This window comes from Hevea brasiliensis, unplaced genomic scaffold, assembly GCF_030052815.1.
Source record: "Hevea brasiliensis isolate MT/VB/25A 57/8 unplaced genomic scaffold, ASM3005281v1 Scaf412, whole genome shotgun sequence".
Taxonomy (NCBI): Eukaryota; Viridiplantae; Streptophyta; class Magnoliopsida; order Malpighiales; family Euphorbiaceae; genus Hevea; species Hevea brasiliensis.
In genome coordinates this window covers 3249-75337 of record NW_026614932.1, presented here as the reverse complement: position 1 = coordinate 75337, position 72089 = coordinate 3249, and the positions used below count along the sequence as shown (strand labels likewise).

Here is a 72089-nt window from a genome sequence, read left to right as displayed (position 1 = left end):
AGTTTCCTTCCTCTCTGGCTTCCCAGTCTGAGGGGCGAGTTTGGATGAGTACTCATTTGCTAGCTAGCCACCTCTCTCATTGATTTCGATTAGTGAGGTGTTTGCCTTGTCGTGATGTACACACGGCATGTTAGAAAATTTTGTGTCATGGCCTAAGTTGTGTTATTGTTTGGCAACACTATGTTTATTAAATTGTTTGATTAAATTTTGTGTTGTATGAAGCTTTGAAAATTATGATTTGTTATAAATGTGATTTGAGAAAAAAAAATTGTGAAATGAGATTATGAGATTTTTGAACGACGACTTGTTCATAAATATTTTATATTTTGCATTTTATGCTTTATTGTGCACCACTGAGTATTTATATACTCAGCGATAGCTTTAACTTGCTGTCGTAGATAGAGAAAAGGACATAGCGAGCGAGTTACTCTGATTAGAGAGGAGTATAATTGAAGAATTTTTGTACGGGTATTTGTCTATACCCTGATAGTTTAGTTTGATGTAAATATGATAGTATGCATATGTATCTTGTAATTTGAGCAGTTGTACAAATAAAGTTGTAACAATATTATTTTTGAGATTTTGCATCTGTAAATTAGTTTATGATTGTAAATTAATGATTTAAAATGCAAAATGCATGAGTTATGAAATGTTTTGAGATATTAATCCTTGATTTGAAATTTGGATTTTGAGTTGAAGTGTTGCCATTATTGTTGATTTGAAGTTTGGTGGTTGCAAATGAAGTTGTGGTTGAGAAATATATTGGGAGTGTTTTTATTTTCAGGTTTTGAAGAACTGTTTTCTCAAAATACAAACGAAACTCTGCCAAAATTTTTATAAAAATTGCGGAGATTTTAAATATCTAAAAAAAAATTTGATTTATGTTTGGACACTAAATGAAGGTTTTTAAAATTTAAAAAAAAATTTTACCCACAAATTCCAAAATGAACAAAAATGGTTTTAAAATCCCTTGTAGTATATTTAATGGGTTACCGGTAGGTGAAGTACGGTAATTCATTAGGCGTACTACAGGAACATGTTACATCTTACGAGTAGGGTGCGACACAAGAGCTCACAAACTTCTGGCCATTTGGCTCGTGACATTCCAATTACTGCAGAACCATGTATTGGCAATCCGGTGATAATGCTAACATCTTGAAAACTGATTGTGCACTCCCCAATTGGCATCATAAATATATGAGTTTTCGGTCGCCATCACTCTACAAAGGCACTAATAAGGTGCCAGTCAAGGGGAAAAAATCCTAATCTAGCAATTCCAATAAATCCAGAATCGTGGAGATGAGGAACAATTCGGTCATCAATGTCAGCATGCAATATGTTCCCCTACCTTCTACACATAAGCACCTCATGCTCCATTGTACCAGTCCAAATCCCTTCAGAACAGTGTTGTGACTGGAGTCGTAGAAGCTCTGGATCAATTGGACCTGGCACAATGTAATCTCTTCTTGTTTGTTGATTAGCCATACCTATTCATTATATTAAATATACATTTTCATTTTATATTTTTGACAGGTAAAACAATGCACATATTTTCCTTATACAGTAAATAATACATGAATGGTAAAAAAAATATTTAATACACGTATTAAATGGTATAAATAAAAATTTCTCATTCAATGCATTAATTAATAAGTCTACATTACATAGTCAATGCAAAGATAAAAGTACATCATTGTTTACTACATCAACATTGTTTACTACATCAACTAATTAGGTAAGTCTGACTATTTGATTTACAGGACATGATCTAATTAGCTCGTCATAAAGATCTTTCTCCAATCAGTAGTACCAACATTTGATGGTCCTGCTTCATCAACAACATTTCTAGATGCATCCGGTCGAAAAATATCAATATATAATTCTATCGATGACATACCTCCAATTTCATCAATAAAATTAAACATAATATTTACATCATCATCATTAGTCAAACCCATACAGTCCCATTTCACTGAACCATCTCCTTCAATGGGTTGTCTGAAAAAGATATTCGATATAAATTCACACCCAGCTTCAAGATCAATTGCACGTACTATTTTCATACTTAAAGTACCAAAATCCATGCATCTACCAATGGTAATGACTGTTGATGAACCCCCACAATAGTCATGACCTTCACCATCAATAATAATTTCTCCATCCCAATATAAGGTAGCAAACGATGGAATTGACATTTTTCTGATTAAATAAGAATCCTAGTTATTTGAATAACACATAAGAAAAATTATAATTAATAGTATTGCCTAACTTTGTAAAAAAAAAAAAAAATGAATTCAAATAAATATGCAGTTTGGTTCTTTATTTCGGCCAAACCTATTAAATTTTTAATTCAAATCTAAAATTTTTTTAAAAAATCAAACCTAATGCTGCTGCGATTTGATTCGGTTCACCTAAGAAATTTTATAAGTAATCGGATAAACAGTTTAGTTCACCTCATATATTCAACTATATGTGTTGAAAAAAAATGAAAAAATGAATCGAACCAATTTGGTTTTATGGTTCGATTCATTTAATTATTTTTTGATCTTCTGAATTCTCATAATCGATCAGGTTAACTACAAATATTCAATTATTTTAATTTCTTTTATTTTTTTATTTTTGTTTGAACTATCAATTAATAATATTCATTTATATTATATATTCTCTACATTCTTTATTATAAAATATTATAAATACTATTTTACTTGAAATTTTTTCTTCTTTATATAGTTTTTACATTAAATATTTCTAATCTACATATTCAACTACTATATTTTAAAAAATATATATATTTTACGTTTTAACTAATATAAACTTTATTTCGGCTATTTATGGTATTTATTATTTTTTTTATTTTTAATTATATTAAGAATATAATATTATAGTATCTCTTTTATTTTATTCTTTAATATAATATATTATAAACTAAATTTCCTATTTTTTTCTCTTTTTTCACTAACTTTTACAATTTTTCAAAGTATATATATATATATATATATTCCTTTCGAATCTTAACCTAGTACTAAATTTTTTTTCAATTAAACCACTATTTAGATTAAATTAACTTTTCCTATTATCCTTAAATTTCTAATTTACATTAAATTTATTTTCTTCCATAATTAAACTTTTTATTAAGAATATACTATTATCTTATCTATTTCATTTCATTCTTTTATATAATATATTATAAAAGAATTTTCCTATTCATTTATTCTTTTATATAAAATTTTATATTTTTAATAAATTTCATCATTTATCAAAATATTATACTATTATATATATATATATATATATATATATATATATATATATATATATATATATATATATATATATATATATATATATATATATATATTGTTAAAAATATTTCCTTTAATTTTTAAGATTATCTATAAACTAGTTAAAAATTATAAAAATTAAATATATATTATTCAAAAAAATTCATTTGAAAATATTAATAATAAATCACTCATTTTTCTTCTAATATAAGACAATATCACCTAACATTTGTAAAATATTAATCAACAACTACGTATACATGCATGCATATTTAAACAAATATTTCATCAATTTTCTACAAATATAAGTATATGAAACACTCAAATATTTAAATATAATATATATTTATTTCCTTAAAAAACTAAAATATGTACCAGGGATAATATATTAGAAAACATAAAATACAAGCACAACAAAATTCTTGGTCCACCGAACACCTCCACCACTTGCTTCAACAAGCAGTTCCACGAGAAGGGAGAAGCAGCTTGGATATGGGAGAAGAAAGGGAGTAAAAGAGAGGGACGAATGAGAGAGACGAGAGAGGCAATTGGTGGTGTTTAAATCGGGGTTGAGTGGGAGCTTGGGACGCTAGTTAGAGAAGCGTCCTCTGTTCATTCTGGCTTGGCTGGGCGCGGCGACGACGCGACGTGCAGACGGTGCATGGCCAAGACTCTGCAGAGAATCTCTATAAAGAGTTTCTGCACGCTGTCATTGATAGCGTCCCGCATTTAGACGCTTCTCTCACTGGCGTCCCGCATTTGGACGTTTCTCTCACTAGCGTCCCGCTCTGGCGTCCCGCACTGCTGCACGCTTCTTTGACTGGCGTCCAGGCTTCGTGGTCCTCTGCACTCTATCGTTGATAGCGTCCCAGTCCAAAACGCTATCTTGACTAGCGTCTTTATTTTCTCCTCGCCCCGTTTCGTTAATATTTGGATTATCAACCCTTTTTCCGTATTTTCGTTCTCACGGCACACTCCTACGGTAATTAACCCGCTTTAGTAGGTGCCTTGAACAGTGGGTGAAAGCAAGATTAACTCTCAGGTTTTCCTCTAAGTTTAGACGAGGTATTACTTCAATGAGGCTAGTATGCATAGTTGCTTTAGATGGTTGTTCAAGACAAATTTATTGCATGCGCATTAGAGGGATGATTTTAGGCATAACTTGATTAGGGCAAACGATTGTATTCATGCTTACAGAAACGATGGGAGAGGTTTGTGTTTTTATGGATTAGTTTTTTCCACTTAATAGTTGACAGTTGATTTTTACATTGGAGATTATAGTCTCTATTTACATAAACTTAATAATATTAATATTAAGTCTTTTTGTGTTGTAATTATTAAAATAAAAATAATATTAATATTTTTTTTTTAAAAATTATTACAATAATAAATTTTTTTAAAATAAATATATAAGTTATAAGTAAGGTATTTTTATTTATAATTTATGACTATTTTAAGTTAATTTTTTAATTTATAAGTCAAATTAAATACTAATTTACTTATAACTTAATTTAATTAACTTATAAACTAATCTAAATACCTCTAAGTGGCACAAATTGTTTAATAAGGACTTAAATTTTTTTTTTTTTATATTTTTTAAGGGTTTAAAAGGCATTTTGCCTTAAACAATTTTAATTATCCAATAAAATGTAAATCGTGTAATAAAGAATTTAATTGGATTAAATTTATATTTTAAAATAATCAATTAAAACTTATTTAAATAAAATTAAAATCCCATACCCTTTATTATTTCATTTATTAAATATTTTATTTTCATGTATAAATATTTATATTTGTATGAGTTTCTACTTTAAAAACAAATAAAAAAAATAATAAAAAAGAGTTAAAATTTTAATTAGTTTAATATTTTAATCTATTAAGTTAATATTATATGGATAAATTTCAACAACTGTCTCTGAACTTATATAACTGTAACATTACAGTTCTTCAACTTTAAAATGCAACATAAAATCTCATAAACTTTCAAATTTTACACAATAAAATCTTTCTAACTTTCAATTACTGATTTTTCAGCTAGAAACTGATGTGAATAGCTCTTGTATGGCGTTTAATCAATATTTCTCTCTTCTCTTTTATATAAAGTGTAAAATTAATCTCTTTACGCATGAAAAATTATTCTATCTATAGAGAGAATAAAGATTCAATTTATATATGGCTTGAAAGAGAAAAAAAAAATATTAAACTAAACTCCATATTAGAACCGTTCAGATCAATATCTAATTTAAAAATTAATAATTAGAGATTAAAAAAATTTTAAAAATTAAAAAAAATTTATATTATATTTTTAAATTAAAAAAGTATAATATTATCATTAAACATATCCGATAACAGTTATTAAAATTTATCTATTATCGTACGGATGAGTTAAGCCAATACCGTGACAATTACTGTATGAGCTACCGTCAAAATTAATTGTAAAAAAATATATTATGAATAAAAATATTAAAAAAATCATATAAAAATAATTTTATGAAGAATTAGAAAATATAAATAATTATAAATTAATGGATTGTGGGACCAAGTTGTAGCTATACCCTGGCGCTAAAATTTGATGAACGAGCTCGAGGTTGGAGCTCTGTTGTTTGTTTAGTTAAACCTCTGGTAATTTTCTTTTTTCTTTTTTTTTTTTAATTATGATTTTTATGATTCATTCAAAATCCTTTTCACAATGCTGCAATTCCTTTCAATTCAATGAATCATTCCCCCAAATCTGCAAAATATTTCCGTTCTGGAATTAGGGTTTCGAATTGTGCAATCCTCTTTTTTTTATTCCCCGCTCGAAACTAGTTATGAACTCATTTTACGCAAATCAACTGAAATTTTTCATTATCTTGTTTAAATGATGCAGTTTCGCCTAAAATGAGCAGCTCAAGGGAGGATTCTCCGGATTGGCTTCGTTGTTTTCAGGTATTATCCTGCTATAAGTTGGGAATTGACCTGATTTGTGTTTCTTCTTCTTGGGTCTTTCGAGTCTTTCCATGTTTGCTTAGGTGCTAATTTGAAAAGGTTTTATACTCTTGAACAGGCCCCAACTCATTCAACTGTTACATTATCCTCGGATTCTGATTCTTTGCAAAATGTTAGTCCTTCTAGGGATGATAAAATTGATTCTCAATCCCCAGAAAGATACAGCAATAATGATATTGTTCCTGGTGAAAGTGGTGCAGAATCTCCATTATATCCGATTTCCAAGGCAAAGGCTCCCAAAAGGGGGGCAACTGGAGATGGAAGACCAACAAAGAATGTGAGAAAGAAGAGGAAGAAGGAGCAAAGAGAAGGTGAAATAGTGTTACAGACGTGTCTTTTATGATACTAAAACAGTATCAACTGTATCAAGAGGTGAAGTGACTGAAAGAAAAGTCTTATTACAAATTTTTGATACTTTTATGTAGATTTTCTGACAGTTTTTTCATTGGGCATATTTGCTTCAAGTTATATAGGTTGTCTTTAATTTTGATACAGGGGATGGTACTGATGGGCTAGCTGCTGAGGAAGTAACACCTGATAAGGATATAGAACCTCATGTATGATATCTCTGCTCTGGCATTGTGTTATGTTTGTTGAAGTTTAGTAGGATAATTACTCAGTTATCTGTGGAAAATTTTGCTGTTATGCTAATGTCAAAACTACTTTGAAAATTATTAGTTTTGAATTGGTTCAAGAAGCTAAAAACTATCTAATGTTTTGGAATTGTGAGGGTATCTGAAGGGATTTTGTTGGATCTAAAAACTGGGGAAGGGTTGTGTTTCACATTCTGCTAAAAGTGGAAAATAGTGATGTGTGCCACATCCTTGATAAGTCTTTGGTCAAGGGACCTATTGTAATGCTCCCTTCTGCATGGGGGGTTAGAGATGGGAGGGGTGGATTGGTTTGTCAATTTGTCGTAGTCAATTCTCAATCTTGTGTAGCCAATAGATGTTAATGTTTGTTGTGTTGTTCATATTCTGTTAACTAAAAGCAAATTTTATTTACCTGGCTATTGGAATGGAATGCTATCTTGCCTAGGAAGAATGATTACTAATGATAATCTTCATGTGCAAAGGAGATGGGCGCAATTTTCCCTTGGGGGAAAATGTGGAAGATAAAGACATTCTTTTCTTGGTGTGCTTCTTGATCATATTTTTACTTTTGATAATTTAAAGAACGGATATTTCATTTTGGCTAGTGGATGTGTTATGCATATTTAGTAGTAGGAAAGTGTACACCATTTACTCATTATTTTGGGCTTTCGTTTTTGTTCATGTTGAAATTTACCCAATGCATTCAACTGTAGTAAAGGATATGCTCAAAGAATGCAATATGAAACTATTTTAAAGCCGAAAAAGAAATGTGGCCATATGGGGCTTACTTGGTTAGCTTTGGGTGTTTTGGAGGTAGAGAAATAATAAGAATTCTGAAGGGAAAGTTAATATAATCTATGTTCTCAAAATTGAAGGACATCATATGTAAGCATCCATGGTTTGGGGTAAACTACTAGATATTACATGTTAACTAATACATTAGATTTTTCTTTTGTATTTCTTTTTCAATTTTTTCTCACTTTTTTTATGTTAAATGCACCCAGTATGTAAGAGATATCTGTTCAAGTAAAAGATTGTCACATGGACCCTGCATTGCAGTTTCCTCAAAGACTGGATGCATTAATTTACTTCTATTAGAAATGTTAATGCTGTTATAGTTTTGAATATTTTTAAATTTCTTTAAAAGTCAAATGGTTGACCACTGATGATAAGTACTCATCTTGTCAAACAGGCAGCAAATCATTCAGTTTTGGCATTATCATCAGATTCTGAGTCTTCTCATGATAATAGCTCTAGGAGGGAGACAAAAAATATTAAACTCAAAGAGAGTGGAAGGGATGAGGCTGCAATGGTTGGTAGTAGCAGTGAAGCATTGAAGAAGGCCTTGAAGGAAAAGTCTCCTAAAAAAATGTTAAAAGTTGAGGGTCATACACACAAGAAAGAGAAGAATAAAAAGGATAATGTTCTGAAAGGTATGAAATGAGCAGAGTGACAGATCTTTTTGATTTAGAAGGGGGTTTCTCTTTTCCTTTTTTTGTCAATATCTTCTTTTACCCCTGGGTAGAATTAATGAATAAATAAAATCCTTTACTGAAACTTAAGAGAAGAAAATAGCTCGGACTTATATTCCACCTTTTAGAAGTGCGTTGAATTTGACTCTCTCTTTCATATCTCACCCAAAATTAAAAAGAAAAGGGATAAAGGCAGCTTAATTGGAGATATGCAAATGATTTTGATGATGCCACAGGAGACCCTGATGCTGTAGAGGTTGCAGATGAAGACACTTCTGTGAAGCGTATTGATCCTCATGTGAGAATTATGGACATCATATATTGTTTGATTCCCTAATTCGTGGTTCATTAAATTGGCTTGACATGTTAAAACTCCCAGGTTTCTACGTCAAGGCTGCCCTTGCTTCTCCCTGAGAAAGTCAGTCGTTCAAAGGTAGGTTTGAGATTTGTCTTGGTCTTTTTGTCTAAACAAATCTGCTTGCTCTGAAATAGTTCATCTGAGTTTCCAAGATGCTGTCTCACAATTTAGAATATGCAGTATGCTATTCTTATGAAAAATTTGTGCTGCAACAATTATGTTATGGTTGGAATGGCCCTGTTTCTGTTACATACAGATGACTTTAACTGCAATTTAAATCTATGGTGGTACATAAATAAATACACGCATACATGTGCACACCCAAAAGTGAATACACTTCCACATCTGCACATGAATTTATATCAATTAAAAGCTATAAGGTTTGTGCAGGCACTTGTTGAATGTGAAGGGGATTCCATAGATTTGAGTGGTGATGTGGGGGCTGTTGGACGAGTAGTGATTCCAGATGCCTTATCTGGAAATCATGACATGTACTTGGATTTAAAAGGTACCTTTCTGGTTGGTGTGTTGAAAATTTCAAATATCCATTTCTTCATATCTCCAATCCTGCCAGAAGATATCTGACCCCATTTTAGTGGCTGAAAAAGTTGACGCAGTGATTCTTCAGAAATAAAATGTCCGTATCCTTTTTCCCCTCCTGAAACCACTGTGAAATAAAGTTCTTAAATTCCCAGAATTTGTACATAAATTATCAAATGCCCCAGCATTCTACTTTATTGTGTTTCTTTTTATGCTTTTTGCTTCTCTTTGATTTTCCAGTTCCACCTTGAAGATCTTATAAAATGTATTTCTTTCACCTCACCAATACACCTAATTGTTAAACATGTCTTGACAAATGAACCTGCATCTGATTGGTTAACTTTGGTTGTTTCAGGAACGATATACAGAACAACAATAGTTCCTTCCCGGACATTTTGCGTTGTATGTCATGATCTGGACTTGTATTTTTCAGATTGTAACTCCTCCCCCTAAATACCAACAAATGAAAAAAAATTTTCAACGGCCTCTCGTCTCACCACCTATGTCTTATTAGCGTTATTATTTTTAATTTTTAGCATTCTACATATATCTTATTTTTTAGTAGATTGCTGTAACATAATACATATCTTTTTGTTTCAGGTTAGCTTTGGTCAATCAGAGGCAAAGGTTTGCTCACTGTTTTTCTTTTTCCTCTTGGCATCTCTTGTTTGATGTGTGTGTACAGTGAGGGATGTATGTGATGCATTTTTTTTTTTGCCCTCACAAGCTCTACTTTCCAAAAAGTGAAATGGAGTGGGGTAAATTCTCTGTCTATAATCTAACATATCAGTCGCTGACTTTTTGTATCTTTTGTTAGATAGAGGCCATTATGAATGACTTCATTCAGCTAAAAGCACAGTCTAATGTCTATGAAGCTGAAACTATGGTTGAAGGTCAGGATTCTTTTATGTCTGACACTTATGTTTAAATTTTGAAAGTAAATCTTTATTCTGAACAGTCCAGCTTGCTCTTCACTTATGATTTTGCATGAGTAGGAACACTCGAGGGTTTTTCTTTTGACTCAGAAGATGAGGCTGACAAGATGCCTAAAGCTATTTCTCACGAAACTGATCAAAATGAAGGCAATGAAGAACAGACAAATGGAAGAACTAAAGGAAAAGCTGAGAAATCATCTGTATGTTTGGAAACCTTTTTCTGTAATTCATTTACACTTTCCTGAATCTATATATTCTGGCTTTTGCAAGTCTTTAAATGTTTAAGAAGGAAAGTAATGAAAAGGACAAAAAAAAAAAAAAAAAAAGCCCAACATGCGTTCTAATTTGATATCATTTTTCAAGTATTTTTAATTTATGGAGGGTCTGGATGCAGGGAGTGGTACAAAAGAAGGGTAAAACCGGAGGAAAAGCGCAGCCTGCAAAGAAAGTAAGAAAGAAAGCTCAAGTGTCAAAGAAAACCAAGACTAAGAAATGAGAGATCAATGTCTCTTTTGTTCTCTTTTTTACATTACTTTGATCTTGCATAAATTAACACTAGCTGATGATAGAAGTATAGAAATCACATTTGTGCTGGGTCTCGTTGCTTTCCAGAATTTACTTTAGAATTTCAAGTTCATGATTTTCCTACATGCCAGTGTAGAATGTCTAGAATCAACATGTCAGCTTGGTACCTCACAGATGTCAATGGAAAATTTTGATTTGGACAAAGCTAGATGACTGCCAAGAATCATATGTTGTTGTTGTAATAATAGAACTATGAACTATTTCAATTAACAGCATTTTGAGGATAGAATAGTGTTTGCCTTAAGCTGATCATTGTGGGTTGAATTTCTCATCCATGGGAGGACGAAAGCTTAGATTTTCCCCTATCCTGTTTATTTTCTGCAAGATTTGCGCTTCTTAACCTGTTGGATCTATTCAGCAGAATGCTTCTTGCTGACGAGGCCATTTATGTTTTCAAGCATAGATCGAGGATGAGAAAAAAAAAATCCACACTGGACCACCAGTATATTATTGCAAATTTTACGCAAAAATGGTGTACTCTTTTTTCTTTATTAGAAAATAGGAAAAATTACTATAAGAAAAATTACTAGTTTATTTTTTAAATTTTAACGAAACTAATTTATCAGAAAATAGAAAATTTATTATTTAATTCTTAAATTTTGATGAAACTAGTTATTTAATTTTTATATTTTAAAAAATATAATATTTAGTCTATATATTTTATTTTTATTAAATTGTTTAATTATTTATTATTATTTTTTAATCAATAATTGTTAAATTAGTATTTAGTTATTATATTTTAGTGAAATTAATTGGTTGGTCCTTATATTTTAAAAAATACTATTATTTAATTTATATATTTTCATAAAACTAATTAATTAATAATTATATTTTGAAAATACAATATTTTGCAAAACATATTTCAGAATGAAAATAAAAGTTTTATTGTTTAAATATTAAATTTGAATTTAATTTTTTTAATTATTTAAGAATTTTGATTTAATTTTTTGAGCATCATTTTTATGTCTTCTCTATTAGAAAATAATTTTTCTAAATTATCATATTTGAAAAAATTGATCAACTTTTTTTTTATATTGCTTGTACCAATTTTTATAAAAATATGAACAATAAAGAGAACATGAAAGAAAATGCTGTCAGTGCAGTGATGTACGAAATCCGCAAGTATACGGGTCGTCTTAAGTAATAAAGTGATGAATTAAGTATCGTTCCCACGAGGATTTGCTGTTTAATTACCAAACTATGAATGAAGCGATTATTTGGGCTAATGATTAATGAATAAATGGTAAATGTAAATGAGCAAGGTAAATTGATTAATCTAATTGAAATGGGTAAAGAGCAAACAAATAAATTCTAATTCTAGTTCGCAATTAAACTAAAATTAACAATGGGTAATTTAAACGAAAGTCTAATTATGGTAAAAGTGATTCCAGAATTGGGGGTTTATGCATCAATTAATTGGGATTTGTCTTGGGCATTCCAATTTTTAGGGAAAAATAGAGTTTGAAGGAAATTGATTCTAAATCCTTTTGATATCTTTTTCAAGCAAATCAAAGTATATTCTAAAATAACCAAACCTACTTTCGTATGTATTTGATTACTTTAAAACCCATTAAGTTTTGTAACCAATAATTAATTCCTCTTAAAATCCTAGTTTATTTCTAAATCTAGGTGATTTTAAGTTCCAATCCTTGATTATCTATCAATGACTTTCACCTTTCGGTCCTTCAATCAAAGATTAACACAATACCCAATGGGTACCAACATTAGGCAAGTAAATCAAGCACACAAGGAAGGAATCAAAACTCATATTTATGTAAAATAAGGAAATACCAGTCAAATCCACAAATTAATCTAAAACATATTTCCCAACTCTGAAATCTAAAGAAATTACTCACTCATAATGGTATTTACAAGAAATATAGATGGAAGAATATAGAAAAACATGATAAAAGGACTGAAATGGGAAAACCCAGGTGGAAGAACCAAGGTCTCTGGTTTCTGGAGCTCCAAACTCTTGCAGCAGCTCCTTTTCCTAGAGAGAATGGCGCCTCCTCTCTCTCTTTCTATTAAATTTTCTTTCCTTTTTGTTTTTTCCTCCCCTTCCTCTTATGGCAAAAATAAGGAAATGATGAATTTATATGGTCCCTAAAAGTTGCCCTAAAAGTAAATAAAAGACAAGGAGTGGATAGGAAATTAGGTGTAAAATTATCCAAGTCAACAGCACTATTCACGTTCTGGGCATTCTGTTTAGGTCTGGCTTAACTCGAGCGACTTCTTAGCAAATTTAGCCTCTGCGACTGCTCGCTTAAGGTTAAGCAGACCTTCAGCAAATCTCGGCAGACTTAGAGTAAAATAGACTTTTCTGCTCATGCTTGACTTGTGCTGCACCTTAAGCACTGCCGCTTTACCCTAAGCAGGATCTTAAGCAAAGACTCAAGCAAATTTCGGCTAACTTGCTCTTTCAAGGCTTGATTTCTTCAACTTTCCTCTATGCTTAAAGAACTCCAAATTTCTTCAAATCACTTCCTAATGCACTCATTGATCTTCGATTTGCCACAAAATCCTACCAAAAATAACAAAATTACAAAAATCAAATATAAAGTCTCTAAAGTTAACAAATAAGATAAAATAAAGCTAAAAACATAAAATACACTAAGATATGAGGGCAAAATGGATGCAAAACTACCCTAAAATGCCTATATGAAATGAGTGTAAGAAATTCCCCCAAACTCAAATTTTTGCTTGTCCTCAAGCAAATTAAAACAATTAATACAATTTGGGGCACCTTACCTTAAATTTATGAAAATTACTTATCCAAACTCTTAAACTTACTTTTAGCTACCAACACACCATATACCCACTTTCAAGATACAAAGAGTTCAATCCTTACCAAAGTTATCACCGCTTAGCCTTGGGTCAATTATCCATATCATCAAGCCCAAACCAATCAATCACAAAGAATAATCGTGCCTAAATAGACTATAGGGTAATCCACAAACTAAAGTGTCTCAAATAATGATGGAAGTAAATGAATGGATTAATGATATCACAATCCCATAGGCAATTCTCCTATTCCAATCTCCACTAATGTAGCAAAACACCATCAAAAGATCAAAAGGACTTTCAAGGGTCGTAATGGGGCTAAGGGGGTGATAATGTGGATAACAAGAAAGGGATAAGGGTAACAAAATATGAGAATAATCAAATTATTAAAAGATCAAGACACACAATTTTTTTTTTTTTTTTTTAGGAAGGATTTGGGAGAAGGAACTTTACAACTATTCACCAATGCTAGCATATAATTTTGAAGCTTTTAGAGGGACTATATAAATAATATTGACTTTGAATTACAATTGTCCCTTTCAATTCACTCCCAAACTCATTTCTTTGTGTACTTGGGTGGTGAATTACTTTACATACCATAATTGAATTTGCTAGCTTTTTTTTTTTTTTTGAATCAAAACTCCCAACTAATTATTATCATTTTTTTTTATTTTATTTATTTATATGTATCTATCACTCAAAGAATTATTCTCATGGAGGGTAGGTAAGTGTTTGGGTTTATGGCTAGGTATTAATGTGGGTTCCAAAGAAATAAGAGGGATAAATGTAGGCTCAAATTGGTTTCAAAGGAAATTTTGAAGTGAGGTTGGCTAAGGCTAAAATATGGGTTTAAAATTCAAAGAATGCCTAGATCATTTCTTTTTCAAGTGTATGCTATGATTTCGCCTTGAAAGGTTTAGAAAGATTGTTCTAGGATTGGTGAGACATCAATTAGCTACTTCTCACCCTAGAGTTTTCTCTAAGCACTCAAAGTCAATGCAATTGATTGGGTGGCCCTTGGCTAATAAGATATAAACTAAAGCAAGAATCTAATAACTTTGCACCTATCTAGAACTTTCAATCCATCAAACCCTTCTAAAAGTAAGCTCAATTGCTCTTCAAAGCAATTCTCAATCCTCTAAGGACAAGGTAAAAATTTATTTTTATGATATGCATGATCCTAAAATGAATGCATAAATCAAATTAAAACTAAGTGTAATCTATATGAAAACTATATGCAAATGTATGTATATAAGTATAGACATGTGCGTGGTATATGTATAAGTATATGGATTATCTATATATGGATGAATGAAATGCAATAAATGAATGAAAGAAATTTTCTTTTTAAAAATTTTGCAAAAATTTTGCCCTCACCCCCAAACTCAAATGAAACATTGTCCTCAATGTCTAAAATGAATGCAAAGATGGGCAAAATTGTGTAAACTAATCAATTAATGAAATTTATACAATTGGGGATTAAATCAATATAAGGTCAAGAATTCCAAAATTAGCTCAAAATGATATTAACAAAGAAGCTTTAGAGAGAAAAATGTGAAAAAGTATCCCAAATGTATGAATTTACACTGCTTAAGATATTGCTTAACCTGCTGCGTAGGGTAAAGCGAAAGCATAAGCATTGGTAACATACCATAAGCTTAAATGGTGTAAGGGTAAGCTGTTACCTCCAACTGATGTGGAACAGGTGTGGCTCAAAGAAAATTTGTGCAACTCATCAATGTCAACAAAATTAGGATTGAAGAAAAAGATAAAGTGCAAAAATAACGTGTAAGAAAATGGAAAAGTGTAAAGAAATAAAATCTAATAGTTAAATCAAAAATTAAACTAAAAAGCATTCACAGAGTATCTATGTCTATAGCAGAAAATAAAATAAAATAAAGTAAAGTAAACTAAAGGAAAGAAGTGCAAGTATAATCATAAAAACTAATTACCAAAGTATTACAACTAGTACCAAAGTTCGAAAACTAAAATAAACAGATTACAAAATAAACTTAAAACAGAAATTAAAACTGCTGCTACTGATCAAGCTCTGCTATCAAGTCTTTGTTGCTGCATCAGGGTCTGCTTCAGGTTCTGCAGTAGGTTCATTGTGATCCGAAGCTTGTAAGGCTTTCCAAATTTTCGTGGAGGTCTTTCATTTCTTGAAACATGGCTTGGCCCAATGATATAAGTTGTTGTAGGATTGGGCGGCTTTGTTGTAAAGTTCCAACATTTGAAGTTGATGTTGCTTGTTTTCTTTTTAAGAGATAAAAATCTCTTTTTAAGTTTCTTTTCTAGCTTTTTCTTTTGGTTAACCTGCTGCTGACCCATGGTTTCAATTTTGATTTCTAAGTTCTTCAAGGTAGCAAGAATTTCTGTGTTGTCAGGTGAGGGAACAGATGGTTGGACAGTGAAACTTGTTATTCTGGATTCCAAGGATCTTAAGATGGATAAAATGTCTGCTGAAAACTGTGGGGTAGTGGTTGGTTGTGGTTACTTTGGTGTAAAGGTAGTGGGGTGCAGAGTACCGGTGGTATCGGGATCTTTCAGAATGCAGTATAGGTATGGCCTATTTTCTCACAAACATCCATATGCAGCAACATTGTGCTGTCTATATATGATTCCCCAGAAACTGGCAGCAATTTATATAGACTAGCATCAAAGCTAAATGAGTTTGCTATAGCAATTATATACCCCCCAAAAACTATACTACCTTTAGTATGCTTTGTGACAATTTGGTGCCAATGAGTGGCTATGAAATGGGCTGTGCTTACTTGTTTTCTCTCCTTCATGCACCACAAGAGAAACAAGTCACGACTCCACAATCTTATTCGTGTCCCCTTCCTAAAACAAAGGTAAGAAATGAACCGATGGAGGTATTTCAATACATGATCAACTATCCTAGAGGCTTTTGTAGTCCTCTGTCTATAATAACCCCCAAAAGGTGCAATATCCTTCCAGAATTGAACAGGGTCATAAACAGTTTGCTGCCACTCAATGTTTTTATACCCCGAATCCTGAAAACCAAAAATCGCATTCATAGCAGCCATGTCTAACTCCCTATCAATTCCAGCACATCGAAAATATATCATATCTTTATGTTCAGGCACTGTTGGTTTGAAACTCAGCCTTAAGGAACTCAAAAATTCCAGGGTTAAATCCTTGTACACTGGTTCCCTAATTTTAGCAAAATCAGTCCAGCTAACAACATCCAAATAGGCAAATACAGAATCATAAATGCCTAATTCTTTCAAAATCTGCTCATCCATATACTTGTTTGCCAAAATAGTTTTAGAAACTAATTTCTCATAGGCCTTTTTCATATCCATATCCCTAAAAGCCCAAGGTAATGGAGAAATTACCTCTTCGATATTATCTGCAGATGATGCAGGTGCTGGAGAGTGTAAGGGAGACTGAGGTACTGGTGTTTGGACCGCTGGTGTTGGGGTTTGCGAGGAAGACCTGGTCCTTTTGCTAACTGGTTCAGAGGACGGCTGAGGTGGAGAGTTTAGGTCGAAAGGAACAGAGGGTACTCATTTCCGTTTTCCGACAGGGGTTTCTTTGGGTCTACCTGCGGCCCTTTTTGTTTTGCCTTTTGTTTTTGTTTGGGTAGGCGCAGGTTCTGGGGAATGGGTGTCGAGAATTGGTGTTTCATTTGGCGGCTCGGATTGCGGCGAGAGCGGAGTCGGCGGAATGAGAGGTGGTATTTGGCTTGGGGGTGGTGGCGGTGATTGAGGTGGTGGCGATTGTGGTAATGGTGGAGTTTGTGGTGGCGGTGACTGAGGGAGTGGCGGACTGGGGCTGGGGTTAGGGTTTGTGGGCAATGAAGATGGAGTACCCATTTTAGGCCGAAATTTGCTGAGTTTGGGTTTGTGGGAAGACCACATTTTAGTTCTTACCATTTTAATGAAAGGAAAGAAACTGTTCGGCTTCCTGTAAAGATTGCCGGAAGAAATGGCGTGGGAAAAGAAGTCGACGAGGTTTATCGGGAGTGTTGGCGGAGGTTTTTGGAAAATTGGCGGACATCTTGGGCTATTTTAAATTGTGGGGCAGACCTGTTGTAAGATGGGCCATGCTTGGGGTTAAGCATAAGGTTTAGCAGAATTTGCTTAAGACTCTGCTTGACAAGCAATGTTATCAGCAAGTTTCAGCAGGTTTTGGGAAAAATTGTGGTTTTGTTTGCCAAAAACAGTCCAAAAGCTATGGAATGCTATCATGACCCTCAGCAATTACCAAATACACACAAACACCATAAAATTGAGGGATTTAAGTTCATCATCTCTTAGCACTCATCAAACACAATATATTCATTTAGCTTATGCAAGCATTTTTCAATTTAGGCACCAATTGTGACTACCTTTTTGCACATTCAATGAAATGGTCTCCTTTCTAAACTTATACCAAAAGCATATTTTCAGCAGCATTTTAGACAAGTTCCAAGCATTCAAGAATTGCAGAAAAGACATAGAATTGACCTTTTTAGCAGCATGAAAAGTAGCATGAACAGTAGCAAAAATCTGCAAACTGCAAAAACTAGCAGTAACTCAAACAAAAACATGCAAATTCTAACAGACTACAAAAACTATATATACACTAAAAGGTAAAACTTAACAAACACTATTTTTGCACTTCAATAAAGCTCACATCAGTCCTAAATATCAAAATTGATCCTCATCCAAGTTGTATATCTCAGAATTTACACAAGACACAAAATCAAGCATGTGCTATCAAGTGGATTGCAATATCAGTAATTTAGTACAAGTTTAAAGGTGTTACTGTTCACAAGCACTGGATAAAGTGCAGAATGTTGTTTATACTTGCTTCCCTTCAATTCTTTGTTTTTGCCACAAGTGTAAACTTGCCCAATCTTCATGAATGGCCTACAAAAGATAAACAAATGTCACTTTTGAGATTAATGAGGGTTAAAACTGAAAGTGAAATGAAATGGAAAATTAATGAACTATAAAAGGATACGCTTGGGTTGCCTCTCAAGAAGCGCTTGTTTAGGGTTTTAAGCTTGACCTTCCACTCCAATTCTAAGCATCCCTGATTGGGGAACTAAGCCATGAAACCTCTACGACCCTTTGCATGGGTTCTCCAACAATATAATGCTTTAATCTCTGCCCATTAACTTTGAAAGTCCCTGAGGTTTCATTTCCTATCTCAACAGCTCCATAGGAGTATACCTTTATAACAGTGTAGGGTCCTGACCATCTTGACTTTAATTTTCCCGGAAATAACCTTAACCTAGAGTTGTATAGAAGAACAACATCACCTTCCTGAAATTCTTTCCTCCTAATATGCTTATCATGCCATCTCTTAGTTCTTTCCTTGTAAAGCTTGGCATTTTCATAAGCATCCAGTCTAAGTTCCTCAAGTTCATTTAGTTGCAGCATTCTTTTTTCTCCTGCAGTTTTTAAGTCAAAGTTCAGTGTTCTTATGGCCCAATATGCTCTATGCTCCAACTCCAAAGGTAAATGACAAGCTTTCCCATAAACCAATCTAAATGGGGTAGTTCCAATAGGAGTTTTAAAAGCTGTTCTATAGGCCCAAAGAGCATCATCTAACTTTAGTGACCAATCTTTCCTTGAACTATTCACTGTTTTTTCAAGAATTCTTTTCAGCTCTCTATTGGAGATCTCCACTTGACCACTAGTTTGTGGATGGTAGGGTGTTGCAACCTTATGCTTCACTCCATATTTTTGCAATAATCTTTCAAATTGATGGTTGCAAAAATGAGAACCTCCATCACTTATAATGGCACGTGGAGTTCCAAATCTTGTAAAAATGAACTTTTTAAGGAATTTAATCACAACTCTTACATCATTAGTTGGAGATGGTATAGCTTCAACCCATTTGCTCACATAATCTACTCCAACTAAAATGTATTTGTGTCCCAAGGACGATGGAAAAGGTCCCATGAAATCAATGCCCCACACATCAAATAATTCCACTTCCAATATATTTTGGAGGGGCATTTCATCTCTCTTTGAGATATTACCCATCCTTTGACACCTATCACATGCATTTACAAACTTCCTCACATCCTTAAACATGTGTGGCCAAAAGAACCCTGCTTGAAGAACTTTTTCTGCAGTCTTTGTCGCACTCATGTGACCCCCATAAAGTGAAGAATGGCAATCTTTGATAACATTCCCTATCTCCTCATCAGCTAAACATCTTCTAATCAGCCCATCTCCACATTTCTTGAACAAAAATGGCTCCTCCCAATCATAATCCTTCACATCAAAAAGAAATTTCTTCTTTTGCTGCCATGTTAGATCAGGTGGAAGGATTCCACACACTAGATAGTTCACAAAATCTGCATACCAAGGGGTTTTTGCATTCATGATTACTAACAGTTGCTCATCAGGAAAATAATCATCTATTGGGAGTTCTTTTCCCAGATTGTCTCCTTGTTCTTGCCTCAATCTAGATAGATGATCCGCTACCACATTTTCTACTCCTTTCTTATCTTTAATTTCCAAGTCAAACTCTTGAAAGAGTAATACCCACCTTATCAATCTAGGTTTAGCCTCTTTTTTCTGAAGGAGATACTTGATAGCTGCGTGATCCGTGTATACTATGACCTTAGACCCCACAAGATAGGACCTGAATTTATCTACTGCAAATACTACTGCCAAAAACTCTTTCTCTGTAGTAGAGTAATTTATTTGAGCATCATCTAAGGTCCTACTTGCATAGTATATTGCATACACTTTCTTAACTTTCCTTTGTCCCAAAACAGCCCCAATGGCATAATCACTAGCATCGCACATTAACTCAAAAGGTAATGACCAATCTGGGTGCATAATAGGCGGATATCAAAGCTTCCTTTATCCCGCAAAAGCATTCATACAATTAGTATCAAAATTAAATTCCACTTCTTTACTCAATAAATTGGTAAGAGGTTTAGAAATCTTAGAGAAATCCTTGATGAATCTCTGTAAAATCCAAAGATGCCCCAAGAAACTCCTCACTCCCTTCACAGATGTTGGGGGTGGCATTTTCTCAATAATTTCTACCTTTGATTTATCCGCCTCAATACCCCTGTTTGACACAAGATGTCCCAAAACAATTCCTTCTTGTACCGTAAAATGGCACTTTTCCCAATTCAAAACTAAATTGAACTCTTCACATCTCTGCAAAACCTTAAACAAGATAGATAAGCATTCATCAAAAGATTTACCATACACAGAAAAATCATCCATGAACACTTCCATAATACCCTCAATCATGTTAGAAAATATAGACATCATACATCGTTGAAATGTAGCAGGAGCATTACATAGTCCAAATAGCATCCTTCGGTATGCAAAGGTACCATAAGGACATGTGAAGGTAGTTTTATCCTGATCATCTGGGTGAATAGGGATCTGAAAGAACCCTGAATAGCCATCCAAATAGCAAAAATAAGAATGATGAGCTAGTCTCTCAAGCATTTGATCTATAAATGGTAATGGAAAATGGTCCTTTCTGGTTGCCTTATTCAATTTCCTATAGTCTATACACATTCTCCATCCAGTTACAGTTCTTGTAGGTATTAGTTCATCATTTTCATTTTTCACTACTGTAATGCCCCCTTTCTTAGGTACAACCTGAACTGGACTTACCCAATTGCTGTCAGAAACAGGGTAAATAATACCTGCATCAAGCAATTTCAAGATCTCCTTTTTCACAACCTCTTTCATATTTGGATTCAATCTCCTTTGTGATTCTCGAGAGGCTTTATGGTCATTTTCCAACAAAATTCTATGCATGCACACAGAAGGATGTATTCCTTTAATATCATCAATGGTATAACCAATTATCCTTCTATGCTTCCTAAGAACTCTCAATAATTTTTCAACCTCACAATCAGTCAATTTAGCACTAATAATCACAGGATATGTAGAATTTTGACCTAGAAAAGCATACTTGAGATTTGTTGGAAGAGGTTTCAACTCTACCTTAGGTGCTTCACCTTTTTCAAACTTTGATGATGAAGTTGTATCTTGCTTCAAGTTCCCAATCTTTTCAATATCAGCCATAGGCAAAGGTGGATTTCCTTCCAAAATTGTAGCATATTCTGCAGCTTCTTCAATCTCATCCCCTTTTTTGATGTTATGAACCAAACAAGCTTCTAAGGGATCTTTAGGATGTTGCTTTTTAAGCACTTCTTTAACCTCTTCATCTATCACATCAACTCTCAAGCATGAGTTTGAATCATCTTTCTTTTTCATTGCTTGAAACAAATTAAATTCAACTTTCTCTTCCCCAACTTCTAATGTAAGCCTCCCATTTTTTACATCAATCACAGCTCCAGCAGTAGCAAGGAAAGGTCTACCAAGAATAATAGGAATATGTACATCATCCTCCATCTCCAATACCACAAAATCCACTGGTATGAAAAATTTCCCAACTTTCAGAGGAACATTCTCAACTACCCCAATTGGAAATTTAATAGACCTATCTGCTAACTGTAGTGATATGGTAGTAGGCTTCATTTCTCCAATCTTCATTTTCTCATAGATAGATAATGGCATCAGACTAACACTGGCTCCAAGATCGCATAAAGCCTTATCTATACTGATATCCCCAATGTGACATGGTATGGAGAAACTTCCAGGATCCTTCAGTTTGGGTGGAAGCTTATTTTGCAAAATAGCACTGCTTTCCTCCGTGAGGGCTACAGTCTCAAATTCCTCCAATTTCTTCTTGTTAGATAAAATCTCCTTCAAAAATTTGGCATATGAAGGCATTTGTGCTAAAGCATCAGTGAAAGGAATAGTCACATGCAAAGACTTCAATACCTCCAAAAACTTCCCAAATTGTTTATCCAATTTTGCTTTCTGAAACCTTTGTGGGAATGGTAAAGGTGGTATGTAGGCTTTAGGTGCAACGTATTTGGGCTCTTCTTCTTTGCTCTCCCCCTCCTTACTTCCTTTTTCTTCCATTGAATTTTCTTTCTCAGCTTCAATTCTAACTTCAGTTTCAGTTTGTTCATCTCCTTCTCTGCTTTTCTTTTCTTCAACTTTCTCTTCAATCTTTTTATCTCCATCCTTCAATATTTTTCCACTCCTCAATGTAATAGCCTTGCAATGCTCCCTTGAATTTTCTGGTTGGCTAGGAAGCTTCCCAAATGTTTTGTTACTTGAAGAGCTAGCTTGTTGAGCTATTTGATTCTCTAACATCTTATTGTGTGTTGCCATTTGATCTACTTTAGATGCTAATTGAGAAATCATTTCTTGTTGACTTTGATGGCTCACAAGTAGAGTTTCAATCATAGATTCCAATCTAGCTGTCTTGTCTAGTTGTGCTTGTTGTGGTAGAGGTGGAGCAGGTGCATTTTGAGGTTTAGAAATTCCAGGAGGGGGACCTCTATTCTGCTGAAAATTCTGATTTTGTTGATATCCAGAAGGTTGCTGAAAATTCTGATTTTGCCCTTGTTTACCTCCCCAAGAGAAATTGGGGTGGTTTCTCCATGCTGGATCATAAGTTGCAGAAAATGAGTTACCACCTGGTCTTTGATTGTAGTTCCCCACATAATCCACTTGCTCACTTGAAAAATCTTGATTAAGTGCAGAAAAATCAGTTGCACAATTGACATTTGCAGCTCCAACTTCTACTGAATTACTAGAACCTCCGGCTGAAGAATCTACTTTCATGCTTAGCTTGTCCATTTTCCTTGTCAAAGCATCAAACTTAGCATTAATCATATTCATGGCATCAAGCTCAAACATACCAACTGGTTTCTTGATCTCATTCCTCTCACAACTCCATTGGTAGTTGTTATAAGCAATTTTATCAAGAGCGGAAAAAGCTTCATCTTCAGATTTCTCCATAAGGTCACCTCCAGAAGATGCATCAATTGTACTTCTAATAGCTGGTGAAACTCCATTGTAAAAGTGTTGAACAAGCATCCACTTAGAAATCCCATGATGTGGACATCTCCTTTGCAAATCCTTGTATCTTTCCCATGCTTCATACAAGCTCTCATCATCTCTAGGTTTGAAAGAAGTCAGCTCATTTCTTAACTTAGCTGTCTTGCTTGGTGGAAAATATTGAGCCAAAAATGCTTGAGAAAGTTCATCCCATGTTGTGATAGAACCCGGTGGCAAAGAATGTAACCACTCTCTAGCTCGGTCCTTCAAAGAAAAAGGAAATAATCTGAATCGAATTGCATCATCAGAAACTCCATTTATCTTCAACATATCGCTGATCTCAAGAAAGTGTGCTAGATGCACATGTGGACTTTCACTTGGATTTCCTCCAAATTGTGCTTGTTGTACCATTTGACAGAGTGCAGGCTTCAGTTCAAAATTATTAGCTTCTACTCTTGGCCTTGTGATACTTGGCATGAAATCTCCAATGTTAGGATAGGCATGATCTTTCACAGAGCGGTTGTTATTGTTGTTGTTGTTGGCCATTTCTTCTTGTAGTTCCTCTTGCTCTTGTGCTCTTTCTTGTTGTTGTTGAGCTTTAATTTCAGCTTTTCTTCTCTTAGATTCTGCTCTTAAAGCTTTTGCTGTCTTCTCTATTTCTGGGTCAAAGAATAAATTGATTTCTTCAGTTTTTTCCTTCTCATAAAATAAAGCACCTGAAAAACAAAAATAAACAAATTCTCAAAGTAAAATGGTAAAAAGAATTAAAATAAAATGCCCAAATTAACCAAACAAACAATTGTTCAATATCAAACAAAAATCAAATCCCCGGCAACGGCGCCAAAAACTTGATGTACGAAATCCGCAAGTATACGGGTCGTCTCAAGTAATAAAGTGATGAATCAAGTATCGTTCCCACGAGGATTTGCTGTTTGATTACCAAACTATGAATGAAGCGATTATTTGGGCTAATGATTAATGAATAAATGGTAAATGTAAATGAGCAAGGTAAATTGATTAATCTAATTGAAATGGGTAAAGAGCAAACAAATAAATTCTAATTCTAGTTCGCAATTAAACTAAAATTAACAATGGGTAATTTAAACGAAAGTCTAATTATGGTAAAAGTGATTCCAGAGTTGGGGGTTTATGCATCAATTAATTGGGATTTGTCTTGGGCATTCCAATTTTTAGGGAAAAATAGAGTTTGAAGGAAATTGATTCTAAATCCTTTTGATATCTTTTTCAAGCAAATCAAAGTATATTCTAAAATAACCAAACCTACTTTCGTATGTATTTGATTACTTTAAAACCCATTAAGTTTTGTAACCAATAATTAATTCCTCTTAAAATCCTAGTTTATTTCTAAATCTAGGTGATTTTAAGTTCCAATCCTTGATTATCTATCAATGACTTTCACCTTTCGGTCCTTCAATCAAAGATTAACACAATACCCAATGGGTACCAACATTAGGCAAGTAAATCAAGCACACAAGGAAGGAATCAAAACTCATATTTATGTAAAATAAGGAAATACCCAGTCCAAATCCACAAATTAATCTAAAACATATTTCCCAACTCTGAAATCTAAAGAAATTACTCACTCATAATGGTATTTACAAGAAATATAGATGGAAGAATATAGAAAAACATGATAAAAGGACTGAAATGGGAAAACCCAGGTGGAAGAACTAAGGTCTCTGGTTTCTGGAGCTCCAAACTCTTGCAGCAGCTCCTTTTCCTAGAGAGAATGGCGCCTCCTCTCTCTCTTTCTATTAAATTTTCTTTCCTTTTTGTTTTTTCCTCCCCTTCCTCTTATGGCAAAAATAAGGAAATGATGAATTTATATGGTCCCTAAAAGTTGCCCTAAAAGTAAATAAAAGACAAGGAGTGGATAGGAAATGAGGTGTAAAATTATCCAAGTCAGCAGCACTATTCACGTTCTGGGCATTCTGCTTAGGGTTCGGCTTAACCCTGAGCGGCTTCTTAGCAAATTTAGCCTGTCGACCGTGCGCTTAAGGTTAAGCAGACCTTCAGCAAATCTCGGCAGACTTAGAGTAAAATAGACTTTTCTGCTCACGCTTGACTTGTGCTGCACCTTAAGCACTGCCGCTTTACCCTAAGCAGGATCTTAAGCAAAGACTCAAGCAAATTTCGGCTAACTTGCTCTTTCAAGGCTTGATTTCTTCAACTTTCCTCTATGCTTAAAGAACTCCAAATTTCTTCAAATCACTTCCTAATGCACTCATTGATCTTCGATTTGCCACAAAATCCTACCAAAAATAACAAAATTACAAAAATCAAATATAAAGTCTCTAAAGTTAACAAATAAGATAAAATAAAGCTAAAAACATAAAATACACTAAGATATGAGGGCAAAATGGATGCAAAACTACCCTAAAATGCCTATATGAAATGAGTGTAACATGCAGTTGGGAAGAAATATGAGAAGAGAAACGAGGGAAAGATGATAAAAACTTTAGATATAAAAAATGGGAGGGACTAGAGAGATAAGTAATTAAATTACATTGAATATATATTTTTTAAAATATAGAGATTAACTAATTAGTTTCACTAAAATAAAACTAACCAATAATTTTTTTTTGTTATAATTGTAATGTTATGAAAATAGGACAACCTCATATTAATTTAAAAGGATTAAATAGTAGCTTAATTGGTGTTAAAATTTTTTTACTAATGAAAAATTTAATAAAAAAAATTAAATATTACAACAAAAGTAAAGTGTATGTATTAAATAATATATTTTTTAAAAAATAAAAATTAAATAATTAATTTCAATATGTAAACCAAATAATAATTTCTTTTAATAATAAAATTATCATAGATGTCCATGTGTATTCCTAACTCCCAAAAGTCTATTCATATTTTTTAACTCTTAGAACTCTTCATCTTTTAACTCTACATGAATTTATTCCTACCATTATATGAATTTACTTTACTACATTTATATATCCCCATAAATAGATGTTTTGTATTTGAAGATGGACACTTAAGAGAAATGAAAGTGTAGAAATTCTATTCCTCTCTCAAAATCTTAGCCTCTTTTAAATTGTTCTTCTAACTTTATTTTATAACAAGATTTTAATTTTCAATTTGTGTGTGGACCAAATGTGAATGTGCAAGTAGTCAATCCCTTTAGAATAAAGTTGTCAATTAAATTATTCACAATGCATCAATTACACTGTTGACATGTGGCATTATATGTATGCTTAAAATAAAAGTATCATATTATTTCAAACACTACCCTAAAAGCAATTTTTCATATAAAAAAAATATACTAATAAAACACTACCCTAAAAGATAATTCAAGCAAAAAAATTTTATCAAGTCTTATCTATAGTACAAACACCTTATTTTAAACTTAATATGAAATAATACATCCTCTCATACTCAAACATAGACATTTAGAGTATAAAATTTATAGACAAACATATCTATGAGTGACTCATCACTAAAATAAAATGGACTCTAATATCATACAGAGAAAATAAATCAAATTTAACTCCACTCAAAAACTAACTCAAGAAAAAAATCTTATATATAAAATAAATACCTTATCCTAAACATAATTTAAGTGTTAAGTTTGAAATGATTGCCTATGGATCACCTATTTAGTCTTGTTGTTATGACTATTATTATTATTATAAAAAAATTATTTTTAAATATATTGATAAGAAAATATTAAAATTTAATTAAAATTAAATTTAATATGTTTCAATTATAAAAATTTTAAAATAATATTAAAATAAAAAATTTAAATTATATTTTAATAATATTTAAAATTATATTTTTCTATCAAACAAGGCTTATATAAATATAAAACTTCCATTAATAATATAAAATTTAAATTTTAATTATTTCTATTTTATTGAAAACATTATAAAATATTAATAACAAAATCAAGCTTTTGCTGAATGACTATAAATAATTTATATATTTATTCATAAAAAGATACAAAGTAGCCGACATCAATGAGTGTTGCTTAGCACTCCAGAATAAAGTAAAATTCTCCTCTTTCTCTTCATATATATATATATATATATATATATATATATATATATATATATATATTGTTGACGTAAAACATACTTTTTGACTAATTTATTTTTTATTAAAAATAGATTAATTAAATAATAATTTTTTTCATACATCGCCATAAAGTATATAATACATGAGCTTGATATAATATATTCTTTTTTTAATTCATCAAATTTATTAAATAATCTCTCATACTTTAAACTATAAAGATATAAAAAACAAATAATGGTATTTGGGTTGAGGGTGTGCATTCAATGGAGTGGATGATGGGGAATAAAGGTTACATGACCATAAAGGTGGAACATGAGAAAGCACATGATAAATTAACTTGACAGTTTGTTTAAGATACTTTATTAGATGCCTGGTTTCCCACAAAAACCTAATCTATGCTATTATGAAAGTAGTATGAATGGCACTCCAATGTAGGGGTGGCCACGATTCAGGAGCCGCCGGTTACGGTTCCTGAACCGCGGGTTTAGGTTCAATGAAATTATGAACCTGAACCAAACCGCTAGGGAACGGTTTGGAAGACGGTTCCTGAAGCGCCGGTTCCTGTTTGAGCCCCGGTTTAAAACAGTTTGAAGGGCGGTTCGAAAAATAATGGTTCAAGACAATTTGAGGGACGGTTTGGAAACGGTTTAGGGATAGTTTAAGGGTAGCTTAGACAAAAAAAATTAGAGAAAAAATTTATTGATTTAAAATTTAAGTTATATTTGTAAAAATATTTTAATTTTTCTTAGAAATCTTTCAATCAAAATAAAATGAGAAAAAAAAAGAAAATAATTATCTTTAAGAAAAATTTAATAAATAAAGATTTGAACCTGATTAAAAAATTAGGGATGAAATTAATTTTTTTTAAAGAAATTAGCAAAAAGTGTATGAACTTAATTTTGCCTATATATCCCTTTAGGATTTAGAGGAATAAAAATTTCTAATTCTATTACTTGCCTTGTTTTAAAATTTAACACCCCAAAATTTTAAATTTTATTATTTTATGAGTATTATTGATATTTTAATTTTAATTAAATTTTAAGAAATTATTTGAGATTTTTCGGATTTTAAAAATCGGGTTCGATTTTCCGAAAATATAAACTTTGATGATTTTTAAAAATTAATTTAAAGACCACGTGACAAAACTAAAAATATATTTGGAGTCTACGAATTTTTCTGAGTTTTCTGAAATTTTTTTCGGAATTTTTGGACCTTGTTTTCGGTCCCGAGACAGAGTAAAAATTTAAAATTTTATATCCTGAATCGGACCGGCCGAATCGAATCGGACCGGATCGGACCGATCGAATCGGACCGGCCTTTTCTTTTTCTTCCTTCTTCCTCCCGCGCGCGTCGACCTCCTCCCCTTCTCTCTCTCTTTTCTCTCTCCTCCCTCCTCCCCTTGCCGCGCCGCCACCTCCCCTGCCTCCCCAGCTTGCCGGCGCCGCCTCCCAGCCGTCCCAGCTGACCGGCCGCCCCCCCAAACTGCCGGAAAACGCGCGCGAACTCCCTCCCCTGCTCGCGCGACTTTTCGACTTTCCCGGCCAAAATCTGGCCGATCCGGCCACCAATCGGACCGGGTCTTGTGTCTAAACTCATCTACTCGACGAAAGCTTTCCATAGACACCAAAAACACCGAAATCCATCGAGCGGTTTGTCCGATTTTTGCTCGGGAAGTTTTTAGCCCATTTTGACTTTTGGGCTAGATTTCTCGCAAACCGTGAATCCCACGAGAAAACTGAGAGTACCCAAGCGCTCCACTCGTCGAGAGCTTCGCGGTGACATAAATTTTGAATTTTTCCGATACCGTTTTTCAGTGGGTCCCACGGAACTTCACAGTATTTTTTCGAGTATTTAATGAGCTTAGAAAATTCTGAAAAATTTGTGTACTAACCCCCGTGTTATGGGCTTCGTGTAGGTATCCTCAATTCGCGGAAATTCGACAGTTGTCCGAGTCTGTGAATTTCCGGCCAGACAGACCCGTTACCAGAAAAGTCTTCGAATTGGATCGAGGTTTTGGCTATCCCCCTATTGTCAAACGTTCCGAGCGCGTTCTGAAAGTCGGAATCGGCAAAGGTAAACCCGAACCTTGATTTTTCGTAATTTTCAAGTGCTTAAATAGGATTAAAAATCCATAAAATATTCGTGGTAGCTTAGAAAATTATGATTCTTTTTGCAATAGCTTAGTAATATTACTAAGGACCACGGGACAAAGTTTTAGAATTTTTAGAGCTTATTTGGACAGTTTTTGCAAAAATGGTCAATTATAAGGACTAAATTGAAATTTTATACATTGTGATAGATGATTGATTTGATGGGCCCAGGAGGGGCTGTGTGATATGATTGAGCTGTGGATATATGGATTGTAAATATAGAAGTGTGTTTTGAGCCATTTTGCAGGTTGGGTAGGTCCTAGGTATAGGGGAGACTCTGCCGGATTTTCGGCACGACTTAGGACGTATTTGGTCTTTTTCTTGATTTGTATTGAGTCATTTGTATTAAATAAATGTAATGTAATTGTCAGGTGAGCCGGGACAGCCTTCTTCCTCCGCCCAGCCGCCACAGTGACCGTTGTTAAGTCTGTGAGTAAAATATTAATTTTAATTGTAATTTCAATATTATTATATGTTCAAGCATGCCCATGCATCACTTATATGCATATATTTATGTAGTTAAACTCTAGGCACGATTTATGTTGCATTCATAACTGTTAGCGTGCCATGGATGTTGTTGTGGTAATTTGGAGCAGTGTGCGTGCGTTGGCGTGCGTGTGATGTGGTGTGGACTATGGATAGGACGGGTAGACACGGCTTGAGATCTTCGCTGGGACCCGGTCCTTCGGGGTAGACACGGCTTGAGTTCTTCGCTGGGGCCCCGATTTGGTTATAAAGTGGAAGTCCGAGCTGAGTTCTTCGCTGGCAGCAGGTTGGATTTAAGAGAGCTGTATAGGGGATCAGCTCCCATATATTATGATTGATGTTACAGGGTATGTGAGTACTCCAAATTACCTTTTTGCTGTTATGATGTGAAAATATTGTTGCTGTTGCATTTCACTCCACAGGTTGCATTAGTTCTAGATAGTTATAGAGATTATGGTTAAAATTGATATTTTACTCTCTGAGTTGAACGCTCACTCATGTTCAATATTTTTCCAGGCTACAGGAGGATATTTTTGAAGTTAACCTGCTTTCTCCCTCGCAGGTCGATTATTAATGTTTGTATAAACTTGTTAAATCTTAGAATTTCCGCATGTGTTAGAAATGTTTATTTGATTTGGGTCTGTAAACTAAATTATTATTTTGGACCTGTAAACTTAATATTCTATGCATGTTTGATGGATTGGATGAGTGAGCTGAGCTCCCATTTATTTTTATGCTGATGAGTATGTGGAGGGTGAGCTGAGCTCCCCAATTGAGTATTTACTGTGTTTACAGGTCGGGTGAGTCAAAAACTCCCCGTTGGTAGGTCCATTTTATGGCCGGACTCTGTCCGGTTGGTTTCTTGAATTTGGGCCCAAATGGGCCTTAAAGTTGGGTTAATGAATAGTTAGGCTTACTACGGGCCTCGGGGGCTTTAGGCTGGCCCAGGTCCTAGTGCCGGTCCGGCCCATAGGTTGGGTCGTGACATAAAAATTATATAATAATTGATAATTAAAAAGTATAAAAGAGAAAAAAAAATTAAAATAGAGGGTATTGGGAATTTTATTGAGGATTTAAAGTAATACAAAGTAATTGAAATAGTATTGAAAATTTCAGTAAGTATATAAAATAATAAAGTAGGAAAATTGAGAGAGTATTGAAAATTAAAATGAGTGTAGAAAATAATTATTTAGAGAATTTGAGAAAAATTGAAAAAATATTAAGAATTGAAGAAAATGCAGAGAATAATTATATAGAGAATTAATGATATATATAAATGAATTAGGAGTGAGGTAACATATTTATTGAATTTTTTTATATTTAAATCGCCGATTTAATTCGGTTTGAAATCGTCGGTTCAATCTAGTTCGAAACCTCCAGTTCACGATTCTTAAAAAATATGAACCTGAATCAAACCGCAGAAAGACATTTTCGGTCAGGTTCAAAGCCGATTCCGATTTTGATCGGTTTTGGTCTGGTTTTGACCAAGCCGGTTTCGGTTTAGTTCCGGTTTAAAACCGAACCGTGGCCACCCCTACTCTAATGGAAGCTTTTTCCCCTTCGCAGGATATTGGACAGGATTGTCCGCCGTCGCTTTATCTCTTTGGTCTGTGCATTAAGCACTTAGCCCAGCATATCAGATCATCAGCTTGGTTGGAGAAGTGGAAAGGGATGCACATTCGTAAATTGGCTCCTCTCTTTACTTTTTTTTTCTTTTTTTTTTTTTTTTTTTTTTTTGTGAATGACCTTATTTTTTTGGAAAATGGCTAAAAAAAATTCTAACTTTTTATAATTTTTACAATTATAACTTTTTTTTTTTTAACAATTACACCATCAACGAATTATTTGGACCTTATCGTTAAAAGCCCCGTTAACGATAGTTAAAAGCATAATGTAATTAATTCATTCCCAATTTGTAAAAAAAAAAAAAAGAATAGGGTACAATTTTAAAAATAAAAAAGTTAAGGGTGCAATTATTAAAAAAGTTAATTAAAATTTAATAGTTATTTTAAAAAAAATTATTTAAAAATTTCGCATTATACACGTTCATATAAGCTGATGCTAGAATTAATTAAAATTCAAAAGATTTCTTTTGAAATTTTATTTAATTCAAATAATAATAATAATAATAATAATAATAATAATAATAATAATAATAAGTACACATTGTAAATACTATGAGATATATCTAAATGAAACACTTGCTAGATAATGCAAATAATAAAAATTGATGACTTATTCTAATGATGAATGTGACACTTATTAAGGGTAAATAAATAATAAGAAAATAATTTCTTTTAATAGAAAATTATAAAATAAAATTTGTAAAAAAGTTATATTAAAATTGAAAAATGATTATATTTCATTAATAATAAATATTTTGAAAACACTAATAATATAAAAATTTATTTTTCATAAGTAAAATGTTTGCATTATTAAAATAAAAAGTCTTAATTATTTTAGAACCGTACCTTATTCGATGCAAGGGCAAATATATATTTTTTGTATGATGTAAATTTCATTAGCCCTATACTAAAAAAAATAAAAGGAGGGAAAATAAATTAAGAAATATATAGGTGGATATGCATTTTATATTCAATTTTAAGAGAAAATAAAAAAAAAAGTTTTAAATTTTTTTTTTCAAAATTATCATTTCAATTATTTTTTTCAAAATTATCATTTCAATTTCAAAAAAATCATTTCAAAATTTTTTTTTTCAAAATTGTTCTCAACTCAGCTCGTCGGTTTAGTCCTGCTCATTCTTTTCTTTCGATCCCTCCAACCTAAGATTCACTTTTGTGAATAAGGGAGATAATCTTCCCTTTTGATGGTTTCAGTCTCTCTTATAACTCCATTATCAACCTAATCAGAGAAGGTGGAAACGGTCTGCCAACAAAATAGGCTCTGGATACTTACCAAAACTCCGGTCTCACAAACTCTAGCATGACTTGTACGAGTCCTCTTAAGGCTTCTTCTTTTTCTTCTTCTTCTTCTTCTTTCCTTGCCTTCAGTTCCAGCCCTCCCTGGAAGTACCATGTGTTCTTGAGCTTCACGTATGAAGATAATGACCAAAATTTTGTTGGTTGTTTTTATAAAAAGTTAATCCAAAAAGGACTATACGCCATCAAAGATAGTGGACAACGAGAGAGAGGTAAATCATCTTCACCAGAATTTAATCTAAAAGCCATTGAAGAATCAAGATTTTTGGTCGTCCTCCTCTCTGAAAAGTATGTTTCTTCCTCTCGGTGCTTGGATGAACTTGTTAAGATCATGGAATGCTGGGAGACAATTAACGGACAAGTAGTTGTACCCATTTTCTATAACGTTGATCCATCTGCTATAATCGAGTTCCAGAGAGGCAGTACTGCAGCAGAAGCCTCTGTGAAGCTCGAAGAAAATTTCATGGAGGAGAGGGAAAAAATGCAAAGACGGAGGGAAGCTCTAACAAAAGTGGCCACCACAACATACGGTTGGGTTTCACGTGGATGGTAATTTTAAAATCTTAATTTATTCCCTTGTTCTATTAATTAACTAAGTTAATTATATTTTAGATCATCGTCAAGAGTTTAAATTAAGAATAAATTGATATTTTCTTTTTGGTATTTCAGAAATATTTTAAGGGGATGGAGATGTTGGGGTTTGAACCTTAGATCCTTTAATATTTCTCTTATTTTTCCACTTTTGTTGGTAATTAGAATTTTTTTTATATAATAAACTTTGATTATGCTAAAGGCAAATGATCAGGTAATGACTTTAACCACTCAATTCGTAATTGAGATAGCATTAATTGTCCTTTTAACATATAGTGAAAAAGTTGCAGTAATTAATTTTGGATTTTTCTGTGTTTTAGTTTTTACAACTTCATCCGAGTCTGATTCAACTTCATAATCTAGCTATGGCTATCCTTTTCACTTACATCTATACAGTTTGATTACAGTAATTATGTAGGTATGTCGAGCTAGGCGTCATAGCTTGGCATTAACGCCCAGGACTAGAAAAACATGCCAGGGGAGTATGAGTTCATGAGTTGCTTTGATTTTTATTTATTTATTTTTTTAACCAAGTCAAAGATCATAAAAATTTTATTTTTTCATTGCTTGTCTGCCCAAGGCAGGGAGGAGACAATGTTCATAGAGGAAATTGTAAGAGATATTTCAGATAAATTACATTATACATCATCAAGAGATACTTGCAACCTGGTTGGAATGGGTACCCACATAACAGAAATGGAAAAGATATTATGCTTGGAGTCGAATGCTGTCCAAATGGTAGGAATCTGGGGCATGGGTGGCATAGGAAAAACAACAATTGTCAAGTTTATTTATGACAGGATTTGTAGCCAATTTCAAGCTCATTGCTTTCTTGCAAATGTTAAAGAGGATTTCAGAAACCTTGGCGCTGCAGCTTTACGAGAGAAACTTCTTTGCAAAGGCTTATTGCTAGAAAGAAAACTTCTGAATAGATGGACCTTTAATGCTGGTTTTAATATGATCAAGAAAAGGCTCTGTCACAAAAAGGTTCTTGTTGTTCTTGATGATGTGGATGATTGGAAGCAGTTGGAAATCTTTGTCAATGGATCTGCTTGGTTCGGTCCAGGAAGTAGGATCATCATCACCACTCGCGATAAACACTTGCTAGAAGCACATGGAGTGAAGAATATATATCAGGTTTCATATCTGAAAAATGATCAAGCCCTTCAGCTGTTTAGTCAATATGCATTCAAACAAAACAATCCCAGAATGGAGTACTTAGAGCTGTCAGAACGGTTTTCATTGTATGCTAAAGGTCTACCCTTGGCTTTGAAGGTGTTGGGTTCTTTTCTCAACGATAAAAGCATACTCGAGTGGCAAACTGTTCAAGATAAGCTCACAATAATTCCTGACTTGAGAATTCATGATGTGCTAAGAATAAGCTTTGATGATTTGGATGATACACAAAGGGATGTATTTCTTGATATTGCATGCTTTTTCAATGGTTGGGACATGAAAATTGCAAGAGATATTCTAGAATGTTGTGGTTTCTTTCCAGATATTGCACTTGCAGTTCTCAAGGACAGAGCTCTTATAACCATTTCAGATGATATGTTGTTGATGCATGATATGTTACAGGAAATGGGTCAGGAAATTGTACGACAGCAATCCAAGGAAGAGCCTGGAGAACGTAGTAGGTTGTGGATTCCTGAGGATATTTACCAAGTATTAACGACAGAAAGGGTAAGAATAACTATAATGCATGTTCTGTATTCTGTGATAAATACAAAAGAATATATATTTGCCTGATAGTTTGATCATTCTTTGAAAGAAGAAGCAATTCTTTCTAGATAATTCTGTCACTTGTACATATTATTCGTCTACAGGGGACCAGAACAGTTGAAGGCATATCCTTGGACATGTCTAAAACAAGAGAGATGCACTTGCAACCCAGTGCCTTTACAGGAATGAGCCATCTTAGATTGCTCAATTTCTATCTGCATGATTCATCTACAGGCTACAAAGCTAAAGTGCACCTTCCTCATGGCCTTCAATCTCTTTCTCATCAGCTGAGGTATCTCCATTGGCATGGATTTCCTATGAAATCTTTGCCGTCAAATTTTTGCACCGAGAAGCTTGTTGCGCTTGAGCTACCTTACTGTAGGGCTGGACAACTCTGGACGGGAATACAGGCATGCTTTTACAACTTAATAAGTGTTTTACACTTTTTATCTTCTCTTTTCTTTCCCCTAGGGCTTGTTTGGTTGGAGTCAACTCAGAAAGTTCAAGTTTTCAGGATGTGCTAAAATTTTATTGTTTAGTTGACCATATGCCTTGACTTCCTGGGAGATCAAGGCTCTCATTTCCTTCGCTGGACTTCCCTAACCCACTTCCCAGAAAGTAGGCCATTTGAACCAAACGAGCCCTTGGTTTTGCAATCTAAATTGCAAGTTCAAGATGCTAACTTTCTAGTTACGCTAATTAATTTCCCTTGTCAATTACGACAGCCTCTTGTGAATTTAAAAAGGATTAGCCTACCTCAGAGCAAATACTTGACTACTATTCCTGATCTCTCAGAGGCCATAAATATTGAGAGTATTGATCTTCAAGGTTGTAAAAGTTTGGTTGAGCTTCCGTCGTCTATTCAGTATCTTAGCAAGTTGGAGCACCTCAATCTTAGACTTGTAAGGCCCTTAAAAATCTTCCTTGCAGAATTGATTCAAAATTCCTTCGAGAATTTCATTTAACAAAGTGCTATAACGTCAATACATGTCCAGAGATTTTTGGAAATTTGAAAAATTTAGATTTGAGCTGGACAGCGGTGAAAGAACTACCTGCATCAATTTTTAAGTTGACAGATCTTAGTTATCTTGATCTCACTGGATGCTCAAAAATCACCAAGTTTCCTGAGGCTTCAGTGTTCCTGAAATACCTATATCTGTCTGAGACTGCGATTGAAGAGGTGCCCCAATCAATCCAATTTCTTACCGGACTTGTTACATTGAAGCTGACGAACAACAAAAAGCTATTGAGTCTCTCAAGCAGCATCTGCAAGTTGAAATGTCTAAAAACGCTTGATCTATCAGGTTGCTCAAAATTTGAGTGTTTCCCAGAAATCTTGGAGCCAATGGCAGTTCTTGCGACTCTTAGAGTAAGTCAAACGGCTATAAAATATTTGCCCTCACCTATTGAAAATGTGAAGTTTCTTGAAACTTTGCATTTGAATGAGTGCAAAAACCTTGTGAGCCTTCCAAGCAATATCCATAAGCTTTCTAGACTGCAAGAGATCGACTTGACATATTGCAAAGGTCTTCTTTCTCTACCAAAGCTTCCATCATCTCTAATACTTTTGAAGGCAAATAACTGTGAATCACTCGAAAACTTATCAAGCAGAAGCAAATGCAATTTTGAGTGTATCCACTTCGCAAATTGCTTCAAACTGGATCTAAAGGCAGATGCTCATTTGGCAATTCAGCTGATAGCAAGCAAGGTACACCTGATAAACTATTGTTTTCGTACCTAACCCCCAAATCTCTTTCTCTAAAATTCAGAGTTTTATTGACACAGTTCAGGGAGGTTGGAAATCAATCAAGAATTCTTTTTCCAGGAATTGAAATTCCACAATGGTTTCATCATCAAAATGTGGGATCTTTAGTAACTGTGCAGTTGCCCTCTCATAGGCATCAGCTCAAAGGAATTGCTTTCTGCATTGTCATAGCATTAGAGGGATCCCAAAGCCTGCCAGATATCATTTTCCCAATTGCTTGTTGGATAAATTGTGACTGCCGAGTCAAAGCCGATAATTTTGAAGGAAATGCTGTTATAGGTAGTTGGCAATGCTTTGACATTGATGTCCATTTACTCGAGTCAGATCATGTATTGTTGTGGTATGATCCACATTCAGAAACATCACAAACTGGTTTAATGGATGAAAAAGGCTGGTTCAACAAGTATTCTGGTCATGAGGTTTCATTTGATTTTTGCTTTCAAGGGCTGCCAGAACTTATTCATATGCTACACTGCAATATTAAGAATTGTGGAGTCCGACTTCTATACGTTGAGGCCAACAGCAAACCCAGCAGCATGTTTGACTCCGATACTGAGGAAGAGGAATCGAATTCTAAGAGGATCAAATATTCAAATGATTAGGAAGTGAGTTATCAGGGTTTCAATCTCTAATCCCTTACACAAGAACCTTGGATTATCAATGAAAAAAATGGATTAAGTTTCATTGCTCATAGTTTTGTCAAATATATATGAATGAAACATGCATTAGTGATAATTATAATTTAGTCCATGTAGTATAACAATATTAATGAGTCAGACTCTGCATTTTTATAATTGAATTAGTTGATTCTCAACAGTTCATTTTGTTAATTAGTTAATTCTTTTGTTTTTATTTATTGGATAGTCAAAGAGTAATACCAATCAAAACCTTATATTAAGACTATTATTCCAAAACTAGCTTCACTTCAAAAGAAAAAAAAGGATTACTTCCATCTTCTTGTACATGCCTACCCACCCCACTTCCCGCAACCCTGAAGACACCTGCACAATCTCAAGGTGAATGGTTCAAATGGCGAAGTCTCTTTGCACATCCGTATGTTAGCTAAATCAAAATAGGTGAATAGATAGATGGATCAGAGAGAATGAAAAGCCAAATAAAATGTATGAAGGAAGACAGTTTCTTTTATTTCATCATCTAAGACTAATGTAATTAACAAAGCTAAACACACACACACATACGTATATGAGATATGAGATAACCAACGGTTGGCATAACAACTCTTCATTATTCTCTTAACTACATCTTCCGGGGGAAAGCCCTTCTCTCTGAGATTGTTTCCTATCTCTGTTTCATTTGGGTTCTCCCTTGTACTCTTCCTTCATTTAGATCTTTCATCCCTCTGTCTTGGTTAGTTTTACTTCAACTATTTTTGCTTCTACAACCCAGTCTCATCAGTATTGATTGTCCCCTGTTACATCCATCCACCCATAACTCTATATATATATAGAGAGAGAGAGAGAGTTTCTGGATCAGCTGCAATTCTAAATTCTAAACCAAAACCAGATTCAAAACCCAATCTAAAATAACCAATCACAAATTAGAGGAAACAAAGAATGGTTCCCAACTTCCCATCACTTCAAGGAGAGGAACAGCACGGGATTTACTCACCTGTGCCTCGTTGCCGTTCATCACCACCAGGAAGTCTTCTTCTTCTTCTTCTTCTTCTTCTATCTTCTGATGCAAGTCCAAGGCTAGGGCTGAGCAGAATTCGGTTCAAACCGAAAAATCGAATCAAACCGAGTTACTTTGATTCAATCGGTTTAATTTTAAAATTCAATCGGTTTGATTCGATTTTACATTATAAAAATTTCAGTTATTTCGGTTCGGTTTTGAAGAGAAAAAAATCGATTAAACCGAACCGAACCGAATAATAATTTATATATTCAAATCGAACCGAATTGATTTTTGAATTGATTTATTTTTATGAAAAATTTATGAATTATATTTAATTTTATATATATTAATTGTCTAATTTTATTGATTAATGGTTATTAGGTTCAAACCAAAATCAAAATTAGACTAAATAACTTGAAAATCAAGTCTAAATTAAAAAATTAATCAAAAATCAAAACCGATCGGTTTAAACCGAACCGAACTGAAATAGAACGGTTCGGTTTGATTCAATTTTTTACCAATTTCGGTTAGGTTCGATTTCTAAAATTTAAAATTTAATTTTTATAATTTAATTCGGTTCGATTCGAATCGAATGCTCTCCCCTATCCAAGGTGAGTAGTTTTGCATTTTTCTTTTAGCCCAAGATTGTCGAACATGTAAACTTTGACGATCAAAGTTGTACCAACTCTCTCTCTCTCTCTCTAACCGATATCCCTTGAACTTTTCCTTCACCTGGAAGTTAGGGAGGATTCCGTCTCCAAGTATGGATTTTCAACTACCCTAATCGACGGTATTATTGTCACAACTTAAACTCGTGGGCCAGACCAACATTAGGATTTAAATCAATATATAGTCCTGAAACTCGTAGTAAACTTTATTATTCTTATATCCATAACTAAATTCAAATTCAAGACCTAATATGCAAGATAAAATGTTAATAAAATAATATTACTCAATTTAGGGAATACAACTTAACTCAACACATAGCAAAATAGTTTAGGAAGCCAACTAAATCCTGATATCTAATATATTTAATCATTTATTAATATCAATCAATACAATATTTATTAGTGTTAAAACAGAATTCTAAAAATAAAATAATTAATTAATTAATTAAAATAACATTAAAATAATCAATTTTATAATTATTTGATTTTATAATTTTCAAAGCATTACAACTATAATAGCCGAAATCTTTCAGCTTGTGGCCATAACATTAATAATGATTTCAAAAAGAAGGTTGAAACTATTTGAAGAGACATTGAGCGACTCCAAGGTAGTCTGATTGTTGATTCTAATAATGCTCTGAATAAGTTTAGAGATGATCTAATCAGGCTCTAGCTCAGGAAGAGATCTTTTGGAAACAAAGGGCAAAGGCCTTTTGGCTTCAGCATGGAGATTGCACTACCAAGTTCTTTCATGCCCAAGCTTCCTCTAGAAGCGAAATAATTGAATTTTGGCGCTTAGAATGGTGATTGTACTTGGTAAAATGGCTATGACGGCATGAGCAAATTAATTAATATTCTCCTATTTTAAAAACTTATTTTGTTCTTCATCAGGCAATTGTGATAAGGTGGTGAATCTTATTGACCAAAGGGTATCCTCTTCTGACAATGAGATGTTGACTGCCCCTTTCTGCCGAAGAGATTAGAAGAGCATCTTTTCACATGCATCTAGATAACGCACTGAGTCCTAATGGACTTAATCTTGCTTTTTACAAGAAGTTTTGGTACATTGTTGGCGGAGATATTATTAGAAGCTGTCAAAACTGGTTTCAGCATGGGTTGTTCTTTGAGCATCTGAACGACATTATTATTGTTCTAATCTCAAAGAAAGAGACTCCCTTGTCACTGAAGGATTTAAGACCGATCTCTTTATGCAATATGGTGTACAAGATTTTAGCCAAATATCTAGCTAATAGAATCTAGAAGCTACTTGTTGCTATTATCTCTCCTTCTCAATCGACTTTCATTTCAAAGAGACTAATCATTGATAATGTCATGGTTCTTTTGAGATGATCTATCACTCTCATCCCCAATTTATAGAGACAAGTGTAACCTAGAAAATTGACAAAATTTTTCCTTAAATTTATAGATAAAAGAACATATGAAACTTGTTAAAATACATTTGATATATAAAACATGACTTTGTGCCAATCAAACATATTTAAATACACACACACATATATTCTCTCTGTGAGGATCAAAAGAAAATATTTATAATTTAGAGTTTTTAGCTGCCTATACAGGTGTATAGTAATCTAAAACAAAACAAATATGTAAAAGAAACATATTAGTCCAACTTACACTATACTCTATAGCAGGTGAAGTGGAAAATAGAATAATACTAACGACAGGTTGTTAATGTTGAAATCAGTAAAAAGAATCTGAAAAATTAAAAATTAAGAAATAAGTATAACTACTCTTTGAGTGGACAAATAAATAACAAAGCGAGAACATATGAGGTTTTGGTACTTAATAGTACAAATCTGTTATGCTAGAATAAGTTAGCTGAATAAATATTAATTAATCAAAATCACATAATTGAGCTAAAATAAAAATTTATGCTGCAAAACTATTGCTGAAATAAAGTTGTTGATATATCATTAAATCTGTAATATCCTTATACACATGTAATATATTTCATATAGATAATGTTGGCATCTCATGTGCAATAATAAACTTTGGCAGCTAAAGAGCAATGCTGGCATCTTGGACTCTATAATGACACAAAAATAATCTGAGAGTAATAAAAATACTAGTCATACACATGTGCAGAGCTATCCCAAAGGGCAATCACCTGATGTACACCCCAAAAGCTATGTGTATATCAAATGCTATCCCAAAGATAGTATAAATATAAGCTAAGTCGAAAATAATTCACCTATTATCAAAGTGCTATCTATTCGGCGTATATATTGAGTGTATTCGGTGATTTATTCAGTTGTAATTGTAAATCTCATTTTATTTAATAGTAAAGCATAAAATTACCATTCTCTATTTTCATTTATATAATTAGAAATAATATAAATAATTTATATTTAATAAAATATCAGTGTTATATATTTTATCCACTTACCTGTACTGAAGACATACTGAAAGCTAGACCGCTGAAGCACTCCTAGTATCTATTATAAGTGCCGGATCCTCTCCTAAAGTTAAGGAAAATAAAAGTGCATCAAAGAAGGAAATTTAAATTCTATAGTGAAAATAGTGAGGTGTAAAATGCATGACTTATGTTTGAAAATATTAAAAGAAAACTAGCAGAACTCTGGCATAAAACTGAACATTCCCTAAAATTTTAACAGCTCAACAAGCTTTCAACAATTCACAATGCTCAACTCAACTCAACTCAACTAAGCCTTTATCCCAAAGATTTGGGGTCGGCTATATGGATTCGCTTTCTCCACTCTAAAAGATTTTGGGTTAAATCCTCAGAAATGTGTAATGCTTCTAGGTCATGTTGTACTACTCTCCTCCAAATCAATTTAGGTCTACCCCTTTTTTTCTTTCTATCCTCTAACCTAATGTGCTCTACTTGTCTAACTGGAGCCTCCGTATGTCTACGCTTCACATGACCAAACCATCTCAATCTCTCTTCTCTCAACTTATCTTCAATTGACACCACTCCTACCTTTTCTCTAATACTCTCATTATAGACTTTATCTAATCTAGTATGGCCACTCATCCACCTTAACATTCTTATCTCTGCAACTCTTATCTTAGACGCATACGACTCTTTCAGTGCCCAACACTCACTACCATATAACATAGCCGGTCGTATGGCTGTACGGTAAAATTTTCCTTTCAACTTATTAGGAATTTTACGATCACATAAAACTCCCGTGGCACGTCTCCACTTCAACCATCCGGCTTTAATCCTATGACTAACATCCTCCTCACATCCACCATCTACTTGAAGGACTGAGCCTAAATATTTAAAGTGATTACTTTGGGACAGTACCACTCCATTCAAACTAACTCCTTCCCTATCACTAGTTTGGCCTTCACTGAACTTGCAATGCATGTATTCTGTCTTCGTTCTACTTAACTTAAAACCCTTTGACTCTAAAGTACTTCTCCAAAGCTCTAGCTTTCTATTGACTCCTTCTCGTGTCTCATCTATCAGAACAATATCATCCGCAAACAACATGCACCAAGGAATACTCTCTTGTATATGTTTCGTCAATTCATCTAAAACTAATGTAAAAAGGTAAGGGCTTATGGCTGATCCTTGGTGTAATCCAATTGAGATCGGAAAATCTCTTGTGTCCCCTCCCACTGTGCGCACAATAGTAGTTGCTCCTTCATACATATCTTTCAATACTTGTATGTACCTAATAGATACCCTCTTTTGTTCTAACACATTCCATAAGACATCTCTTGGAACACTATCATAAGCCTTCTCCAAATCAATAAAAACCATGTGTAGATCTTTCTTCACATCTCTATATTTCTCCATCAAGCTTCTAATAAGAAAGATCGCTTCCATAGTTGAACGACCGGGCATGAAACCAAATTGATTGAGAGAGATAGAAGTATCATGACGTAGTCGATGCTCCACAACTCTCTCCCACAACTTCATAGTATGACTCATAAGTTTAATTCCCCTATAATTTGAGCAACTCTGTATGTCTCCCTTATTTTTAAAAATAGGTACTAAAATACTCCTCCTCCATTCATCAGGCATTTTCTTTGAGTTTAGAATCTTATTAAATAATTTAGTTAACCATGCCACTCCCATATCTCCCAAACACTTCCACACTTCAATTGGTATTTCATCAGGTCCACAGGCTTTACCCACTTTCATTCTCTTAAGTGCTTCCTTTACTTCTAAAGATCTAATCCTTCTAGTATAATTTACATTCTTTTCTATTATTCTATAGTCTATATTCACGCTATTACCATTTTGACTATTATTAAAGAGATCATTAAAATAATTTCTCTATCTTTCTTTAATGTCCTCATCTTTCACCAACACTTTTCCTTCTTTATCCTTAATGCACCTAACTTGATTCAGATCTTGACATTTCCTTTCTCTCCTCCTTGCTAATCTATAAATATCTTTCTCCTCTTCTTTAGTTTCAAGTTTCTCATATAACTTTTCAAAGGCTTGTGCTCTTGCTTGACTAACTGCCTTTTTTGCCTCTTTTTTTGCTATCTTGTACTGTTCATATGCCTCATTATTATTACATTTAGGTAATTTCTTATACGATTCCCTTTTTCTCTTCACTGCTTTTTGTACTTCCTCATTCCACCACCATCTCTCTTTTGAGGGTGGTCCATGTCCTTTAGACTCTCCAAGTACTTTTCTAGCTACTTCTTTAATCTTTGATGCCATCTGTATCCACATATCATTGGCCTCCATATCCAGCTTTCATACTTCGGACTCGAGAAACTCATTTTTGAACTTCACTTGCTTTACTCCTTTGAACTCCCACCACTTTGTTCGAGCCACACTATTTCTTCTGACCTTACTTGAATTGTTCCTAAACTTGACATCCAAGACCACCAACCGATGTTGACTTGTTAAAGCCTCTCCTGGAATGACCTTGCAATCCTTGCATAGAGTTCTATTTGTCTTCCTGGTTAAGAGAAAGTCGATTTGGCTTCTATGTTGCCCACTTTTGAAAGTCACTAAATGTGACTCTCTTTTTATAATGTAGGTATTTGCTAGTATTAGGTCGTATGCCATAGCAAAATCCAGGATACTTTTTCCCTCCTCATTTCGACTGCCAAAACCAAAATCTCCATGAACATTCTCATAACCTTGTCTATCACTTCCTACATGTCCATTCAAATCTCCACCAATAAAAACATTCTCTTCATTCGGTATGCTTTGCATTAAATCATCCATATATTCCCAAAACCTTTGTTTACTCTCACTGTCTAGTCCTATTTATGGGGCATAAGCACTAACTATATTTATTATTTCTCCTTCTAGTACTAGCTTTACTAGTATAATTCTATCTCCTACTCTTTTCACAGCTATTACTGCGTCTTTCAATGTCCTGTCTATGATTATGCCCACTTCGTTCTTGTTTCTCTCCTTTCCAGTAAACCACAGTTTGTACCCTGAATTACCCACTTCCTTACTTTTCTCTCCTACCCATTTAGTCTCCTGAATGCAAGCAATATTCATCCTTCTCCTTTCCAAGGTATCCACAAGCTCCATTAATTTTCCTGTAAGTGATCCAACATTCCAAGTACCAACCCTGATCCTCCTCCTATCTTGCTCCTTCTTAATTGGTCTCCTTTTATGATATCTTCTATTATTTTCTATGTTTATCTTGTGTTCTATTCCACTATCTGTTCTACTATCTGTCCTATGGACTAACTTCTTTACCCACACCCGTTTATGATGTGGGAACCCTTGCTCACTTAACACCACACCCGGGCGCCGGCATGACGCGTCTCTTTCGGTGAACGCCCTACACCCTTGCATATTTCTCACTACACCCGGGCTCCGATGTAGCGCGTCGTGAGTAGAGGACGCCCCAACGTTTATATCATTTGAATCCATATCATAAGGTGTGACGAAATTTTTACGCTGATTGTCACCTACCGCAACACTCCTCCTTTATCCGGGCTTGGGACCGACTAAGCGCAAGCTACTTAGGCGGAGTTAACAATTCACAATGCATCACAAATAAATTTAAAATATCCATTTGGAGCCTACACAAAATAATATGATAAATTCCACATTTTCTCTATTTATTTCTCCTCCTCCATTCAACATATTTTTCTTCTCCTTAAGCATTTCATGCCAAAATTCCTTCCATATATTAAATCAAAATTCTTGCTAATTTAAATATAATTAATCTCCATTAATAGCTCTAAAATCTACCACCTCATACTTGAATTTACTTCATTCTCAACCTAATAGTTAAGACCATAAAACTTCAATCCAATCCTTTCCATATACACCAACTCTTAATTTCACCTATTAAAGAGCACATGCTTAATAAGCTAGGAATTTTACATTTTCTTTTATTACCCCATATAAACCTATTACTTCAAAATAAAACTTTATTCACTAATCTAATATAAAACTTATCTCCCTCCTATCCCTATGCCATAGAAAATCACCATAAAACAAATGAATATCTAATTAAACTTTAATAATTAAGAAGAAAGGAAGAAAGGAAGAAAGGATTTACCAATTTGCAGGAAATTACTAGCTCTCGCCAAGGGGAAATGGATTTTAGATTAAAGTTTTGGTTAAAATTAGTGGTTTAACTAATGCTTGTGTGGGCCTATAGGTTGATTTAGTAAAAGAGAGCTGAATGGAGGGAGGAAGAAGAAATTGGGTATGAATGGAAAAGAGGAAAAAGGAAATTTTTCTTACGAAATTTTGGCTAGTTATTCCCTTGTTTCTGCTCAATGAAGAAAACGGGAAAAAAAATTTCCCTTCGGTTTCTTTTAAACTTCCTTTCTCATTATTATTATTATTATTATTATGATGGAGACTTCTTTCTACTACTACTATAATAATAATAATAATAATTATTATTATTATTATTATCTCTAGAGACTTCTTATGGGCCTTATTAAATTGCTTTATGCGCTCTTAATAAAATGCTTAATGGGCCTAATGTTACATGATCCACCATATGAAAAGGAAGAGTAAGGGGAAAAAAAGGTGAGGCGACATTGAAAATTGATATCAGTAAGTCCTATGATAAAGTAGATTGGAATTTTTTGAAGTTTATGATGCAAAGGATGGGATTTGCTTAGAAATGGATAGATATCATTATGCTTTGTGTTTCTTCAGTGTCCTATAATGTTGCTTTGAATGATGTTGAAATTGGCCCAATTGTGCCTAAGCGGGGTTTGAGGCAAAGGGATATGCTTTCTCTTTACCTTTTTATTCAGTGTAGAGGGGTTGTCATCTCTTTTTCGTAAGATTTGGAGATATTCATGGTTAAAAAACTAGCAAACACAATCCTAGCGTTTCCCATTTGCTTTTTTTTTGACAACAGGTTTTTCTTTTTCAAGGTAGATGCTAAGGAATGTGATATTATTAAGCAAATTCTGAGTGCCTATAAGTAGGCTTCCAAGCAAGCTATTAATTGCTATTAATGATCAGAAATCTGAGCTTTTTTAGTCCTAATGAATCTCAAAACATGAAGAATGTTGTGTCTAGCATGCTCGGTGTATCTTCTCCTCTGGACCATGGGCACTACTAGGTCTACCTTCTCTTATTGGTTAGAACAAAAAGCAAATATTTTCTTTCTTGAAGGAATGATTGTGGAAAAGGTTGCAGGGTTGGAAAGTAAACTTCTTTCGAGAGCATGTAAGGAAATTTTAGTGAAGTCGGTTTCATAGGCTATCTCGTTTTATGTCCATATACCTTTGTTGGTCTGCGATGAGAGCTTCAAAGAATGATGAACTTTCTGGTGGGGTATGAAAAAACAGGATGGTAGCAGAGAAATACATTAGCTTTCATGGGATTGTATGTGTTCAAAAAAGACGGAAGGTGGTTAGGGTTTCTGAAATCTGCATAACTTTAATATTGCGTTGCTTGGCAGGCAGGTTTGGAGATTAATTTCAAACCTTCATACTCTCCTAGGTTAGTTACTCAAATATTTCCTGCAAGTGGATTTTCTGAAAGCTCAAGATGGTCATAATCTGAGCTATGTTTGGAAGAGTGTTTTACAGACTAAGGATTTGCTTTGTAAAGGTATCAGATGGAGTATTGATGATGGAAAGGTGATAAAAGTTTGGTATGATCCTTGGGTCCCCCATGAAGAAGATACCCTTAACAGCGTATTAAGATACATATATATATATATATATATATATATATATATATATATATATATATATATATATATATATATATATATATAAAAGAAGCTGTAAAAGAAATTGGCAAAAGGGAAAGATGATTGCAGACAAAATGAAGGGACAAAAATGTGTAGTCCATGTGCATCCAACTAATTAAGAGACTATTAAATTTAATTGTTGAAAGGCAGCCGATTCTACGGTTTGAAATGATGGTATAAAATTGGTAAAACAAAATAATTTTTTTAAATAGATTATAATAAAATAATATTTTATTTTTTTTAATTTGAAATGGTTTATAGAATTAAGAATTAACTCAGTAATTTGTATGATTCAATATGAAACTAATCTAAGTGTGATTCAATTAATTAATTTTTTAGAAACTAAAACATACTGCTTTCATTAAATAGAGAAAAATTATAATTTTAAAATATAAAATTTCATATTATTATAATTTTATATAAAAAAATATAAGATAAATTATTTATATAAAGTATAATAGCAATTCTCTTGACTTGAAAGATATGATTATATTGATAGACCATTTGATTTAGCTATTCAATAGAAAGCATACTCTACTTAATGGTAATCAACAATTGTTTGACTACACTATCTTTCTACTAGTCTGATATGAAAATCATCAAACTTAATATCTCATTAAGAGAAAATTTATACTTCTTACTATTAGGCTTATATCCAAATAATAAAGCAAAACACCTAATTCCATAATAAAAAAGAAAAAAAGAAAAAGATCATTGCAACCAATAAAACATCAAACCCTCCCAAGGTAAACAAGAGAAGACACCAAATTCTTTAAACCCAAGTGATAAAACTCTAATCTATTAAAAATAATAGAGCGAGAATAAAAATATATATATTTCGAAAGGATACAAATCTATGCATTAGTAAAAAAAATAATAAAAAAAAAAGGAAAAAGGTAACCACCAGCGCCGAAACTGGTGCTGGAAGAGACCAATATTGCAGAAACAGCTAGATAGTCAATTGCAGGGCTAAACCAGCCTTAGTTCAATGCTTAATGGATAATGTTGTTCTCTGCTATGATTGTGATACTATCTCCTCTGTTTCATTGTCTCTTCATGGTCAAACTCCTATTGAAGGCTTCATGGATTGCCCTCCAACCATTAAGCTAACTCATCTCTTAGAGCTTGATTTGAAATTAAAATTTTTTACGAATTCAAATATTGAATAATTCTTTGCATAAGCAAAAAAAAGTGAATTTGCAAGATTAAATATTTTCAACTGGTAACACTTACAATTGCAATGGAAACTAAAAAGTGTCATATTAAATATCAATGTTTTCAAATTTCAATTATCAAAATTTTATATCATATAAAAGATAATAATTATCTATTTTTACAAATTCTTTTAAAAATTATAAATGTTTGTTGTGTGAGATAAAATTTTATAAATGTTAATGTTTGTTGTGTTGCTCATATTCTGTTAACTAAAAGCAAATTTATTTACCTGGCTATTGGAATGGAATGCTATCTTGCCTAGGAAGAATGATTAATAATGATAATCTTCATGTGCAAAGGAGATGGGCGCAATTTTCCCTTGGGGGAAAATGTGGAAGATAAAGACATTCTTTTCTTGGTGTGCTTCGCTTGATCATATTTTTTTACTTTTGATAATTTAAAGAACGGATATTTCATTTTGGGTAGTGGATGTGTTATGCATATTTAGTAGTAGGAAAGTGTACACCATTTACTCATTATTTTGGGCTTTCGTTTTTGTTCATGTTGAAATTTACCCAATGCATTCAACGGTAGTAAAGGATATGCTCAAAGAATGCAATATGAAACTATTTTAAAGCCGAAAAAGAAATGTGGCCATATGGGGCTTACTTGGTTAGCTTTGGGTGTTTTGGAGGTAGAGAAATAATAAGAATTCTGAAGGGAAAGTTAATATAATCTATGTTCTCAAAATTGAAGGACATCCTATTTAAGCATCCATGGTTTGGGGTAAACTACTAGATATTACATGTTAACTAATACATTAGATTTTTCTTTTGTATTTCTTTTTCAATTTTTTCTCACTTTTTTTATGTTAAATGCACCCAGTATGTAATAGATATCTGTTCAAGTAAAAGATTGTCACATGCACCCTGCATTGCAGTTTCCTCAAAGACTGGATGCATTAATTTACTTCTATTAGAAATGTTAATGCTGTTATAGTTTTGAATATTTTTAAATTTCTTTAAAAGTCAAATGGTTAACCACTGATGATAAGTACTCATCTTGTCAAACAGGCAGCAAATCATTCAGTTTTGGCATTATCATCAGATTCTGAGTCTTCTCATGATAATAGCTCTAGGAGGGAGACAAAAAATATTAAACTCAAAGAGAGTGGAAAGGATGAGGCTGCAATGGTTGGTAGTAGCAGTGAAGCATTGAAGAAGGCCTTGAAGGAAAAGTCTCCTAAAAAACTGTTAAAAGTTGAGGGTCATACACACAAGAAAGAGAAGAATAGAAAGGATAATGTTCTGAAAGGTATGAAATGAGCAGAGTGACAGATCTTTTTGATTTAGAAGGGGGTTTCTCTTTTCCTTTTTTTGTCAATATCTTCTTTTACCTCTGGGTAGAATTAATGAATAAATAAAACCCTTTACTGAAACTTAAGAGAAGAAAATAGCTCTGACTTATATTCCATCTTTTAGAAGTGCGTTGAATTTGACTCTCTCTTTCATATCTCACTCAAAATTAAAAAGAAAAGGGATAAAGGCAGCTTAATTGGAGATATGCAAATGATTTTGATGATGCCACAGGAGACCCTGATGCTGTAGAGGTTGCAGATGAAGACACTTCTGTGAAGCGTACTGATCCTCATGTGAGAATTATGGACATCACATATTGTTTGATTCCCTAATTCGTGGTTCATTAAATTGGCTTGACAAGTTAAAACTCCCAGGTTTCTACGTCAAGGCTGCCCTTGCTTCTCCCTGAGAAAGTCAGTCGTTCAAAGGTAGGTTTGAGTCTAAACAAATCTGCTTGCTCTGAAATAGTTCATCTGAGTTTCCAAGATGCTGTCTCACAATTTAGAATATGCAGTATGCTATTCTTATGAAAAATTTGTGCTGCAACAATTATGTTATGGTTGGAATGGCCCTGTTTCTGTTACATACAGATGACTTTAACTGCAATTTAAATCTATGGTGGTACATAAATAAATACACGCATACACGTGCGCACCCAAATGTGAATACACTTCCACATCTGCACATGAATTTATATCAAGTAAAAGCTATAAGGTTTGTGCAGGCACTTGTTGAATGTGAAGGGGATTCCATAGATTTGAGTGGTGATGTGGGGGCTGTTGGACGAGTAGTGATTCCAGATGCCTCATCTGGAAATCATGACATGTACTTGGATTTAAAAGGTACCTTTCTGGTTGGTGTGTTGAAAATTTCAAATATCCATTTCTTGATATCTCTAATCCTGCCAGAAGATATCTGACCCCATTTTAGTGGCTGAAAAAGTTGACTCAGTGATTCTTCAGAAATAAAATGTCTGTATCCTTTTTCCCCTCCTGAAACCACCGTGAAATAAAGTTGTTAAATTCCCAGAATTTGTACATAAATTATCAAATGCCTCAGCATTCTACTTTATTGTGTTTCTTTTTATGCTTTTTGCTTCTCTTTGGTTTTCCAGTTCCACCTTGAAGATCTTATAAAATGTATTTCTTTCACCTCACCAATACTCCTAATTGTTAAACATGTCTTGACAAATGAACCTGCATCTGATTGGTTAACTTTGGTTGTTTCAGGAACGATATACAGAACAACAATAGTTCCTTCCCGGACATTTTGCGTTGTATGTCATGATCTGGACTTGTATTTTTCAGATTGTAACTCCTCCCCCTAAATACCAACAAATGAACGAAAAATTTCAACGGCCTCTCGTCTTACCACCTATGTCTTATTAGCGTTATTATTTTTAATTTTTAGCATTCTACATATATCTTATTTTTTAGTAGATTGCTGTAACATAATACATATCTTTTTGTTTCAGGTTAGCTTTGGTCAATCAGAGGCAAAGGTTTGCTCACTGTTTTTCTTTGTCCTCTTGGCATCTCTTGTTTGATGTGTGTGTACAGTGAGGGATGTATGTGATGCATTTTTTTTTTGCCCTCACAAGCTCTACTTTCCAAAAAGTGAAATGGAGTGGGGTAAATTCTCTGTCTATAATCTAACATATCAGTTACTGACTTTTTGTATCTTTTGTTAGATAGAGGCCATTATGAATGACTTCATTCAGCTAAAAGCACAGTCTAATGTCTATGAAGCTGAAACTATGGTTGAAGGTCAGGATTCTTTTATGTCTGACACTTATGTTTAATATTTGAAAGTAAATCTTTATTCTGAACAGTCCAGCTTGCTCTTCACTTATGATTTTGCATGAGTAGGAACACTCGAGGGTTTTTCTTTTGACTCAGGAAGATGAGGCTGACAAGATGCCTAAAGCTATTTCTCACGAAACTGATCAAAATGAAGGCAATGAAGAACAGACAAATGGAAGAACTAAAGAAAAAGCTGAAAAATCATCTGTATGTTTTGAAACCTTTTTCTGTAATTCGTTTCCACTTTCCTGAATCTATATATTCTGGCTTTTGCAAGTCTTTAAATGTTTAAGAAGGAAAGTAATGAAAAGGACAAAAAAAAAAAAAAAAAAAAAAAGCCCAACATGCGTTCTAATTTGATATCATTTTTCAAGTTTTTTTAATTTATGGAGGGTCTGGATGCAGGGAGTGGTACAAAAGAAGGGTAAAACCGGAGGAAAAGCGCAGCCTGCAAAGAAAGTAAGAAAGAAAGCTCAAGTGTCAAAGAAAACCAAGACTAAGAAATGAGAGATCAATGTCTCTTTTCTTCTCTGTTTTACATTACTTTGATCTTGGATAAATTAACACTAGCTGATGATAGAAGTATAGAAATCACATTTGTGCTGGGTCTCGTTGCTTTCCAGAATTTACTTTAGTATTTCAAGTTCATGATTTTCCTACATGCCAGTGTAGAATATCTAGAATCAACATGTCAGCTTGGTACCTCACAGATGTCAATGGAAAATTTTGATTTGGACAAAGCTAGATGACTGCCAAGAATCATATGTTGTTGTTGTAATAGAACTATGAACTATTTCAATTAACAGCATTTTGAGGATAGAATAGTGTTTGCCTTAAGCTGATCATTGTGGGTTGAATTTCTCATCCATGGGAGTACGAAAGCTTAGATTTTCCCCTGTCCTGTTTATTTTCTGCAAGATTTGCGCTTCTTAACCTGTTGGATCTATTCAGCAGAATGCTTCTTGCTGACGGGGCCATTTATGTTTTCAAGTATAGATTCAGGATGAGAAAAAAAAAAAAAAAATCCACACTGGACCACCAATATATTATTGCAAATTTTACGAAAAAATGGTGTACTCTTTTTTCTTTATTAGAAAATAGGAAAAATTACTATAAGAAAAATTACTATTTAGTTTTTTAAATTTTAATGAAACTAATTTATCAGAAAATAGAAAATTTATTATTTAATTTTTGAATTTTGATGAAACTAGTTATTTAATTTTTATATCTTGGAAAACATAATATTTAGTCTATATATTTTATTTCTATTAAATTATTTAATTATTTATTATTATTTTTTAGTTAATACTTATCAAATTAGTATTTAGTTATTATATTTTAGTGAAATTAATTAGTTGATCCTTATATTTTAAAAAATATTATTATTTAATTTATATATTTTCGTGAAACTAATTAATTAATTACTATATTTTGAAAATACAATAATTTACAAAATATATTTCAGAATGAAAATAAAAATTTTATTGTTTAAATATTAAATTTGAATTTAATTTTTTTAATTATTTAAGTATTTTGATTTAATTTTTTAGCATCATTTTTGTGTCTTTTCTATTAGAAAACAATTTTTCTAAATTATCAGATTTGAAAAAATTGATCAACTCTTTTATGTATATAGCTTATACCAATTTTTTAAAAAATATGAACAAAAAGGAGAACATGAAAGAAAGTGCTGTTGGTGGAGATGGAAAGAAATATGAGGAGGGAAATGAGGGAAAGAGGATAAGAACTTTAGATATAAAAAATGGGAGGGACTAGAGAGTTAAGTAATTAAATTACATTGATTATATATTTTTTAAAATATAAAGAATAACTAATTAGTTTCATTAAAATAGAATTAACCAATAATTTTTTTTTGTTACAATTGGAATGTTATGAAAATAGGACAACCTCATGTTAATTTAAAAGGATTAAATAGTAGCTTAATTGGTGACTAATGAAAAATTTAATAAAAAAAATTAAATAGTATAACAAAAGTAAAGTGTATGGATTAAATAACATATTTTTTAAAAAATAAAAATTAAATAATTAATTTCAATATGTGAACTAAATAATAATTTCTTTTAATAATAAAATTATCATAGATGTCCATGTGTATTCCTAACTCCCAAAAGTCTGTTTATATTTTTTAACTCTTAGAACTCTTCATCTTTTAACTCTACATGAATTTATTCCTAGCATTATGTGAATTTACTTTACTACATTTATATATCCCCATAAATAGATGTATTGTATTTGAAGATGGACACTTAAAAAGAAATGAAAGTGTAGAAATTCTATTCCTCTCTCAAAATCTTAGCCTCTTTTAAATTGTTCTTCTAACTTTATTTTATAACAACATTTTAATTTTCAATTTGTGTGTGGACCAAATGTGAATGTGCAAGTAGTCAATCCCTTTAGAATAAAGTTGTCAATTAAATTATTCACAATGCATCAATTACACTGTTGACATGTGGCATTATATGTATGCTCCAAATAAAAGTATCATATTATTTCAAACAAAGCAATTTTTCATATAAAAAAAATAGACTAATAAAACATTACCCTAAAAGATAATTCAAGGAAAAAAAATTTTATCAAGTCTTATCTATAGTATAAATACCTTATTTTAAACTGAATGTAAAATAATACATCATCTCATACTCAGACATAGATATTTAAAGCATAAAATTTATAAGCAAATATATCTACGAGTGACTCATCACTAAAATAAAATAAATTCTAATATCATACAGAGAAATTAAATCAGATTTAATTCCACTCAAAAGCTAACTCGAGAAAAAATCTTATATATAAAATAAATACCTTATCTTAAACCTAATTTAGGTGTTAAGTTTGAAATGATTGCCTATGGATCACCTATTTAGTAATGTTGTTATGACTATTATTATTATAAAAAAATATTTTTAAATATATTGATAAGAAAATATTAAAATTTAATTAAAATTAAATTTATTATGTTTCAATTATAAAAAATTTTAAAATAATATTAAAATAAAAAATTTAAATTATATTTTAATAATATTTAAAATTATATTTTTCTATCAAACAAGGCTTATATAAATATAAAACTTCCATTAATAATATAAAATTTAAATTTTAATTATTTCTATTTTATTGAAAACATTATAAAATATTAATAACAAAATCAAGCTTTTGCTGAATGACTATAAATAATTTATATATTTATTCATAAAAAGATGCAAAGTAGCCGACATCCATGAGTGTTGCTTAGCACTCTCAGAATAAAGTAAAATTCTCCTCTTTCCCTTCATATATATATATATATATATATATATATATATATATATATATATATATATATATATATATATATATATATATATATACTTTGTGACTAACTTATTTTTCATTAAAAATAAATGAATTAAATAATAATTTTTTTCATACATCGCCTTAAAGTATATAACACATGAGCTTGATATAATATATTATTTTTTTAATTCATCAAATTTATTAAATAATCTCTCATACTTTAAACTGTAAAGATATAAACAACAAATAATGGTATTTGGGTTGAGGGTGTGCATTCAATGGAGTGGATGATAGGGAATAAAGGTTACATGAACATAAAGGTGGAACTTGAGAAAGCATATGATAAATTAACTTGACAGTTTGTTTAAGATAACTTTATTAGATGCCTGGTTTCCCACAAAAACCTAATCTATGCTATTATGAAAGTAGTATGAATGGCACTCCAATGGAAGCTTTTTCCCCTTCACAGGATATTGGACAGGATTGTCCACCGTCGCTTTATCTCTTTGGTCTGTGCATTAAGCACTTAGCCCAGCATATCAGATCATCAGCTTGGTTGGAGGAGTGGAAAGGGATCCACATTCGTAAATTGGCTCCTCTCTTTACTTTTTTTTTTTTTCTTTTTTTTTTTTTGTGAATGACCTTATGTTTTTGGAAAATGGCTAAAAAAAATTCTAACTTTTTATAATTTTTACAATTATAACTTTTTTTTTTTTAACAATTACACCATCAACGAATTATTTGGACCTTATCGTTAAAAGCCCCGTTAACGATAGTTAACAGCATTATGTAATTAATTCATTCCCAATAAGTCAGGGTGTAATTGTAAAAACAAAAAAAAAAAGAATAGGGTACAATTTTAAAAATAAAAAAGTTAAGGGTGCAATTGTTAAAAAAGTTAATTAAAATTTAATAGTTATTTTAAAAAAAATTATTTAAAAATTTCCCATTATACACGTTCATATAAAGCTGATGCTAGAATTAATTAAAATTCAAAAGATTTCTTTTGAAATTTTATTTAATTCAAATAATAATAATAATAATAATAATAAGTACACATTGTAAATACTATGAGATATATCTAAATGAAACACTTGCTAGATAATGCAAATAATAAAAATTGATGACTTATTCTAATGATGAATGTGACACTTATTAAGGGTAAATAAATAATAAGAAAATAATTTCTTTTAATAGAAAATTATAAAATAAAATTTGTAAAAAAGTTATATTAAAATTGAAAAATGATTATATTTCATTAATAATAAATATTTTGAAAATACTAATAATATAAAAATTTATTTTTCATAAGTAAAATGTTTGCATTACAATTAAAATAAAAAGTCTTAATTATTTTAGAGCCGTACCTTATTCGATGCAAGGGCAAATATTAACTTTTGTGAATAAGGGAGATAATCTTCCCTTTTGATGGTTTCAGTCTCTCGTATAACTCCATTATCAACCTAATCAGGGAAGGTGGAAACGGTCTGCCAACAAAATAGGCTCTAGATACTTACCAAAGCTCCGGTCTCACAAACCCTAGCATGACTTGTACGAGTCCTCTTAAGGCTTCTTCTTTTTCTTCTTCTTCTTCTTCTTCTTCTTTCCTTGCCTTCAGTTCCAGCCCTCCCTGGAAGTACCATGTGTTCTTGAGCTTCACGTATGAAGATAATCACCAAAATTTTGTTGGTTGTTTTTATAAAAAGTTAATCCAAAAAGGACTATACGCCATCAAAGATAGTGGACAACGAGAGAGAGGCAAATCATCTTCACCAGAATTTAATCTGAAAGCCATTGAAGAATCAAGATTTTTGGTCGTTGTCCTCTCTGAAAAGTATGTTTCTTCCTCTCGGTGCTTGGATGAACTTGTTAAGATCATGGAATGCTGGGAGACAATTAACGGACAAGTAGTTGTACCCATTTTCTATAACGTTGATCCATCTGCTATAATCGAGTTCCAGAGAGGCAGTACTGCAGCAGAAGCCTCTGTGAAGCTCGAAGAAAATTTCATGGAGGAGAGGGAAAAAATGCAAAGATGGAGGGAAGCTCTAACAAAAGTGGCCACCACAACATACGGTTGGGTTTCACGTGGATGGTAATTTTAAAATCTTAATTTATTCCCTTGTTCTATTAATTAACTAAGTTAATTATATTTTAGATCATCGTCAAGAGTTTAAATTAGAAATAAATTGATATTTTCTTTTTGGTATTTCAGAAATATTTTAAGGGGATGGAGATGTTGGGGTTTGAACCTTAGATCCTTTAATATTTCTCTTATTTTTCCACTTTTGTTGGTAATTAGAATTTTTTTTATATAATAAACTTTGATTATGCTAAAGGCAAATGATCAGGTAATGACTCTAACCACTCAATTCGTAATTGAGATAGCATTAATTGTCCTTTTAACATATAGTGAAAAAGTTGCAGTAATTAATTTTGGATTTTTCTGTGTTTTAGTTTTTACAACTTCATCCGAGTCTGATTCAACTTCATAATCTAGCTATGGCTATCCTTTTCACTTACATCTATACAGTTTGATTACAGTAATTATGTAGGTATGTCGAGCTAGGCGTTATAGCTTGGCATTAACGCCCAGGACTAGAAAAACATGCCAGGGGAGTATGAGTTCATGAGTTGCTTTGATTTTTATTTATTTATTTTTTTAACCAAGTCAAAGATCATAAAAATTTTATTTTTTCATTGCTTGTCTGCCCAAGGCAGGGAGGAGACAATGTTCATAGAGGAAATTGTAAGAGATATTTCAGATAAATTACATTATACATCATCAAGAGATACTTGCAACCTGGTTGGAATGGGTACCCACATAACAGAAATGGAAAAGATATTATGCTTGGAGTCGAATGCTGTCCATATGGTAGGAATCTGGGGCATGGGTGGCATAGGAAAAACAACAATTGCCAAGTTTATTTATGACAGGATTTGTAGCCAATTTCAAGCTCATTGCTTTCTTGCAAATGTTAAAGAGGATTTCAGAAACCTTGGCGCTGCAGCTTTACGAGAGAAACTTCTTTGCAAAGGCTTATTGCTAGAAAGAAAACTTCTGAATAGATGGACCTTTAATGCTGGTTTTAATATGATCAAGAAAAGGCTCTGTCACAAAAAGGTTCTTGTTGTTCTTGATGATGTGGATGATTGGAAGCCGTTGGAAATCTTTGTCAATGGATCTGATTGGTTCGGTCCAGGAAGTAGGATCATCATCACCACTCGCGATAAACACTTGCTAGAAGCACATGGAGTGAAGAATATATATCAGGTTTCATATCTGAAAAATGATCAAGCCCTTCAGCTGTTTAGTCAATATGCATTCAAACAAAACAATCCCAGAATGGAGTACTTAGAGCTCTCAGAACGGTTTTCATTTTATGCTAAAGGTCTACCCTTGGCTCTGAAGGTGTTGGGTTCTTTTCTCAACGATAAAAGCATACTCGAGTGGCAAACTGTTCAAGATAAGCTCACAATAATTCCTGACTTGAGAATTCATGATGTGCTAAGAATAAGCTTTGATGATTTGGATGATACACAAAGGGATGTATTTCTTGATATTGCATGCTTTTTCAATGGTTGGGACATGAAAATTGCAAGAGATATTCTAGAATGTTGTGGTTTCTTTCCAGATATTGCATTTGCAGTTCTCAAGGACAGAGCTCTTATAACCACTTCAGATGATATGTTGTTCATGCATGGTATGTTACAGGAAATGGGTCAGGAAATTGTACGACAGCAATCCAAGGAAGAGCCTGGAGAACGTAGTAGGTTGTGGATTCCTGAGGATATTTACCAAGTATTAACGACAGAAAGGGTAAGAATAACTATAATGCATGTTCTGTATTCTGTGATATATTACAAAAGAATATATATTTGCCTGATAGTTTGATCATTCTTTGAAAGAAGAAGCAATTCTTTCTAGATAATTCTGTCACTTGTACATATTATTCGTCTACAGGGGACCAGAACAGTTGAAGGCATATCCTTGGACATGTCTAAAACAAGAGAGATGCACTTGCAACCCAGTGCCTTTACAGGAATGAGCCATCTTAGATTGCTCAATTTCTATCTGCATGATTCATCTACAGGCTACAAAGCTAAAGTGCACCTTCCTCATGGCCTTCAATCTCTTTCTCATCAGCTGAGGTATCTCCATTGGCATGGATTTCCTATGAAATCTTTGCCGTCAAATTTTTGCACCGAGAAGCTTGTTGCGCTTGAGCTACCTTACTGTAGGGCTGGACAACTCTGGACGGGAATACAGGCATGCTTTTATAACTTAATAAGTGTTTTACACTTTTTATCTTCTCTTTTCTTTCCCCTAGGGCTTGTTTGGTTGGAGTCAACTCAGAAAGTTCAAGTTTTCAGGATGTGCTAAAATTTTATTGTTTAGTTGACCATATGCCTTGACTTCCTGGGAGATCAAGGCTCTCATTTCCTTCGCTGGACTTCCCTAACCCACTTCCCAGAAAGTAGGCCATTTGAACCAAACGAGCCCTTGGTTTTGCAATCTAAATTGCAAGTTCAAGATGCTAACTTTCTAGTTACGCTAATTAATTTCCCTTGTCAATTACGACAGCCTCTTGTGAATTTAAAAAGGATTAGCCTACCTCAGAGCAAATACTTGACTACTATTCCTGATCTCTCAGAGGCCATAAATATTGAGAGTATTGATCTTCAAGGTTGTAAAAGTTTGGTTGAGCTTCCCTCGTCTATTCAGTATCTTAGCAAGTTGGAGCACCTCAATCTTAGACTTTGTAAGGCCCTTAAAAATCTTCCTTGCAGAATTGATTCAAAATTCCTTCGAGAATTTCATTTAACAAAGTGCTATAACGTCAATACATGTCCAGAGATTTTTGGAAATTTGAAAAATTTAGATTTGAGCTGGACAGCGGTAAAAGAACTACCTGCATCAATTTTTAAGTTGACAGATCTTAGTTATCTTGATCTCACTGGATGCTCAAAAATCACCAAGTTTCCTGAGGCTTCAGTGTTCCTGAAATACCTATATCTGTCTGAGACTGCGATTGAAGAGGTGCCCCAATCAATCCAATTTCTTACCGGACTTGTTACATTGAAGCTGACGAACAACAAAAAGCTATTGAGTCTCTCAAGCAGCATCTGCAAGTTGAAATGTCTAAAAACGCTTGATCTATCAGGTTGCTCAAAATTTGAGTGTTTCCCAGAAATCTTGGAGCCAATGGAAGTTCTTGCGACTCTTAGAGTAAGTCAAACGGCTATAAAATATTTTCCCTCACCTATTGAAAATGTGAAGTTTCTTGAAACTTTGCATTTGAATGAGTGCAAAAACCTTGTGAGCCTTCCAAGCAATATCCATCAGCTTTCTAGACTGGAAGAGATCGACTTGACATATTGCAAAGGTCTTCTTTCTCTACCAAAGCTTCCATCATCTCTAATACTTTTGAAGGCAAATAACTGTGAATCACTCGAAAACTTATCAAGCAGAAGCAAATGCAATTTTGAGTGTATCCACTTCGCAAATTGCTTCAAACTGAATCTAAAGGCAGATGCTCATTTGGCAATTCAGCTGATAGCAAGCAAGGTACACCTGATAAACTATTGTTTTCGTACCTAACCCCCAAATCTCTCTCTCTAAAATTCAGATTTTTATTGACACAGTTCAGGGAGGTTGGAAATCAATCAAGAATTCTTTTTCCAGGAATTGAAATTCCACAATGGTTTCATCATCAAAATGTGGGATCTTTAGTAACTGTGCAGTTGCCCTCTCATATGCATCAGCTCAAAGGAATTGCTTTCTGCATTGTCATAGCATTAGAGGGATCCCAAAGCCTGCCAGATATCATTTTCCCAATTGCTTGTTGGATAAATTGTGAATGCCGAGTCAAAGCCGATAATTTTGAAGGAAATGCTGTTATAGGTAGTTGGCAATGCTTTGACATTGATGTCCATTTACTCAAGTCAGATCATGTATTGTTGTGGTATGATCCACATTCAGAAACATCACAAACTGGTTTAATGGATGAAAAAGGCTGGTTCAACAAGTATTCTGGTCATGAGGTTTCATTTGATTTTTGCTTTCAAGGGCTGCCAGAACTTATTCATATGCTACACTGCAATATTAAGAATTGTGGAGTCCGACTTCTATACGTTGAGGCCAACAGCAAACCCAGCAGCATGTTTGACTCCGATACTGAGGAAGAGGAATCGAATTCTAAGAGGATCAAATATTCAAATGATTAGGAAGTGAGTTATCAGGGTTTCAATCTCTAATCCCTTACACAAGAACCTTGGATTATCAATGAAAAAAATGGATTAAGTTTCATTGCTCATAGTTTTGTCAAATATATATGAATGAAACATGCATTAGTGATAATTATAATTTAGTCCATGTAGTATAACAATATTAATGAATCAGACTCTGTATTTTTATAATTGAATTAGTTGATTCTCAACAGTTCATTTTGTTAATTAGTTAATTCTTTTGTTTTTATTTATTGGATAGTCAAAGAGTAATACCAATCAAAACCTTAAATTAAGATTATTATTCCAAAACTAACTTCACTTCAAAAGAAAAAAAAAAAGGATAACTTCCCGCAACCCAGAAGACACCTGCACAATCTTAAGGTGACTGGTTCAAATGGCGAAGTCTCTTTGCACATCCGTATGTTAGCTAAATCAAAATAGGTGAATAGATAGATGGATCAGAGAGAATGAAAGGCCAAATAAAATGTATAAAGGAAGACACTTTCTTTTATTTCATCATCTAAGACTAATGTAATTAACAAAGCTAAAGACACACACATACGTATATGAGATATGAGATAACCAACGGTTGGCATAACAACTCTTCATTATTCTCTTAACTACATCTTCCGGGGGAAAGCCCTTCTCTCTGAGACTGTTTCCTATCTCTGTTTCATTTGGGTTCTCCCTTGTACTCTTCCTTCATTTGGGATCTTTCATCCCTCTGTCTTGGTTAGTTTTACTTCAACTATTTTTGCTTCTACAGCCCAGTCTCATCAGTATTGATTGTCCCCTGTTACATCCATCCACCCATAACTATATATATATATAGAGAGAGAGTTTCTGGATTAGCTGCAATTCTAAATTCTAAACCAAAACCAGATTCAAAACCCAATCTAAAATAACCAATCACAAATTAGAGGAAACAAAGAATGGTTCCCAACTTCCCATCACTTCAAGGAGAGGAACAGCACGGGATTTACTCACCTGTTCCTCGTTGCCTTTCATCACCACCAGGAAGTCTTCTTCTATCTTCTGATGCGGCGCAAGTCCAAGGCTAGGGCTGAGCAGAATTCGGTTCAAACCGAAAAATCGAATCAAATCGAGTCACTTCGGTTCAATCGGTTTGATTTTAAAATTCAATCAGTTCGGTTCGGTTCGATTTTATATTATAAAAATTTCAGTTATTTCGGCTCGGTTTTGAAGAGAAAAAAATCGGTTAAATCGAACCGAACTGAATAATAATTTATATATTCAAATCGAACCGAATTGATTTATTTTTATGAGAAATTTATGAATTATATTTAATTTTATATATATTAATTATTTAATTTTATTGATTAATGGTTATTAGGTTCAAACTAAAATCAAAATTAGACCAAATAACTTGAAAATCAAGTCTAAATTAAAAAATCAATCAAAAATCAAAACCGATCGGTTTAAACCGAACCGAACTGAAATAGAGCGGTTCGGTTTGATTCAATTTTTCACCCATTTCGGTTAGGTTCGGTTTCTAAAATTTAAATTTTGATTTTTATAATTTAATTCGGTTCGATTCGATTCGATTCGAACCAAATGCTAACCCCTATCCAAGGCGAGTAGTTTTGCATTTTTCTTTTAGCCCAAGATTGTCGAACATGTAAACTTTGATGATCAAAGTTGTACCAACTCTCATGTAAACTTTGATGATCAAAGTTGTACCAACTCTCTCTCTCTCTCTCTCTCTCTCTCTCTCTCTCTCTCTCTCTCTAATCAATATCCCTTGAACTTTTCCTTCACCTGAAGTTAGGGAGAACTCCGTCTCGAAGTATGGATTTTCAACCACTCTAATCGAGGGTATTATTGTCACAACTTAAACTCATGGGCCAAACCGACATTAGGATTTGAATCAACATACAGTCCTGAAATTCGTAGTAAGCCCTATTATTCTCATATCCATAACTAAATTCAAATTCAAGACCCAATATGCAAGATAAAATATTAATAAAATAATATTACTCAACTTGGAGAATACAACTTAACTCAACACATAACACAATAATTTAGGGAGCCAACTAAATCCTGATACCTAATATATCTAATCATTTATTAATATCAATCAATACAATATTTATTAGTGTTAAAACAAAATTCTAAAAATAAAATAAATAATTAAAATAACATTAAAATAATCAATTTTATAATTATTTGATTTTATAATTTTCAAAGCATTACAACTATAATAGCCGAAATCTTTCAGCTTGGGGCCATAACATTAATAATGATTTCAAAAAGAAGGTTGAAACTATTTGAAGAGACATTGAGTGGCTCCAAGGTAGTCTGATTGTTGATTCTAATAATGCTCTGAATAAGTTTAGAGATGATCTAATCAGGCTCTAGCTCAGGAAGAGATCTTTTGGAAACAAAAGGGCAAAGACCTTTTGGCTTCAGCATGGAGATTGCAATACCAAGTTCTTTCATGCCCAAGCTTCCTCTAGAAGCGAAATAATTGAATTTTGGCGCTTTAGAATGGTGATTGTACTTGGTAAAATGGCTATGACGGCATGAGCAAATTAATTAATATTCTCCTATTTTAAAAACTTATTTTGTTCTTCATCAGGCAATTGTGATAAGGTGGTGAATCTTATTGACCAAAGGGTATCCTCTTCTGACAATGAGATGTTGACTGCCCCTTTCTGCCGAAGAGATTAGAAGAGCATCTTTTCACATGCATTTAGATAACGCACTGAGTCCTAATGGACTTAATCTTGCCTTTTACTAGAAGTTTTGGTACATTGTTGGCGGAGATATTATTAGAAGCTGTCAAAACTGGTTTCAGCATGGGTTGTTCTTTGAGCATCTGAATGACATTATTATTGTTCTAATCTCTAAGAAAGAGACTCCCTTGTCACTGAAGGATTTAAGACCGATCTCTTTATGCAATATGGTGTACAAGATTTTAGCCAAATATCTAGCTAATAGAATCTAGAAGCTACTTCTTGCTATTATCTCTCCTTCTCAATCGACTTTCATTTCAAAGAGACTAATCATTGATAATGTCATGGTTCTTTTGAGATGATCTATCACTCTCATCCTCAACCTATAGAGACAAGTGTAACCTAGAAAATTGACAGAATTTTTCCTTAAATTTATAGTTAAAAGAACATATGAAACTTGTTAAAATACATTTGATATATAAAACATGCTCTGTGCCAATCAAACATATTTAAATACACACACATATATCCTCTCTGTGAAGATCAAAAGAAAATATTTACAGTCTAGAGTTTTTAGCTGCCTAAACAGGTGTATAATAATCTAAAACAAAATAAATATACAAAAAAAACATATTAGCCCAACCTCCACTAGACTCTATAGCGGGTGAAGTGAAAAAGAGAACAATACTGACAAGAGGTTGTTAATGTTGAAATCAGCAAAAAGAATCTGAAAAATTAAAAATTAAAAAATAAGTACAACTACTCTTTGAGTGGATAGATAAATAACAAAGTGAGAACATATGAAGTTTTGGTACTTAATAGTACCAATCTGTTATGCTAGAATAAGTCAGCTGAATAAATATTAATTAATCAAAATCACATAATTGAGCTAAAATAAAAATTTATGCTGTAAAACTATTGCTGAAATAAAGTTGCTGAGATATCATTAAATCCGTAATATCCTCATACACATGTAATATACTTCATGTAGATAATGCTGGCATCTCATATGCAATAATAAACTCTGGCAGCTAGAGAGCAATGCTGGCATCTTGGGCTCTATAATGACACAAAAATAATCTGAGAGTAATAAAAATACTAGTTATACACATGTGTAGAGCTATCCCAAAGGGCAATCACCTGATATACACCCCAAAAGTTATGTGTATATCAAACGCTATCCCAAAGATAGTATAAATATAAGCTAAGTTGAAAATAATTCACCTATTATCAAAGTGTTATTTATTCGGCGTATATATTGAGTATATTCGGTGATTTATTCAGTTGTAATTGTAAATCTCATTTTATTTAATAGTAAAGCATAAAATTACCATTCTTTGTTTTCATTTATATAATTAGAAATAATGTAAATAATTTATATTTAATAAAATATCATGTTATATATTTTATCCACTTACCTGTACTGAAGACAGACTGAAATCTAGACCGCTAAAGTATTCCTAGTATCTATTATAAGAGCCGGATCCTCTCCTAAAGTTAAAGAAAATAAAAGTGCATCGAAGAAGGAAATTTACATTCTAGAGTGAAAATAGTGAGGTGTAAAATGCATGACTTATGTTTGAAAATATTAAAAGAAAACTAGCAGAACTCTGGCATAAAATTGAACGTTCCCCAAAATTTTAACAGCGCAATAAGCTTTCAACAATTCACAATGCATCACAAATAAATTTAAAATGTCCATTTGAAGCCTACACAAAATGATATGATAAATTCCACATTTTCCCCATTTATTTCTCCTCCTCCATTCAACATATTTTTCTTCTCCTTAAGCATTTCATGCCAAAATTCCTTCCATATATTAAATCAAAATTCTTGCTAATTTAAATATAATTAATGTCCATTAATAGCTCTAAAATCTACCACCTCATACTTTAATTTACTTCATTCTCAACCTAATATTTAAGACCATAAAACTTAAATCCAATCCTTTCCATATACACCAACTCTTAATTTCACCTATTAAAGAGCACATACTTAATAAGCTAGGAATTTTACATTTTCTTTTATTACCCCATACAAACCTATTACCCCATACAAACCTATTACTTTAAAATCAGACTTTATTCACTAATCTAATATAAAACTGATCTCCCTCCTATCCCTATGCCATAGAAAATCACCATAAAACAAATGAATATCTAATTAAACTTTAATAATTAAGAAGAAAGGAAGAATGGATTTAACAATTTGCAGGAAATTACTAGCTCTCGCCAAGGGGAAATGGATTTTAGATTAAAGTTTTGGTTAAAATTAGTGGTTTAACTAATGCTTGTGTGGGCCTATAGGTTGATTTAGTAAAGGAGAGGTGAATGGAGGGAGGAAGAAGAAATTGGGTATGAATGCAAAAGAGGAAAAAGGAAAATTTTCTTACGAAATTTTGGCTAGTTATTCCCTTGTTTCTGCTCAATGAAGAAAACGGGAAAAAAAATTTTCCTTTGGCTTCTTTTAAACTTCCTTTCTCCTTATTATTATTATTATTATTATTATGGAGACTTCTTTCCACTACTATAATAATAATAATAATAATAATAATTATCTCTAGAGACTTCTTATGGGCCTTATTAAATTGCTTTATGGGCTCTTAATAAAATGCTTTATGGGCCGAATGTTACATGATCCACCATATGAAAAGGAAGAGTAAGGGGAAAAAAGGAGAGGCGACATTGAAAATTGATATCAGTAAGTCCTATGATAAAGTAGATTGGAATTTTTTGAAGTTTATGATGCAAAGGATGGGGTTTGCTTAGAAATGGATAGATATCATTATGCTTTGTGTTTCTTCAGTGTCCTATAATGTTGCTTTGAATGATGTTGAAATTGGCCCAATTGTGCCTAAGCGGGGTTTGAGGCAAAGGGATATGCTTTCTCTTTACCTTTTTATTCTGTGTAGAAGGGTTGTCATCTCTTTTTCGTAAGACTAAGAGATTTGGAGATATTCATGGTTAAAAAACTAGCAAACACAATCCTAGCATTTGCCATTTGCTTTTTTTTTGACAACAGCTTTTTCTTTTTCAAGGTAGATGCTAAGGAATGTGATATTATTAAGCAAATTCTGAGTGCCTATAAGTAGGCTTCCAAGCAAGCTATTAATTGCTATTAATGATCAGAACTCTGAGCTTTTTTAGTCCTAATGCACTACTAGGTCTACCTTCTCTTATTGGTTAGAACAAAAAGCAAATATTTTCTTTCTTGAAGGAATGATTGTGGAAAAGGTTGCAGGGTTGGAAAGTAAACTTCTTTCGAGAGCATGTAAGGAAATTTTATTGAAGTCGGTTTCTTAGGCTATCTCGTCTTATGTCCATATACCTTTGTTGGTCTGCGATGACAGCTTCAAAGAATGATGAACTTTCTGGTGGGGTATGAAACAGGATGGTAGCAGAGAAATACATTGGCTTTCATGGGATTGTATGTGTTCAAAAAAGACGGAAGGTGGTTAGGGTTTCTGAAATCTGCATAACTTTAATATTGCGTTGCTTGGCAGGCAGGTTTGGAGATTAATTTCAAACCTTCATACTCTCCTAGGTTAGTTACTCAAATATTTCCTGCAAGTGGATTTTCTGAAAGCTCAAGATGGTCATAATCTGAGCTATGTTTGGAAGAGTGTTTTACAGACTAAGGATTTGCTTTGTAAAGGTATCAGATGGAGGATTGGTGATGGAAAGGCGATAAAAGTTTGGTATGATCCTTGGGTCCCCCATGAAGAAGATACCCTTAACAGCGTATTAAGATACATATATATATATATATATATATATATATATATATATATATATATATATATATAAAAGAAGCTGTAAAAGAAATTGGCAAAAGGGAAAGATGATTGCAGACAAAATGAAGGGACAAAAATATGTAGTCCACGTGCATCCAACTAATTAAGAGACTATTAAATTTAATTGTTGAAAGGCAGCCGATTCTACTGATTGAAATGATGGTATAAAATTGGTAAAACAAAATAATTTTTTTAAATAGATTATAATAAAATAATATTTTATTTTTTTTAATTTGAAATGGTTTATAGAATTAAGAATTAAGAATTAACCCAGTAATTTTTTAGAAACTAATCTAAGTGTGATTCAATTAATTAATTTTTTTTAGAAACTAAAAGATACGGCTTTCATTAAATAGAGATAAATTTTAATTTTAAAGAATAAAATTTCATATTATTATAATCTTATATAAAAAATATAAGATAAACTATTTATATAAAGTATAATAGTAATTTTCTTGACTTGAAAGATATGATTATATTGATAGACCATTTGATTTAAATACTCGGTGGGAAGCATACTCTATTCAATGATATAAAAACCATCAAACTTAATATCTTATAAAGAGAAAATTTATACTTTCTATTATTATGCTTACATCCAAATAATAAAGCAAAGCACCTAACTCCATAATATAAAAGAAAAAAAAAAAAAGATCATTGCAATGAACAAAACATCAAACCCTCCCAACGTAAAAAAGAGAATAGAGCGAGAATAAAAATATATATATTTCAAATGGATATAAATCTATATATTGGTAAAAAAATAATAATAAAAAAAAAAGGAAAAAGGTAACCACCAGTCGCCACCAGCGCCCAAACTGGTGCTGGAAGAGACCAATGGTGCAGAAACAGCTAGATAGTCAATTGCAGGGCTAAACCAGCCTTAGTTCAATGCTTAATGGATAATGTTGTTCTCTGCTATGATTGTGATACTATCTCCTCTGTTTCATTGTCTCTTCATGGTCAAACTCCTATTGAAGGCTTCATGGATTGCCCTCCAACCATTAAGCTAACTCATCTCTTAGAGCTTGATTTGAAATTAAAATTTTTTACGAATTCAAATATTGAATAATTCTTTGCATAAGCAAAAAATAGTGAATTTCCAAGATTAAATATTTTCAACTATCACTTACAGATGAAATTTATTCTTTATTTAATTCAAATTTATGATGAATATTAATTGCATTAATTCGGATATGGATTACACTATTTCACATCAATTTTCAAAAATTTCTATAAACACCAACTATTAGATATTGAAATATTTTTATGGAAATATTTTTAAAAATATTTGTCCATTATTATTTTCTTTTAAAAATTATCAAATTTTTTAAAAGCATTTTAATAGAAATATCAAATTTGGCATTATTTTAAAAGTTTTTTTTAAATGAAATGACTAAAATACCCTCACCATCAACCTCTCATCAACGCCACTAACCACTTTCCCATGAAACACAAAATCAAAAACAAACTTAGAATCAAAACTCAACAAAACACAATCACAAAATCAAGTTGAAAATTTACCCTGTCAATACATTTGAAATTCACAATATCATATAGTAGTATAATAGCACCCAAAAGGAATTCGTAAATTGAACAACTCTCTAAGCAGAAAATTGAACACAACGCTGCACACTACACAGAACAATAAGAAGAATACGCATAGTCATACATATATATATATATATATATATATATATATATATATATATATATATATAGTAAAGTATTAAACAATGTTATTTAATAATTGATCATGAAGCACTATCACTACTTTAGAGTTTTATATTACTCAAATGAATATTTTAAGAATTTTATAGTACGAATTAGACTTTAACAGGCTCTGGAATTGAAAACCTTGCTAACCAGAGTTCCGGTCTCGCAAACTCTAGCATGACTTGTACGAGTCCTCAAAAGGCTTCTTCTTCTTCTTTCCTTTCCTTCAGTTCCAGCTCTCCCTGGAAGTACCAGGTGTTCCTGAGCTTCACATGTGAAGATAATCACAAAAATTTTGTTGGTTGTTTTTATAACAAGTTGATCCAAAAAGGCATAAACACCATCAAAGATAATGGAAAACGAGAGGGAGACAAATCATTTTCACCAGATCTTAAAGCCGTTGAAGAATCAAGATTTTTGGTCGTTGTCCTCTCTGAAAACTATGTTTCTTCGTCTCGGTGCTTGGATGAACTTGTCAAGATCATGGAATGCTGGGAGAGAAATAATTGGCAAGTAGTTGTGCCCATTTTTTATAACGTTGATCCATCTGCTCTAATTGACCAGATCACTGCGGCAGTAGCCTCTGTAATGCACGAAGAAAATTTCATGGAGGAGGGGGAAAAAATGCAAAGATGGAGGGAAGCTTTAACAAAAGCGGTCACCATAACATATGGTTGGGATTCACGCGGATGGTAATTGTAAAATCTTAACTTATTCCCTTGTTCTATTAATTAACCAAGTTATATTTTATATCATCATCAAATTAGCAAGAAATTGGTTTTTTTCTTTTTGGTATTTCAGAAATATTTTAAGGGGATGGAGATGCAGGGGTTTGAACTATAAATCCTTTAATATATTCTCTCTTATTTTTCCACTTCTGTTGGTAATTACATTTTATTTTTTTAATAAACTTTGACTATGATGGTAAAGGCATATGATCAGGTAATGACTTTAATCACTCAATTTCAAATTGAGATGGCATTAATTGTCCTTTTAACATATAGTGAAGAACCTTGTAGTGCTTAATTTTTCTCTGTTTCAGTTTTTACAACTTCATCCGAGTCTGATTCAACTTTACAATCTAGCAATGGCTGTCCTTTTCACTTCATCTATATAGTTTGATTACAGTATAATTATGTAGGTCTTTTGAGTTGTGCATTATGGCTTGTCATTAACCCCCAGGACTATAACACATGCCAGGGGAGTATGTGTTCATGACTTAATTTTATTATTTTTTTTTAACCGAGTCACAGATCATCATAATTTTTTGATTTCGTTGCTTGTCTGGCCAAGGCAGGAAGGAGACAACGTTCATAGAGAAAATTGTAAAAGATATTTCAGATAAATTACATTATACATCATCAAGAGATACTGAACACCTGGTTGGAATGGGTACCCACATAACAGAAATGGAAAAGATATTATGCTTGGAGTCGAATGCTGTCCATATGGTAGGAATCTGGGGCATGGGTGGCATAGGAAAAACAACAATTGCCAAGTTTATTTATGACAGGATTTGTAACCAATTTCAAGTTCATTGCTTTCTTGCAAATGTTAAAGAGGATTTCAGAAACCTTGGCGCTGCAGCTTTACGAGAGAAACTTCTTTGCAAAGGCTTATTGCTAGAAAGAAAACTTCTGAATAGATGGACCTTTAATGCTGGTTTTAATATGATCAAGAAAAGGCTGTGTCACAAAAAGGTTCTTGTTGTTCTTGATGATGTGGATGATTGGAAGCAGTTGGAAATCTTAGTCAATGGATCTGATTGGTTCGGTCCAGGAAGTAGGATCATCATCACCACTCGCGATAAACACTTGCTAGAAGCACATGGAGTGAAGAATATATATCAGGTTTTATATCTGAATAACGATCAAGCTCTTCAGCTGTTTAGTCAATATGCATTCAAACAAAACAATCCCAGAATGGAGTACTTAGAGCTCTCAGAACAGATATCATTTTATGCTAAAGGTCTACCCTTGGCTCTGAAGGTGTTGGGTTCTTCTCTTAATGACAAAAGCATACTCGAGTGGCAAACTGTTCAAGATAAACTCGCAATAATTCCTGACTTGAGAATTCATGATGTGCTAAGAATAAGCTTTGATGATTTGGATGATACACAAAGAGATGTATTTCTTGATATTGCATGCTTTTTCAATGGTTGGGGCATGAAAATTGCAAGAGATATTCTAGAATGTTGCGGTTTCTTTCCAGAGATAGCATTTGCAGTTCTCAAGGACAAAGCTCTTATAACCACTCCAGATAATATGTTGTTGATGCATGATATGTTACAGGAAATGGGTCAGGAAATTGTACAACAGCAATCCAAGGAATACCCTGGAGAAATTAGTAGGTTGTGGATTCCTGAGGATATTTACCAAGTATTAACAACAGAAAGGGTAAGAATAACTATAATGCATGTTCTGTATTCTATGATATATTATAAAAAAATAATAATAATATGAATTTGATAGTTTGATCAT

At 32.8% G+C, this 72089-nt stretch overlaps 5 protein-coding genes, 2 long non-coding RNA genes, 1 other non-coding gene and 1 pseudogene across 10 annotated transcripts in view; 6 read left to right on the top strand and 3 right to left on the bottom strand.

The window, feature by feature from the left end:
- Nucleotides 1–5856: 5856 nt before the first annotated feature.
- On the top strand, nt 5857–10996 carry LOC131177339 (DNA-binding protein BIN4-like). Its single transcript, XM_058142307.1, has 13 exons — nt 5857–5903; nt 6151–6209; nt 6328–6580; nt 6765–6826; nt 8055–8295; nt 8571–8632; nt 8714–8767; nt 9083–9200; nt 9588–9634; nt 9833–9859; nt 10050–10125; nt 10228–10367; nt 10562–10996. The coding sequence occupies exons 2-13, from the start codon at nt 6162–6164 to the stop codon at nt 10661–10663; spliced, it is 1230 nt and encodes a 409-aa protein (XP_057998290.1). The 5' UTR covers nt 5857–5903; nt 6151–6161; the 3' UTR covers nt 10664–10996.
- A 6073-nt stretch (nt 10997–17069) lies between these two features.
- LOC131177340 (proline-rich receptor-like protein kinase PERK2) lies at nt 17070–17378 on the bottom strand. The gene has a single exon (XM_058142308.1). It carries the CDS (start codon nt 17376–17378, stop codon nt 17070–17072), a length of 309 nt encoding a protein of 102 aa, XP_057998291.1.
- A 6070-nt stretch (nt 17379–23448) lies between these two features.
- LOC131177342 (small nucleolar RNA R71) lies at nt 23449–23555 on the top strand. The gene has a single exon (XR_009146889.1). It is a non-coding gene; the product is annotated as a small nucleolar RNA R71 (small nucleolar RNA).
- A 9262-nt stretch (nt 23556–32817) lies between these two features.
- LOC131177338 (disease resistance protein RUN1-like) lies at nt 32818–37918 on the top strand. The gene is made up of 5 exons (XM_058142306.1): nt 32818–33573; nt 34200–35298; nt 35442–35747; nt 36063–37045; nt 37123–37918. Exons 1-4 carry the CDS (start codon nt 33029–33031, stop codon nt 36300–36302), a joined length of 2190 nt encoding a protein of 729 aa, XP_057998289.1. The 5' UTR covers nt 32818–33028; the 3' UTR covers nt 36303–37045; nt 37123–37918.
- A 310-nt stretch (nt 37919–38228) lies between these two features.
- On the bottom strand, nt 38229–38804 carry LOC131177337 (uncharacterized). Its single transcript, XR_009146887.1, has 2 exons — nt 38732–38804; nt 38229–38554 (listed from the first exon to the last, which is right to left on the bottom strand). It is a non-coding gene; the product is annotated as an uncharacterized LOC131177337 (long non-coding RNA).
- A 10933-nt stretch (nt 38805–49737) lies between these two features.
- Nucleotides 49738–52701, top strand: LOC131177336 (DNA-binding protein BIN4-like; annotated as a pseudogene).
- Nucleotides 52702–56561: 3860 nt separating this feature from the next.
- LOC110673731 (disease resistance protein RUN1) lies at nt 56562–61572 on the top strand. Of its 3 annotated transcripts, none has more exons than XM_058142309.1 (5): nt 56562–57268; nt 57895–58993; nt 59138–59443; nt 59759–60742; nt 60820–61572. In XM_058142309.1, exons 1-5 carry the CDS (start codon nt 56718–56720, stop codon nt 61399–61401), a joined length of 3522 nt encoding a protein of 1173 aa, XP_057998292.1. In that variant the 5' UTR covers nt 56562–56717; the 3' UTR covers nt 61402–61572. The 3 variants fall into 3 exon arrangements, with proteins under 3 accessions (XP_057998292.1, XP_057998294.1, XP_057998293.1); XM_058142311.1 differs by having other exon boundaries at nt 57131–57268; nt 57891–58993; XM_058142310.1 differs by having other exon boundaries at nt 57134–57268; nt 57718–58993.
- A 317-nt stretch (nt 61573–61889) lies between these two features.
- Nucleotides 61890–62531, bottom strand: LOC131177341 (uncharacterized). Its single transcript, XR_009146888.1, has 2 exons — nt 62392–62531; nt 61890–62220 (listed from the first exon to the last, which is right to left on the bottom strand). It is a non-coding gene; the product is annotated as an uncharacterized LOC131177341 (long non-coding RNA).
- Nucleotides 62532–69758: 7227 nt separating this feature from the next.
- LOC110673725 (disease resistance protein RUN1-like) overlaps nt 69759–72089 on the top strand; it is a 5147-nt gene continuing 2816 nt past the window's right edge. Inside the window, exons 1-2 of the mRNA XM_058142312.1 lie at nt 69759–70301; nt 70907–72005. Coding sequence (XP_057998295.1) covers nt 69787–70301; nt 70907–72005 — 1614 coding nt within the window. The 5' untranslated portion in view covers nt 69759–69786. The remainder of the gene's footprint in view (nt 70302–70906; nt 72006–72089) is intronic.

What these genes read in the sequence shown, in the direction of transcription:
- LOC131177339 (XM_058142307.1), top strand. Translation starts at nt 6,162, where the DNA reads ATGAGCAGCTCAAGGGAGGATTCTCCGGATTGGCTTCGTTGTTTTCAG. An exon ending in TTGGTCAATCAGAGGCAAAG is followed by an intron (nt 9,860 to 10,049) that starts GTTTGCTCACTG and finishes ATCTTTTGTTAG; the next exon opens with ATAGAGGCCATTATGAATGA. An exon ending in GAAAAGCTGAGAAATCATCT is followed by an intron (nt 10,368 to 10,561) that starts GTATGTTTGGAA and finishes GTCTGGATGCAG; the next exon opens with GGAGTGGTACAAAAGAAGGG.
- LOC131177340 (XM_058142308.1), bottom strand. Translation starts at nt 17,378, where the DNA reads ATGGGTACTCCATCTTCATTGCCCACAAACCCTAACCCCAGCCCCAGT.
- LOC131177338 (XM_058142306.1), top strand. Translation starts at nt 33,029, where the DNA reads ATGACTTGTACGAGTCCTCTTAAGGCTTCTTCTTTTTCTTCTTCTTCT. An exon ending in GGTTGGGTTTCACGTGGATG is followed by an intron (nt 33,574 to 34,199) that starts GTAATTTTAAAA and finishes TGCCCAAGGCAG; the next exon opens with GGAGGAGACAATGTTCATAG. An exon ending in AAGTATTAACGACAGAAAGG is followed by an intron (nt 35,299 to 35,441) that starts GTAAGAATAACT and finishes ATTCGTCTACAG; the next exon opens with GGGACCAGAACAGTTGAAGG.
- LOC110673731 (XM_058142309.1), top strand. Translation starts at nt 56,718, where the DNA reads ATGACTTGTACGAGTCCTCTTAAGGCTTCTTCTTTTTCTTCTTCTTCT. An exon ending in AACTCTGGACGGGAATACAG is followed by an intron (nt 59,444 to 59,758) that starts GCATGCTTTTAT and finishes CAATTACGACAG; the next exon opens with CCTCTTGTGAATTTAAAAAG. An exon ending in TTCAGCTGATAGCAAGCAAG is followed by an intron (nt 60,743 to 60,819) that starts GTACACCTGATA and finishes TTATTGACACAG; the next exon opens with TTCAGGGAGGTTGGAAATCA.